Source organism: Podarcis vaucheri (assembly GCF_965113315.1).
Source record: "Podarcis vaucheri genome assembly, chromosome: 6".
Taxonomy (NCBI): Eukaryota; Metazoa; Chordata; class Lepidosauria; order Squamata; family Lacertidae; genus Podarcis; species Podarcis vaucheri.
Genome location: NC_138764.1, coordinates 88074253 through 88146153, shown reverse-complemented (window position 1 = coordinate 88146153; position 71901 = coordinate 88074253). Strand labels below are relative to the sequence as shown.

The 71901-nt window shown below is 45.2% G+C and overlaps 1 protein-coding gene and 3 long non-coding RNA genes across 5 annotated transcripts; 2 read left to right on the top strand and 2 right to left on the bottom strand.

Moving 5' to 3' along the window:
* Positions 1 to 11273: 11273 nt before the first annotated feature.
* On the bottom strand, positions 11274 to 17439 carry LOC309534818. Its single transcript, XR_014220868.1, has 3 exons — positions 16840 to 17439; positions 13505 to 13709; positions 11274 to 12793 (listed from the first exon to the last, which is right to left on the bottom strand). It is a non-coding gene; the product is annotated as an uncharacterized lncRNA (long non-coding RNA).
* Positions 17440 to 56017: 38578 nt separating this feature from the next.
* CEBPB (CCAAT enhancer binding protein beta) lies at positions 56018 to 58492 on the bottom strand. The gene has a single exon (XM_082227204.1). The coding sequence runs from the start codon at positions 57995 to 57997 to the stop codon at positions 56879 to 56881; it is 1119 nt and encodes a 372-aa protein (XP_082083330.1). The 5' UTR covers positions 57998 to 58492; the 3' UTR covers positions 56018 to 56878.
* A 561-nt stretch (positions 58493 to 59053) lies between these two features.
* On the top strand, positions 59054 to 62152 carry LOC309534812. Of its 2 annotated transcripts, XR_014220864.1 has the most exons (3): positions 59054 to 60262; positions 61150 to 61281; positions 61940 to 62152. It is a non-coding gene; the product is annotated as an uncharacterized lncRNA (long non-coding RNA). The 2 variants fall into 2 exon arrangements; XR_014220865.1 differs by having other exon boundaries at positions 59054 to 61281.
* Positions 62153 to 66155: 4003 nt separating this feature from the next.
* LOC309534460 lies at positions 66156 to 67916 on the top strand. Its single transcript, XR_014220748.1, has 2 exons — positions 66156 to 66593; positions 67438 to 67916. It is a non-coding gene; the product is annotated as an uncharacterized lncRNA (long non-coding RNA).
* The last annotated feature ends 3985 nt before the right edge of the window (positions 67917 to 71901 follow it).

Sequence of the window (71901 nt, the reverse complement as noted above, 5' to 3'; positions counted from 1 at the left end):
GACCTGGAAAACATGAAATCCTAAATTCTAGGCTCTAGGGTTTCGCTTAGGTCTACATTGCCATATGAGAACACATCCTCCCTTCAGGCCTGGCTTCAGGTGGGATGTTTATGGTGGCATTTAAAACCATCATTAACGTTTATTTTTCCTTGGCTAAGGAAAAAGCCTCCCCTATATCAATTTAAATGCCGCAAACGCTTGTGTGGAAATTTAGCTAATCCCAATATTAACCTACTGCATTGCTTCACAGATGTCCTTAACTGAAGCCAGAACAATTTTGCCTAAGCAGCAATCGAGATTTACCATACCGCCCCGGGATTTTTGTAAAAATTAGGATTAAATGCATTTCCCCACCCAGGCTAAGGAGGGGTTGAATGCCTGCATGCAACACCAAACAGGGCTCCTATGCCTTTAAGGAAGAACACCAGCAAACATTGCCTCTCCTGTGTACCTGAGAGGATGTGGTAGACCCATGGTCAGCATCTCCATTTAAAAAAAAAACTAAAAAGCTAATCAGCAGCTGGACACATCTCCTTTGAAAATAGGGGAGAGATGATGTTTTACCCTATTTGCCTAGACTGTTTTCCTGGTCTGTATCCCTCTCCCCAAAGCTACGGTGCAGTTCCGATCTGGAAAAACATGGCAGAAATCCTGCAGAACTAATAGAAACATATGGGGGAAAGAGAGAGAGAGATTTGGATTGTGTTGTTTCTTCATTCTGTGCAACAACTGAAAACTTAGGAAAACTGACCTATACCTGATTTGCCAACTTCACTATCTTTCCTTCCCGCTTCTGTGCAGATCCAGCCTTCAGCCTCCCTTGTGCTTCTAGCAATGCACTGGTAGCATTGGTATCCTGCTCTCTGCCCAATTAATAAACTTATTACTATTATTAATTCCCCAGAGTGGGTGGCCACCTGGGAACATGTACACCACCTTAGGTATTATGATGGAAGAAAGGTGGCGGGGGGACTTATTATTATTGCAGCACTAGCAAGGCCTGCAGTGTAATAGAAGATAAAATGGCAAATCCCTGCCTCAAGGTGTTTCCATAGCCCGCAAACATGATGGTGGATCTATTGGCCCTGAAAATAGCAATGTTGACCTCATGTAACCATTCCTAGGTTAGACAGAGTATAGACCCATTGAAATTAATGGACCTACGTTAGTCGGGTCCATAAATTTCAATAGGTCTACTCTGAGCAGGACATTGGATGCAATCCTAGTTGGCAATGGGTGGCTTGTGGGATTCTTGACTGCTGCCCTCCTGCCTCCTTTACCGAGCCCACGAAGGGGTGTGTGTGAGCAACCAAAGTAGCAATGGGACTTAGAATTAAGTCATTTGGACTGGTGGTGGGTATTGCTTTGGTCCACTTTGGTCCACTTCCTTCAGAGAATGGGGTATGTGTGTGGGCAACTTCTTCAGCCACATTCACACCCATACATTTAAAGCACTCTTATACCACTTTAAGATTCATGGAGAATCCTGGGAACCATAGTTTGTCAGGTGCTGGTCAGTGCAGGTTAGCACCCTTAACTAACCACAGCTCCCAGAATTCTTTGGAGAAAGCCCTGACTTTTAAAGTGGGGAAAGAGTATTTTTGATGTACAGTGTGGGTGGGACCTTCCTTGCTGTCTTGGAAAGCTCTCTCAAAAGCCACTTATAATTCATTTCCCCTCCACTTTCCAAAAGTACCCATGTCCCTAACCAATTCTGGAGCCTCTGCTTTCTGAGCGTGTCTAGCATGCTATTGCCCTAACTGTGAAACAAAAGTCAGGCCACCCCTCAATGTGTGTGTGGAGGGGGTACCTCTCTTTATCACGGCATGTCAACTGATGGCATTCTGCTGCTTCTGGAAGCCACTGACCATACTCAGTTCTCTTTCAGCTGTTTGTGGGGGTGCTGATCCTCTTTTATGTTTTAAAACTTCTGCATACGTTGGATTTCACCTGAGTTTGCTGATAGCTCCCTCTTGGTTCTCAGAGAACGTGTTTTGGTTGACTCCAGTCCTGTTTCCACTCAACCACCTGAGTTCACTGTAAGGGGGAAGAAGAATCTGTAACGCTGTGTCCTCACCTCTTAGCAGGGCTGTTCCTCTTCAGATTGCCAGCCAGCCAGCCACCTCCTTCTCAAGATACTCTTTTCCATCCCTCCCCCTGGTTTCTTGGTTTATGCAAATCTTGGTGTTTCCTTGAGCATCTCTTGTTTCTCCACGGCCTAGTTTGGGCTGCTGGCCTGTCGTTGCTCACCACCTGAGTTCATTATGAAGAGGAGTGATGATCTACTGTAACTTCAACCACTGCAATACTCTATTTTATAGCTTAAATAATAAACAAACTTCCTGGATTATGTACATCTCAGAAATTCTCTTCCATATGTGCAAGATAGCTTCATTTCATTATGCCATTCAACAAACAGAGCACACAGTTCGCTGTCCCTAGTTTATCCCTAAATTCGCAATGGAGAGTTGTTATTGTCCAGGATTCAGCTCATTCCCCCAAGTCACCAAAAGTCAAACCACTAAATGGGGGGGGGTGTTGGATATGCATATTGTCTAGGGCAGCCACTTACGCATTTCCAGAAGCAGAGGAAAGGCATCAAAAGGGCAAATCAGGGCACAGATTTGTGTGTGCCGGTTTATAGGTACAGATACAAATTGAAAAGCAATTAGTGCAATCATTAGTCTAATTTAAATAAAATTGCAATACATTGCATCACAGGAAGGGACACTGTGACCAGGTGATCTTTGTGCCAGCTGCTGCTGTCGATGGGCAGCTTCAAGGACCAATCTGCTCTCCTGTGTGATGGCTCCTTAGCTTTCAACTGGAGTTGGGCTACACAGCCCTTCAAACAGAAGATCCTTGCCTCCGGTTCTCAAATTAAGAGGGGAGAGTAGAAATGAAGCTCATATAAAACCCACAAGTTCTATCTCATTATTTCCCTCTAATTTTACCAAAACCTCTCTCACACACACCAAGAGAAACCCGCACACCCCTTTGCCTTTGAAAAACATCCAGCTGTTAACGAAATGTGGGCTGTGCTGTGCCATGTCCAAATTTGCATGTCACTGGGGGTGGCAGAACGCAACTTTTCTTTCCTTATTTGCATGGAGAGAACCTGCCATCTAAGCAGGCCTTGCATGTGGCATGCCATGTTCGATACTCCCGGGATGGCAGCTAGCCATGATAGCACGGCTAATTTCAGTCCTTGCCCAGCCCATGAAACTCACCTCACCCAGAACTTGTTTAAACTTCTCCAGCTGTTCTTGGCATGTGCTGAGATTTTATAAAGTTGATGCCATCAACTCCCACACATGGAACGAGAGACAGAGAGAGAAAGCACATCCACATGGGGCCTAATTTAGGGTAAGAAGAGGCCGTTTTCGTGTGTGAGAGAGGAAAAGCAAAAGCGTAATATACTTCCCTCCAGCCCTTCTTAATAGTTAAAATTGCTAAACTGAAAGAGGTGCAACATGCGACAGCCTTCTCAGCATGGACAGTTCAAAGACATTTCTTAAGTGGTACTTTAGAAAGAAACTCCCAATAATTCAACCTCTTCCCTGAGAGCTAGACCTGGAATGATACATAATTTGCTGGCTTTTATTGAAAGTCTCGCTGTTTTCTTTGTGGTGGGGGGGGTGATGTTTACTTACAGCTGTTGCAACAGCTGATGTCACGACATTTGTGACTTTCACAAAGACAGGTATCTACTTCTTTTCCTTGAGACTGCATAGAATCATAGAACTGTAGAAGACTTGGAAGGGACCCAAGGGTCATCTAGTCCAATCCCCTGCAATGAAGGAATCTCAGCCAAAGCATCCATGACAGATGGCCCTCCAACCTCTGCTAAAAAAAAACTCAAAAGAAGGAAGAAGAAGAAGAAGAAGAGTAGTTTGGATTTGATATCCCGCTTTATCACTACCCAAAGGAGTCTCAAAGCGGCTAACATTCTCCTTTCCCTTCCTCCCCCACAACAAACACTCTGTGAGGTGAGTGAGGCTGAGAGACTTCAGAGAAGTGTGACTAGCCCAAGGTCACCCAGCAGCTGCATGTGGAGGAGCGGAGACGCGAACCCAGTTCCCCAGATTACGAGACTCCCGCTCTTAACCACTACACCACACTGGAGAGTCCACAACCTCCCGAGAGAGACCATTCCACTGCTGAACAGCTCTTACTGTCAGAAAGTTCTTTCTGATATTTATTCAAAATCTCCTTTCTTGCAACTTGATGCCATTGGTTTGGGTCCTACGCTCCGGAGCAGGAGAAAACCAGCTTGCTCCATCTTCTATGGGGCAGCCCTTTAGATACAGGGGTACCTTGGGTTACATACACTTCAGGTATGTAACCAGAAATATTACCTGGGGTTAAGAACTTTGCTTCAGGATGAGAACAGAAATCGTGCAACAGCGGCGCAGCGGCGGCAGCAGGAGGCCTCATTAGCTAAAGTGGTGCTTCAGGTTAAGTATAGTTTCAGGTTAAGAACAGACCTCCAGAAAGAATTAAGTACTTAACCCGAGGTACCACTGTATTTGAAGATAGCTACCATATCTCCTTTCAGTCTCCTCTTTCTAGGTTAAACATACTCAATTGCCTCAACTGTTCCTCATAAGGCTTGGTTTCCAGACCCTTGATCATCTTGGCTGCCTTCCTCTGCACATATCCTTCTTAAATTGTGGTGCCCAGAACTGGACACAGGACTCCAGGTGTGGTCTGACCAAGACAGAATAAAGTAGTACTATTACTTCCCTTGATCTGGACACAATACTTCTGTTGGTGCAGCCTAGAATAACATTAGCTTCTTCTTTTTCTGCTGCATCACACTGTTGACTCATGGTAAGCCTGTGGTCCACTAAGACCCCTAGATCCTTTTCACATGTACTGCTGGCAAGCCAGGTGTCCCCCATCTTTGTGCAGCTGGTTCTTCCTGCCTAAGTGCAGAACCTTACATTTGTCCCTATTGAAATTCATTTTGTTACTTTGGGCCCAGTTCTCTTGTAAGCCTGAGCTCATTCTGAGCTGCGGCCTGCCTAAGCTTCTCCCTGCAACTGTTGGCTACTTGTGTATACTGTTCCTTCATGGTTTCTCCTTTCTCCCATTTCTTATACATCCCCTTCTTACATCTCAGCTCATCCATAGGCTCCTTATGCAGCCACATTCTTGAGCTCCGATGGATGGAGAGCAGTGTGTGAGTATGTGTAGAACCTAGCCTACTGTACAAAGGTAACATTTGCATGCCTTGCTCCGCCCACTTTCATCTCTGGCCCTGCCCATCACTGACATGTGGCCTCCCGAAGGGTGTGCAGCCCTTGAGCTGAAAAAGTTTCCCTGCCCCCTGCTCTGAGTCAGGCCCGTCATACATCAGGCCCTTAGGGTCCAAATGTGACCACATTCCAACTGAATTATCAAGCTAGCTCCATTTGTGAGAAGAGCTGGGGGGCAACAAAAGAGGAAGGTTCTTGCCTCCAGGCCTTGCTTGTAGACTTCCTGGAGATGTCCAGTCAGCCACTATGGGATGCTGGACTGGAGAGAGGGCTTTCCTTATATCCTTGCACTGTTATATGTTGCATTAAGCAGCTACTGGTCAGCTTGGGTGCTTGTTTTGACAGCTGGATTTTGTAGGGAGGGGAGATGCCTGTTCCTGTGGTTTTTCTTAGGCACAGCAAGGCAACCTAGGAAGTCTAGTTCAGGCTATTAGTCCATCTACCTTTGTCTACTCTCAAGCATATTGGCAAGGCAGCTACGGCTATGGCCTGCCTCTCCAAGAGGATATGGGAGAATGTGACGCTAACATCCAAAACCAAGAGGAATGGCTACCAGGCTTGAGTGCTGAGCACACTGCTTTATGGAAGTGAGTCCAACCACCAGGAACAATGCCTCAAGGTCTTCTACACACGTCAGGAAGATGTTGGGCATCACATGGCAGGACAGAGTCTCAAACAAAGAGGTGTTCTCCCAAGTCCACATTCTCAGCATGTTCACACTCCTGTCTTAGCAATGTCTACTCTGGCTTAGACATGTCCACATAATGGAAGCTTGCAGGGTCTAAAAGGACCTGCTGGCTTCAGGAACCAGGCCTGTTGGATGACCAGTTCTGCACATCTGCAAACACGAAGGCTGGCAGCATCAACCCCGCCATGTGGGAATCCCTTGCAGATGACCGCAGTGCCTGGAGACAGGCAGTCAGGTCATGTATCCATAGCAGTGACCAGAGGATGAATGACTGCTGGGAGAAGCACAGAGAGAAGAAAAGCCATGGTGCATCTGCAGCAGCACAACCAGACACCTTCATCTGCCCCAGCTGCAACAAAACATGTCTCTCCCATATTGGTCTCTACAGCCACAGCAGGCGCTGCAACCTTCCAACCGTTTGACTTCACCCCCAATAGTGTACTCTTCCATTGTCTTTCATGACAGAAAGAGGCCAACAAGCCCATGAGATAATATTGCAGGAGGTTGACCCTTTGGGTCCCTTCCAACTCTAGGATTCTGTGATTTCTCTACTAGTCTCATTGGTCACCTTCACACCATACATTCAAAGCTTCCCCCAAAAGATCCAGAGAGCTACAATGCCCAGCACCCGTTACACAAATCTACAGTTCCCAGGATTCTTTGGAGGAAGCCATGTGCTTTAAATGGACTTTGAATATCTGGTGTGAATTTTTTACCTGGTATGGAGCAAAAACAAGGGTCTTGTCAGCCACAGCTATGTAAGGGAAGAGGGTGAAGTCGCCAGGTATGAAGCACAGGCGTTACATCTTGTCTTGGTGCTTTGGCATTGAAAAATCAAGCAGAATCTCACGATGAGGAACTGGCTGCCTTTTCTGTACACATGTAACTTCAAGTGTTAGCTCCAGTTTTTTTCCAGGGAGGGGGGCCCTTGGACAATACATCCTCTGTAGGCTCCCCCTCGCTGAGTCTACCTCCCCGTTGCAGCAAGCCCAGGGGGATCTTGCCAATGTTGAGGTATGTGCAGATGCCCAACCATGCTTTGACGCCATGCGATGTACACACATATGTACACCCTGAACATGGGAGCTGCCTCCTTTGCGATGAATTTTGCTGGAGGTGCTGCCTAATTTATAACAACACATGTTCCAGCCAATTCAGCACTCCATCTGCACCATGAGTGATACAGTGAAAGACTGAATTTCAGAAGCCATATCCTCTAAGTTTGGTAATTTAAAAGTGGGGCACAAACACTGGAAGATCCTGGGATGTGTGGCGGATTGTGCCCTCCCTACGGACACACACATTGTCCAGATACTAGTGGATGATGGTGCCAAAACTGAGAAAAAACTGGCAACTTGTCCCACTGAGCAACAAAAGGATCCGTCCATTAAAGGGTGCCCAGTTCTTTGCCTCACAGGCCTGAATGCCACACATCAAAGAATCTTTTGCACTTTCTCAACCACCTTGTGGCTAGCTAGATTCCACACTGCTGAGCCCTGTTTTAATTGGCTTTTGATCTGCACTTGCCAAAAGGGGTGGTTTTTGTTTTGTTGTTGTTTTTTGTAGGTAAGCTGTTCTTTTCCACTGCGTCTTGCTTTTTCCATGGTGTTTGTACTCAAAAACAGAGCCTTGCAGTGGACAACTTACTTTTATAAGGTGCACCGCATCTCTGAAAAATGGCAGGCCCTTGAGTGGTACACTATATGCATTTCTGCAGCCACCCCTCCTAACGAAGCACCATTATTCCCTCACCTTTAATGGCATCTGCAGCTAAAAATTAAATCTCAGCTTTGCTTGCTTCCGCCCCATAACCTCCAGCAGCTCATTCTCCTTCCTTGGAAAAAAAGAATTCTCATCAGGTGAGATTGGGCTGGTTAAGGGCAAGAGAGCTGAATTCTCCCATTTGTTTGTGGGTAAACAAGCACTCCCAGGGACACAGGGATATGGAAGCCGAGAATGGTGGCGGCAAGTTTGAGGTAGTTATTATGTACTAGCATAGCACATACATTCCTGCTTTTAAAGGACTGTGCATGTACACTCCATTGGAACAAGACACTTTAGGAGTGAGCAAGCCTGGCGCTAACTTAATACTCGAAGGCCCTGCAGATTGCTACAGGCTACCCTCTTTCTGGCTTCACTTCTGCTTCTGGTTATCTTCTCCTAAGGCACGCACTCTTTCAAACGCAGATATGAGCTCCCCGGATTCCCAACAGCGCTCAGCATTCAGGAAGTGCTATGTGCCAATGCAGAGCGCAAGGTAAAAACCACAGGGTGAGCTACGAGTTGGAAGTCACTGCAGCACAGAGTCTCCTCCTCCCGCCCCACTCCACTTCTCCTTAAGGGCAGTGCTGCAAAAGGCGGCCGTATACCCAGAGACCCCAAAGGGCGAGAGGACAGGGAGGAAGACAAAGCTGGGGGCTCTGAGCCACCTGCCAAGATGACCACATGAAAAGCTCAGAAAAGGCACGCCGGTGTAGCTTAAAGTTTGCCGAAATCTGCCATTAGAAGTAGTGGCTACAGGAGAAGGCGGGTTGCGTCAAACGCAGCCTGAATTGTGAAACAAGCTCTCAGGCTCTGTGTGTGGCCAGCATGGAGGCTTTTGCCTTGTGTGTGAGACATGGGCACCTCCCATTGAAAGGGTGGCGAGCAAAGAAAGGAGGAGAGCTGTGCGACTGATTTATAAAACCATACAGCTGGAAGCGACTTGAAGCTAGCAGCTTTCTCTTTATTATTTCCCACATTAATTATTGTAATGCTCCTCGGGCTGCTTCTGGTCTTAAGCATTTTCCAGCCGGCCTTGAGCGTTTCCTCACACAAGGTTGCCAGCTCCAGGATGGAGAAGGAAGGCCTTGGCAGAGTGTTCTCCCCACCTCCCCCCTTGCACTGACCTGGCAGGGATAGAAGTGGGCACCAGTAGCACCTGCAGTCAGTGCTTGGTGGTTTTTTGGAGCCACCATTTTAATTTTTCAGAGAGCAACCAATGCCCTGTTGCTCTGGGGCATGGCAGGATAATTAAACAGGCTGGCACGGGTGGTGCAGGGCAGGGCAGCATGATGGTGGGCCCTGCCAGCAGTAAATATTTATATCTGGCCTTTCCATGAATCAGACCCAAGGTGACTAGCAATTACATAGACATAATAATAATAATAATAATAATAATAATAATAATAATAATAATAATCAAAATAATCAAAATAATTCAAAACACCAAATGATCACATTCCAAAACAAAACCAATAAACAAGTGGGCTTAGACCACAGCAGAAGAGCAGATAAATGTTTAAAGCAGTGTTTCCCAAACTTGGGTCTCCCGCTGTTTTTGGACTACAACTCCTATCAACCCTAGCTAGCAGGAACAGCAGTCAGGGATGGTAGGAACTGTAGTCCAAAAACAGCCGGAGACCCAAGTTTGGGAAACACTGGTCTAAACAATAGCAAGACCATTAAAATGTATAATCTCAACAGAACAAAAGCCTGTCTGAACAGAAAGGAGAAAGCCATCTGCACTATCTGTGGCTGGGCATGAATTCCCTGGACTACGGCGGCCATTTTGTAACTGGTAAAGACCCCCGCAGCAGCCCTTTTGTGGTGATGGCCACAAATATGCCCAGAAAGCTTCAGAATCCCTGCTTTAGGGCCTTCAAGAACCGCTGCCAAACCACCGAGTGTTTGCACACACCTCAAACATTTGCCTTTAAATGAGCCGAGACTCGCCGTATTCTAGAATCAGCAGGTCGCAAGGCATTAAATATAGTTTCTGAGTTTCGCTCTTTTAACATGACAAAATAAAAACAGACCATTTGCAGGTGGCATGTTTATTGCTTGAATTTCAAACGGTTAACATTAGCATTTGTTAATTTTGCTGCAAAACTTGAACAACCGGTTGCTCAAGAGGTTAGGTACTTTAACACAGATTTCTTTGGAAGCAAGCTAAGAAATTTGGGCAAAGACACATGCCAGACTTCCTTCCAACAATAATGGTGGCGGTGGCAATTGCCCTGTTTGGCTCCACATGAAATCAGGAGTTGCCTGGAATCTTGTGGTCAAGAGTTCTTAGAGGGAAGTATGGGAGGAGGAGAGGGATATTTCCTGCTATGGCAGGTGAGATGAAGAGAGCAGACAAAGTCATGGGATGAATACTGAAGCAGAAGAAGCTGTGGTTGCATCATCACCCACTTCCCATCTTTGTTCTGGGCTAGGCTTGTAAGGAAGGGCTGTAGCTCAGTGCTGGAACAAAGACTTTGCAAGCAGAAGGTCCCAGATTCCACCCCCAGAATCTTCAGGTAGGGCTGGAAAAGACTCGCTGACTGAAATACCAGTTAGTGTCAACTATACGGACCTAGATGGTCTGCCATGCTATAAGGTATCTTCTTAGGCAGCAACAGTGTGCGTTGCGGTGATGCTTGTCCAGCCCTCACATCTCACCCCAGCCCTGACCAGGAATGCAGCAGCAATGTCCATACACTCCAACATTTCTCTAATGAAAATAGGGACATCCTATTCCATACCCTCCAACATTTCTCTGATGGAAATAGAGGTGTCCAGTGCTATTTTTCTAGAAAAAGAGGTGCCAGAACTCATCATGAATACCTCCCTTGTTCTCTTATAATGGCAACAACTTTCCTCCTATTGCTTCTGCTGCCCAATGCAACTGACCATAAAAGCTGTTAGGGATTTGGCTTTCTAGTGAACAGGATACAGACCAGCCCTCCCACCCATTAGTTCCATAGCTGTATTGCCAAGTACAATAGTAAATAATAGGGTAGACACAGTTCAAGAACTGGAACAACCTGGACTCAATTCGGGCCCCAAACTAAATCGGGGGACTTGTGCAGCCCTAAGTTTAATTAGGATTTTAATTAATCCATGTGTGGAGCAGCAGGAAACAAGCACTGACCAGACGCACAGGTTACATGGCCACATTCATCCCCATTATGGTGAAATATGTATTATATTTCTGTTTATTACAATTATTTCTAAATCTGTGCCTCTACATATACATTACTCTATGCTAATTTTATGCAAATCTGTATCCTCCGTTTTGGTGACGCATTTCCTGGTTTGGCTGATGCATACATGGGCATCTTGCCTGTGGGCCATGAGTGAGCCAGGACCTGGTGGAGAACCTGGTAGAGTCTGCTAGGTCATCAACAGAGCCAGGCAAAATTTGGAGCTTCCTTTCTTTGTTGGTTTAAAATATTTATTGCCCACTCCTCATTACGACAGCAATCCGAGAACAACAAACCGTCCAATTTTTTCAGGTCAAAACCCAGGATGTGTGTCTTCCAGGAAGCTCCAGGCGAGTCACATGACCTGTGCGGCAATCTTGCAGTGAAAAATGCATTTTGCTCAGGGGGCAGTCCTGCATGGTGGCCAAAAACATGTTTTTTTGGATGCTGCATGAGATCACAGCCCTGGAAAAGTGCTTGGGGGTAGGGACCAGAGTGCAGCCCAAGATGACAGCAGTCAAAATGGCTGCCGTAATCTCACAGGCTTTCCCATTTTTTCCGGGACACTTGGCAGGTATGGAACAAGTTACATAAAAGGTGAAAGTACACATATATAATACAACGGTAGCCAGATCACCCTCACAATGGGTTTCTGGATAGCATATCTCTGTTGGCTGTGGTGCCACCAAGAAAGACTTCCCCACAGAGAGACCATATATGAAAGAAGGTTCTCCTTCAAGAAGCAAGACCCTGATTTATACAGAGCCTTATAAGGGCTTATCCACACTCAGCTTTAGCCCCACTCTTTCCAAACACACGGCTGCACATTAAAGTTCTGTGTCTGAGAAGTTTGGGGAGAGGGGTTGCCCCTGAGCTTTCTCTGCGAAAACCCGTTTTTTAGAGCTCAGTCAGAGCAAATGTTAATTTGGGTTAATTTGACATTTGCTCTGATTGAGCAACAGAGAGCAGTTATTTGTGGGGGAAGCTCTGGTGGTGGAAAGGGGACTCAGACCCAGAGATTTAAAGTGCAGACCTGGAATAAGGCAAGCGTGAAAAAGCCCTTCAGTCAACCTCGGATTTGACTCAACAGCAAATCAGCAGCCAGTGTCGTTTAATAGTTTGCTGGCTTCCCTCTAAAATACCAGGCACCACATATATGAATGAGAGCCCTATCAATGGCTATTCTTGTGTTAGATAAGCAAAATGTCCTTCAGCTCTACCTGGCTGGCTTCTGTGAATGGAAGAAAGGATCTTCAGTCTGATCCCAGAAGATCCTTTTGATGTTTTTATGTCACTATTGAATGAAGCATGGCTTCAATAGTTAGTGCAGTAAAAAAAAAAAAAGTAATGGACAGGGTGGTGGTTGAGAAAGAGGAGGAGGTTTGAGGGAGCAGGGAAGTTGTCGCTGTGCAAATGCAACAACAAGGGCGCCATATTGGCTCCACCCCTCCTGCCGCCTTGCCTCTCCCATTCTCCCTTCCAGTAAGCAGCAGTTGTTCAGCCATTGAGAAGTCAAGTAAGTGCCTACATCATCTGCTCCTGGTAAAAAACGCCAACTGCTTAGTCAGACATACACAAAATCTAGGAAGGAGTCCAGAGGAAGTACATCAGGCAAAATGTGCATAGCTTTCCAAAAAAGTGTCACTTCGAAAAATTCCAGAAAGGTTCCACTTCTTTGTTCCTTCACAGGGAGACCACCTAACACTTTAAGGATTGTTGGAAATGTCTCCCACTTCCAGGCAGACACACACACTTGCCGTGAAATCCGAAAGCCACTCCCGTTGACCCTGTATTGCGCAGTGACGAGCCCACACCACATTTTTAAAAAACGCTCCTTGTGTTTTGCAATCGTGGCCATTGCTCAGCTTCCGTGGAGTGTACTAACCATCTCATATCTGCAAAACCACAAAAGACATTTTTAAATTTATTTCTTTTTTTGGTCCTGGAAGATGGGGGCCGATTTCACCCAAAAAGAAAGCAGCTCCTCCCAATGAATAAATCAATAAATCAAATAACTAAATAATATAGGGGTGTGTGTGGTGCTGTGGGTTAAACTACAGAGCCTAGGACTTGCCAATCAGAAGGTCGGCAGTTCGAATCCCTGCGACGGGGTGAGCTCCCGTTGCTCGGTCCCTGCTCCTGCCAACCTAGCAGTTCGAAAGCACCTCAAAAGTGCAAGCAGATAGATAGGTACTGCTCCGGTGGGAAGGTAAACAGTGTTTCTGTGCACTGCTCTGGTTCACCAGAAGTGGCTTAGTCATGCTGGCCACGTGACCTGAAAGCTGTACACTGGCTCCCACGGTGAGATGAGCACCGCAACCCCAGAGTCGGTCACGACTTGACCTAATGGTCAGGGGTGCCTTTACCTTTAATCAAGTGGAAGGACTGTAGCTTGGTGGCACAGCTTATGCTTTGCATGAAGAAGATCCCAGGTTCAGGAAGAGGTGGGAGAGACCCTTATCTGAAGCCCCAGAGAGCCGCTATGAGTCCGTGCTGATCTAGATAGACCAGTTGTCTGATTTGCTACAAGGCGGATTCCTAGGTCCCCAACCTTGTTAGCTGTATATTTTACAAAGAGCCATGTATTTATTTATTTTTGCATTTACCTACAAAGCTCTAAGAAGTGCACTTGAATGGTGGCGATTCAAACGATGAGGCGCTCTTCACCCTGATAGTTGCTATGAGACTTGATTTTAGAGACTCTGCCCGGCACATCTGGGCTCATAGTGCAAGGCACAGGGCAAACAGAGAGTAAATGGCCAACCTTTTCCCCAGTACGCTCATCTCTTTTCTAAGTATTCAACTTCTTATCTGTTGACAGAAATAGTTAATGATTATAGACCAGGTCAGTCTGACCCACACAATCTTCCCAGAGCATTTGGGAGTACGCCATGTTTCACAGAGCCACAGGAATGTGAAATGCATCTAGAAAAGCGTTTTAAGGTAATGCAAGTGGCCGGGTGAGGCAGGAGAACCCTTGTGTGGCAGGGGAAACAGCTATAGCCCTGCAGACTGCAGGTGGGACCTCATACCCCACCAGGATGGATCTGGAAGACAAGGGCAATTGCAAGAAGACCTCAGCTTGGCTGGAATGTAGGGCCATAATGAGGTTCCTTCTCTCCCAGAATGGTCTTACTCAGAGGGCAGTCCACCTGGTCACTGTAATATTCACAAGTGGGCTCTGCAACCATGTTTTGCAGTGTGGGTTGTTCCTCATTGCTAGCTGTGCATTTTTCCAGGAAGCTTTCCATACCCTCCAACATTCCTCAGGTGAAAACAGGGGCATTTCTCGCTTGTGTCCAGCTGACTCTATTTTCTTGCCAATGTCCCCCACCCACCGCAGAGCATTTCCTATCAGAAAACATGCCGCCGCCACTTCACCAACGGGACACAGCACAACATCCCTTCCACCATGCTGAGAAAACCCCTTAATCCTGATTCTATTTTATTTTATTATTTGGTGGATTGACAAAAAAGAAAAACACGCAGCAATAAATACATTTTAGAAAGGGGTGAGATAAGATGCAGACGCACAAATTTTTACTCTTTGCGATCCTCTCCTCCTTCCCTTTCTTCGTGACCAGGGTGGTCCTGCCCTCTGCCTGCCCCTCAGAGATGGCGTGTCACGCAGGGCTGGGCCTCAGCACCAGCAACCTCTCTTCCTCCTTGCCTGCTCTCCAGCAGCTGCTACAAGCTGCTCAAGGGAGGAGGCCGACAGCAGTGGCCCTGGAGAGGCCATGGAGAGGCAACAGGATGCTCCTTCGCAACCACCACCATTGGTCGGGACAAGCGCCAGCTCATCCTCCTCCCTGAGCTGGGCAGTGGCAGCACTGGCAGGGGAAATGGGGGCATTCTGGGATCAAAGCCGGGATAGCTTTCAGAATTCTAGGACTTCACCTGGAAAATCGGGACACTTGGAGGCTATGAGCTCCACACCACCTCCCTCCCTCCTTCTAGCTTTCCATAGTGGGGGTTCCCATAAACCCCTCTAAAGTGTAGGTGGGTGAATTATGGCTCAGAGTTTAAGGGCCAATGTTGTTGTTGTTGTTGTTTGGTCGTTTAGTCGTTTCCGACTCTTCATGACCCCATGGACCAGAGCACGCCAGGCACTTCTGTCTTCCACTGCCTTCCGCAGTTTGGTCAAACTCATACTGGTAGCTTCGAGAACATTATCCAACCATCTTGTCCTCTGTCGTCCCCTTCTCCTTGTGCTCTCTATCTTTCCCAACATCAGGGTCTTTTCCAGGGAGTCTTCTCTTCTCATGAGGTGGCCAAAGTATTGGAGCATCAGCTTCTTCCAGTGAGCACTCAGGGCTGATTTCCTTCAGAATGGATAGGTTTGACTTTCTTGCAGTCCACGGGACTCTCAAGAATCTCCTCCAGCACCATAATTCAAAAGCATCAATTCTTCGGCGATCAGCCTTCTTTATGGTCCAGCTCTCACTTCCATACATCACTACTGGTAAAACCATTGCTTTAACTATATATCCCTTTCATGGATCACTGCCTTGCCGTGGTGACCTGGAGCAGGAACCGGCAAGCCACTCCAGTATCCCTGCCAAGAAAACTCCTTGGACAAAGACAACAGGCATATAAAAGGTATGATGCTGGAAGATGAGCCCCTCCGGTCGGAAGGTGTCCAACATGCTACTGAGGAAGAGCGGAGGACAAGCACAAGTAGATGCAGAGCTGATGAAGCGGCTGGGCCAAAGCCGAAACGTCACTCAGTTGCGGATATGCCTGGAAGCGAAAGGAAAGTGCATTGCGGTAAAGAAAGGGCCAATGGCAGAGGCCCAAATCCTGAGATGTTCTGTGATTGGGTGTCATGTATCAAATTGGAACACAGGGGCTCAGAATCCTTAGTCCAGACTGAAGCTCAGGCAAACACTGACCCCTGAATACACAACACCCTCCATGTGCCGAAGGAATGCATGGTTGCAGGGTCATGCCATCCAGACCTGCCACCAAGTGTACATCTGCCACCGCTGCCACATTCCCCTGATGTCCAGGCATTCCATGGATGTTGGAGCGGAATAGTACAGATGTATCCTGGTGCAGCTTTGAGGTTTCCTTATGAGGAAGAACCCTGACTGGGCCTAGGAAATGCGGCTATCCCCTGTCCTACACTGCAAATATAAAACCACCACAGCATTGAGTGGGCTCCTTCCTCCTCATGTGCTGCTTTTGTTCATTGCACAGTTTTTTACACGGGGGAGAATTGAAAGATTCTCCCACGATCTGACGATTGGCAGAGGTTGCGTGTGTTGGCATTTGCCCGTCAAACCTTTGCCTGCAGGCCTGCTGGAGTTTTGTAGCATGGATATGGCCTGGATATGCATATGAACTCATGCACAATCAGAAGGATCTCTACCACCATTAAATTTATCATTCCGGTAAAGAGCAAACAAACAGTTTTTCTACAAAAACCTGTTTGAGCTTCCCCCTCCCTCATCCCCTCTCCTTAACTGAACCAACCACAATTATTTTTCTGGCGAATGTTGTCAAGACAAGATAGGACATGCTATTTCCTGCCAAGACCTGGTCTTCTTCAAAAAAATTATTTTGTTTGTTAATAATGTGGTTTAGATGGGGAAGATTAGGGCTGAGTGAGGCATCTCAGATAAAAGATGACAATGAAACGACCAAACCTCCGCCCAAAATTTCAATCAAATTTCCTCAGCTTCAAACGGGATTAAGTTCACTTTTCCTGATTGTTTGTTTATTGTACAATGAAGATTTCCCTCGGAGATATATGAGTATTTTATTAGTTAATGTTTGTGAAGTGCTTTCAAGATGTGTGATAGCACTAAAAACCCTGTGGTTTGAAAGCATTAACCCTTTAGTGCTGTAACAGAGTTGTGGTTCGAGTCTATTTTATAAAAGAAAGAAATATGCCTGCCAGTATATCTGTTAACAACACTGAAATGAATAATCCACTTACATCTTATATTTGGGTAATAAGAGTCAGTTTTTTAACTTCACACGTTATTCACAGCACCACCCAGTCCCTGTAGAGCTTTAGACCTAAAAACAGATTAAATTTGGTGAGAAAATCTCCTACAGCAGAATGATCTCCTACAGCAGAAAATCTCCCACAGCAGAATGATCTCCCACCTTGAGACCAACAAACATAGCCTCTATCTGCATGAATCCTTAGTGAGCCTCCATCAGTGTAAACAGTACTGGGAAAGGTGGTTGTTGCATTAAATTAGTCCCAACTGACTCTGCCTTCATAAATTGTAATAGCTCCCACACAAGAGCTATTTGGTGTGGGCTGTGGCTGGCTAGAGATTGCATTTACTGGCAATGGTGCAACTGCAAATCCTGAAGTGAAGATGCTCACTTCATAGCATGCATAGCCACACCCCTCGGGCAAGTCATGATGCCCCCAGGCTTGACGCCCCCAGAGTAGAGTCTGGAGGTTGTGGACTCTCCTTCCTTGGAGGTTTTTAAGTAGAGGTTGGATGACCATCTGTCATGGATGCTTTAGCTGAGACCCCTGCACTGCAGGGGGCTGGACCAGATGACCCCCGGGGTCCCTTCCAGCTTTCAGATTCTATGATTATATTCAATTTGGGTTCCTGATTGTGGGGAGCCTTGTGAGTCTGTTCAGGTGAATGTGCGCACAAGTTAACTAGTTTCTAGAAACTGTGGGTTGAGAGAAAGCTTTTGTGCTTGGGTCCTTCACAGAGGAGAAGTCTATCAACAGCTACCAGAATTTCCTTTTTTATATACATTTTTATTGATTTTTTAACATATCAGTTCCAATAGTCATACAACATAACTTCTCATCTTATACATTATTTTAGACTTCCGTCAACACCTCTGATGATTTTCTGTTCTTGATCACTTATTCTGCATTTCTTAATTTCTATATTACATTTAATTGTCCTTAACTAATAATTCTCTTCATAGTCTTTCTTGCAATATTTCCAATAATCCTCCTTACAAAACTTCTTGCAGTCCTATTAGCGTAATCTGTTCATCACAATTACTTTCATATATTTACTCCAGTCTTCTAAGAATCTCTGAGCCCACAGGTTTCGAATCCTTCCTGTTAATTTATCTAATTCTGCATAAAAAATTCCTTCCAGTAGCACCTTAAAGACCAACTAAGTTAGTTCTTGGTATGAGCTTTCGTGTGCATGCACACTTCTTCAGATACACTGTGTATCTGAAGAAGTGTGCATGCACACGAAAGCTCATACCAAGAACTAACTTAGTTGGTCTTTAAGGTGCTACTGGAAGGAATTTTTTTATTTTTACTATGGCAGGCCAACACGGCTACCTATCTGTAACTAATTCTGCATAGTCCATCAACTTCATCCTCCATTCTTCTTTCGTCGGTAGTTCTTCTTGCTTCCATTTTTGTGCCAGTAATATTCTTGCTGGTTCGGCCAGAATTTCCATAAAGGGGCTAGAATATGGCACAATGACTATGTCCTACCTCCACAGTCAAAGGGAGCACGAACGATTGCTGGGAACTGCAGGTGGGCAGAGTGCTGTTGTGTTCACATCCAGCTTCCAGGCTTCTCACGGGCATCTGATTGGCCACTGTGAGAACAGGATGCTAGACTAGATGGGATATTGGCCTGATCCAGCAGGCTCACCTTATCTTCATAAGCCCCTTTTAGATCTTGCTGCTCAATGCAGCAAGTTCCAGGGAGGGAGAAGCGCACTCAGTGCTTACAATTTTGCAATGCCTGCATGGGGCTGTAGTAGCAGGTTCCCCAGTCATGTCATATGAAGCTGCCCAAGGCATATCAAGCATACTATTTCACATCCATCAAGGGGCAAGGACGTTCAGACATCAAAATTAGCTCAAATTGGTTCTACTTTTAGCTAGAGGAGTACTAACTTGGAGCGAGGTTGATGTTGCAATGGGTGAAACTGGCCATCTCTTCCGGAGTAATTGGGTCTGCTGTTGTTCTTCATTTTGTGGCTTTTCCTTTCATCAGAAAAGCAAATGGGGAAACGGTGAGATTAAGAAGGGTTTTGAGGCAATGCGTTTGGCCTGAACTCATCCAGAAAACTTGCTTTGTGTTCAGATGTTTGCTTGTTGTTTCCCCTCGCCTGAAACAGTTTGCATGCCAGACATTCCCAGCGTCAATTTTTGCGCCAGGTTTATATTTAGTACTACAAGCGATGGCTTATTTTAGCAATATAAATGATGCTAGCTGCTATTCATTCCACAAGTCAGCACAAGGGGATGGTATGTTTTTGGCTTGGGCTTCAGTTAGAATTCCTGATTGTCTGTCTTTTAGCCAAATGCATGTGAAAATGCGGGTTCCAAACAACTTCAGCCTAGCACTTCTGCTTCCTGTTGGTTTTGGTGGGAGAAGTAAGCACCCAGATCCCCCAACATATCACAGATAAAAACTGTGACCTCTGGAGATTAAAACCTATCACAGAGCCTAGGACTTGCTGATCAGAAGGTCAGCGGTTCAAATCCCCGCGACAGGGTGAGCTCCCATTGCTCGCTCCCTGCTCCTGCCAACCTAGCAGTTCGAAAGCACATCAAAGTGCAAGTAGATAAATAGGTACCGCTCCGGCGAGAAGGTAAATGGTGTTTCCATGCGCTGCTCTGGTTCACCAGAAGCGGTTTAGTCATGCTGGCCACATGACCTGGAAGCTGTACGTCGGCTCCCTCGGCCAATAAAGCGAGATGAGCGCCGCAACCCCAGAGTCAGCCACGACTGGACCTAATGGTCAGGGGTCCCTTTACCTTTTACCAAATAGTACTCAATGGAAGCAAGTTGTCAGTTAAACTTGAATTGTCTATTCAACCTTGATTTTTGAATTAAGGCTGCACACACACATTTAAAACACAACTTCCTCCAATGAATCCTCTTTGTTTACCCCTCACAGACGTTTTCCATAGGTGGATTTTTAACATTAATGACCACAAAAAGCTCAGCTGAGATCAAATAAGTGTTGGAAATGTAAAAAGAAAGAAGGTTCTTTTTATCATATGAGGTGGTCTTGTAGTAAGGTTAAAGCTTACTGGGAAATGATATATGATGAACTGAAAAAGATGTTTAAAATAATGTTTGTAAAAAACAAACAAACCCAGAAGCTTTCCTTTTGGGAATTATAGGGACAGAACTTCCCAAACTATAAAGAAATTTATTCATGTATGCGACTACAGCGGCAAGAATGTTACTTGCCCAAAAAGGAAACAAGAAGAAGCAAAATAAGAATGGATACAAAAACCTATGGAATATGCAGAAATGGCGAAACTTGCCGGAAAAATAAGAAATCAAAACAATAAACTTTTTAATAAAAGAATGGAAATGGTTTGTTGAATATTTTCAGATAAACTGTAAACAGATAAGAACATTGACAGGATAATAAGAGTATCTATCTACAGTAGATAAATTAATGAGTAAGTTAAGTTAATTTGGAATATGCAGAAAATATAAAATAAAGAAATTTAAGGAACCACAGAAGAGGGGGAAGGAAGTCGAGTTTCGAAATGTTAAATTGATTGTAAAATTATTGAAATTTATAAAATTGAAAATCATAAGTGAATAAAAAAAACCCCAAATGGCTCAGATGAGCTTCCATTTTTTCAGTTGAGGTGTGTTAAAAATCCCAACAGAACAACTATGCGACAAGGCTGGCTGCATGCCTTACCTCTGCTCTAAGTATAGAAGCAGGTGTGTTATGTAAGATCCGAGGATCTGATTAAAGACTTTGCAATAAGAAAAAGCAAGAGAAAACATTTCAAATATAGATAAGGTGGAAGTATGCAAAAATAAACATTATTTTCCGTATCAGCTGTGTATGGTAGCCTACCAGAAAGCATATCTCTGCAAAAACAAGGGGCTTGTTGAGCACTTGGCAGGACACACAGATGGTCGGTGGGCCACGTTTAGGATTTCAAAGTGGCTTTGGATTGCAACCTAGATGGGTAATTTGTTTTTGTGTTGCAATTAAAATTGAAATTGAAATGCAAGCTTTTGCTCTAATTTAATTTGCATTGTGGAAATAAACTCACGCCAGGTGGATTGTACTTGTAGCTAAATTATTAAACGCATCAAACCTTGACACCGTTTTATCTACCAGTCTGTCATCAGCCAGCATTTACCTGCCACCATGTAACAAGGAGGTGCTGCTACATGATTAAGGAGGTCTTACTTAACAGAACTAATTAGATGTGTCCAAAGGGCAATGAAAGAGCATTTGGAGCCGAGAGAGAATCAAGGGGGGGGCGGGGGCGGGGAGAGAAAGCAGCAGCAACAATCATTTAACTGATATCACCACTAGATGTGTTGTCAACCTTTGGTTAGTAAAAGCAAATGTTTGAAAACAACAACTTCAAATTTACAAGCGGAGGCGGTTATACATTCTCAGCAGTTCCTGAAACCAATACAGTGGTACCTCGGGTTACATACGCTTCAGGTTACAGACGCTTCAGGTTACAGACTCTGCTAAAGTGGTGCTTCAGGTTAAGAACAGTTTCAAGTTAAGAACGGACCTCCGGAACGAATTAAGTACTTAACCTGAGGTACCACTGTAGTCTCATTCTGATCTTTTCTTAGGATGGACGTATGCACTGCCAGAAAAAGAGGAAATACATTGCACACATACCCCAAAAAAACAAAGTGCAGATTTACATAAAAATGCATGTGCTCATTTATAGGGGTGGATGCATATTTTGAAATAACTACTATAATTTAAACAGGAAAGTTGTCAAGACTAGTGACATTTCTGTGGGTTGATCTGCACCTTCCAAACTCTAGATTGGCCTGCATAGCTGCAATCCTGTGCACATTCACTTGGAAGTCAGCCCTATTGAGTTACATGTCACACATCTGAGTAAATGTGCATAGGATCAGGCTGCAAGAAGCCGCTAAAACACTTGCTGTGAGAAGAGACACCAAAAGGCAGCAGTCAGTCATGGCACCTGGTCTCTCAGTGCAGTCTCCTTCAGCCAGCGCTGCATGGAGTTCTGCCTACTTCCTCCTCCTTGTTCCTAGATTTAAAAAAGGACACGTTTTCCTGTGACATCACACACCCCTCTTGTTACCTTGGCAACCTCCCAAATCTCCTGTCTCTGTCTACTCCTTGAAGGGGGGGGGATAGCTTTTTGCATTGCCAATGGCCCTCAATGGCCCAGTACAGTGGTACCTCGGGTTACAGATGCTTCAGGTTACAGACTCCGCTAACCAAGAAATAGTACCTCGGGTTAAGAACTTTGCTTCAGGATGAGAACAGAAATTGTGCTCCGGCGGCGCGGCAGCAGCAGGAGGCCCCATTAGCTAAGGTGATGCCTCAGGTTAAGAACAGTTTCAGGTTAAGAACAGACCTCCAGAATTAAGTTCTTAACCCGAGGTACTACTGTACTTGGTTCCCCATTGTTTTTCTACAGCTCTGCACTTAGCAAGCCTGGCCAGGCTGGTTTGCATAAGCTAACCCAGGCATTTCTTACCCAGGTTCATGGTTCTTACATTCCAGGTTTCTATGCAATATTTTTCTTTACAGCATTGGACTTTCCTTTCGCTTCCAGGCATATCCGCAACTGAGCGACCTTTCGGCTTTGGCCCAGCCGCTTCATCAGCTCTGAATCTACTAGTACTTGTCCTCCGCTCTTCCTCAGTAGCATGTTGGACACCTTCTGACCTCATCTTCCAGCGTCATAACTTTTATATGCTTGTTGTCTTTGTCCATGGAGTTTTCTTGGCAGGGATACTGGAGTGGCTTGCCGGTTCCTGCTCCAGGTGGATCACGTTTGGTCAAAACTCTCCACTATGACCTGTCCATCTTGGGTGGCCCTGCACTGCATAGCTCATAGCTTCTCTGAGTTATTCAAGCCCCTTCGCCACGGCATGAAGGGGATCTAAATGCTACCATTTATTAATTTCTAGCATTAACCCTGGTGCCCTAGAACTATGGCAGTATTTTGGGGGCTAACGTCACTTCTTTCCCTTCCTGATTTTTCTTCTTTTAAACAAACAAACAAACCATCAGCTCACGAGCTTTTCCGCAGAAAACACCCACCTATAGCACAAGGGTAATGACAGACTTGTGAGTTGGCAGCCCTGTGATCTGCCCACACACACTTGGTTCCTCGTTGTGGACGTTGTGCAGACTAGTTGACCTTCTTTGCACATCAGGCAGCTCAAAACTGGGTTCTCACCAAAAGCAAGCTCTAGGATTGCAAATCTCTAGGGCGTGCATACTTTCCCATCCTGATGCTTTCCAGATGTTTTGGACCCATCAGCATTTGGAGCCACCAAAGACCCAAAAGTCATCCAGTCTAATCTTCTGAATTAAAGCAGAAAACTCCCTCTCCAAGCAACCTTTTGACCTACGGCACCCAGTGTACAGAACCGCACAAGCAGAAACTGGAAGAACCAGTAGCTATGCATGTGGGAGGCAAAGCTGCTGTCTGTCTGATACTGGCACCATTGCTGCTGACCTGGACAGGGCTTGGGTGGGGGTCTGCAGTTGCACCAGAAAGACTGCTGTTGCCAATGCAGCACTCCCACCAGTGCAGCCCCATGGCATGGCCCCACTGCCACCCTGCCCCATGCAGGAAAATAGCAGCAACACCAGTGTCAAGAGAGCAGATCTGCTAGGGAGTGTCATTGTAGGGGACGAAGCTTAATTCTTGCACATTTCTTCAGCAAGGGTCTTAAAAATATGGTTTTTGGGATGATGAATTCAAATCTGCTATTATTTTTTGAGACTGGGCAGCTTAAGTCTATGTTTGATGAAGCAGCGCATAAGCGGCTTTCGGAAAAGCAAAAATAATAATAATTGCATCTTCTGAAAACGTCAGGTGCAGGCAACTCCTGTTTTAGGTGCGACTGATATCTGTGCAATCGTGCACATGCGCCGAATCCGAAAGCGACCCGGAAACTTCGTAAAGACATCACTGAAATGTCACTAAAAGGGCAGAACGGGGGCTGGGCGGAACAGAGTGTTTGCAGGCTTTTTCAATGGGTTTCCGATTTCACCTGATTTTTCGCAAATGTGCAATGACCCAGAATGCAATCCCCATGCAAATGGGTTTGCCTGTAATGCTTAATACTACTAATAGTAATAATAATAATACAGGGTGAGTCCTTTAAAAGAGGCCCTGTGGATACAGAGTACATGTGTTCCACGGGGCCTCTTTTAAAAGACTCACCCTGTAATAATAATAACTGCAAGTACTTGGCAATCATTTTTAATGATTTCTGTGCAATTTTACACACATTTTGCTTACCAAGAAGAACAAAATTATATTAATTTAACCATAACATCTTTCAAACTCCCAAGTCATGTTACAAATTTTTAGCACCCCTCACTTGGGGAGTTTGAAAAGTTGAAAAATTCAACGCGTCTTAGCAGCTCTGCAGCTGCACCCCACTGTATTTGCTGCTACCGACGTACAGCATGTCAAAAATGTGCCCGTATGGCGCTCCAGATGTTTGTTGGACTACAATTCCCATCTGCCCCAGCAAGCATGGGCCATGGTCAGGGATGATGGGAGTTGCAGTTCAGCAACATCTGGAGGGCCAAAGGTTCCCAATGCCTGCGGTATGACAAGGCGCACTGTACAAGTTTAGCAGTACAAGCAAGAGGGGCCTACCTCCCTCGTCAAAGTTTATCAGTAAGGCTGAGCTGTGGGAAATAAGGCAATATCTTGCTCCTGATTCACTAATGCACGTGCATCATTGCATTGTGCACCATTTGATTCTATGAATTGAGTATCGCAATGAAGGCGTGGTAAGGAGGCATGAAATCTCCTGTCTGTGGTGCAATATTTGTGATAGCTCGATTCGCGATTGCTCACTCACACATAAAAACCAACACCTGGAATTGGCTCAAACATGCATGCCCTTCACTTGAAGGCTCAACGCTTCATTATTGTCATTTGTGAAGTGATTTCACTGAAAACTGTGGCAATAAGACACTTTTGCTCCATTGTATTTTTATAGGTCTCGCGATTACAAAACAAACATGCAAAGCAAGGTTGTTGACCCTCTTTCCCAGCCAGTGTAACATCCATTTGCTTTCATCCAGAACAGACCCAACGTCAGAAAGCTAACTCAACTAAAAATATTGCAATTGAGGCAATGCAAAATGCGTGACAGTTTCAACTTTGGTGTGTTAGATCAGAGATTGCCTGTTCACATATGCCTGTTGTCACTTGATATTGCAATCATCAGAGGCGGGTCAATTCACACATCTAGAGAGAGCCAGCGTGGTTTGTGTTGAACTGTGGAACCTGTCTCCTGGGAGATCTGGGTTCAAATCCCCACTCAGCTCTGAAGCTCACTGGGTGACCTTGGGCCAGTCCCTGTCTTTCAGCCTAACTTACCTCACAGGTTTGTTGTGAGACTAAAATGGGGAGGGTGCCACCTTGATCTGCTTGAGATATATATGTAATAATGAATATAATTTTTTTTAAAACGCAGAGCAGGCTACTTGATTTCTCAACACTTGAGTCTTGTACGCTTGATGACAGGCAGCTGAGGATCAAACTATGCATGAATGTGGAAGAACCAGGATTGGACCCGTTAATTATTATTATTTTTCAGCTGCAATGAAATGCAGCTGTGGAGCCTCTATCCCCTCCTCCAGTGGTACAAACAGCAGCTGGAAGGAAATGACACATATGCGAAGAATTAAACAACCCTTCTCCTGCTGCGATCAGATTTGCAGTTGCACCCTCATCCGCTGCAGTATTTCTCTGTTTCGTTTAAGGAACGTTTGAAATTCAATCACAAGTTTTCCATGTAATGTGCAGTTTGGCCCTAAATGCATGGCATCATGACTCCTTTGAAAAGCATTGCATCTGCAGGGCTGTATGTGGTGATTAACGGCACTAAGTCTGTGATGGCTCATTCATGCCAGCTGATCGTCACGTGATGTTGTAGTCGTGATGAACATGCATGTGTTGACCAGCCCAAAGAGACCCACGAATGACCATTTATGGGTCAAACTGGACAATGCCTCTTTCCTATCTGCCCCACCTGTGTGGAGAAAACCAGGGAGCAAGCTTCCCCCTGATTCCTCTAGGCCATAGTGCTTGAATCTGACCAATACTCATGAAGCCCATTCCCAGACTACGTGCCCAATGATCAGATTCCATCTGGGAAATATACTACACCAAATCAGCTTCCAAGCATTGGATGTAACTGTTGCAAACTGTTATTTACTCATTGTGAACCCCTGTGAGGTACGTCGGGTCAATAGATAGTGGCTGAGCTCAGGTCACCCAGAATAACATTCCCTAATATGTGGCTGAGTAGGGTGGCGCTGTGGGTTAAACCACAGAGCCTAGGGCTTGCCGATCAGAAAATCGGCGGTTCAAATCCCCGCGACGGGGTAAGCTCTCGTTGCTCGGTCCCTGCTCCTGCCAACCTAGCAGTTCGAAAGCACGAAGTGCAAGTAGATAAATAGGTACCACTCCCGCAGGAAGGTAAATGGAGTTTCCATGCGCTGCTCTGGTTCGCCAGAAGCAGCTTAGTCATGCTGGCCACATGACCCGGAAGCTGTACGCCGGCTCCCTCAGCCAATAAAGTGAGATGAGTGCCGCAACCCTAGAGTCGGCCACGACTGGACCTTCGGTTCAGGGGTCCCTTTACCCCTAGGGATTTGAACCTGCATCTTCAGTCCCCATCCATCCTTCTCAACACAACACCACACGGGCTCACCAGTCTTACAGCCTTTGGATTCCACTATATGTGCTATGCTTATTGTTATTTGGATTGCAAGGGGAAGTTTATCAGATAAATCTTTTCCCCTGCCCTCTCCAGACTGTGACCTTCCCCACAGAAAATTTGCACACACACACAGAGAGAGAGAATGCAAATATTATTACTAACAACAATAATAGTAAACATAACTGTGCACAATGTGTAGTTTGACCCTCATTTCGATAGCCAAGGATGCCAGAAACTGGAGTTGGGAAACATTAGCTTCCCCTCTGTGGATATTAGGGGTGGAGAACCCCTGGCTCAGAAGCCAAATGCAGACCCCCCAGGCCTCTGTACTTGGTCCTCAGGACTCTCTACAAGCTACACCCCCTCTCACAGGCCACACCCTCCTTGAATCCTTTTCCTTGGCTTGGAATGTGCTCATAAACAGAAGTGTTTGGTGGTCCGGTGACGCTTTCTTCACCTGTCACCTGCATCACTGCGGGATACTTGGCGGGAGAGCAGAAGGTGATGCTGAGGTCAGTGCAGCACAAACAGTTCCTGATTGGCTCTGCCACTGCGTTTGCACCACACTGACCTCATCACCCCCTCAACCCTCCCGCAGTCCCTCCTGGTGCACCACACTGAAGCCGGCGATGGGAAATCAGGCAAGCTCCACTGCCCCACTCCAGTGATCACTGACTGCTTGTAAAATGCGATAATGCCTCTTGCTTGCCTGGAAGGAGAATGGAGAGGTATGTGGGTGGGTAGAAAGATCAGACTTGTGACCAGGTGGAATGTAGTCTATGGTGCAAAGGTAAGGATCATGTCCCTTGCTCTGCTGGCATTTGTATCAAGGGCCAACCAACACTGGTATGTTGCCCCTGGAAGGTTGTGCATGAGGGAATATGGCCCTTGGGATGAAAAAGGCTCTGATAAGGTGCATAGGATCAGATTTAGGATGAGGATTCCTCTTAACTGCCCAAGCACGAATGCACTGAGTTTATTTTACTTATGTCACAAAATGTATATACCCCTGGATTGTAAGTAGAACCTGTAAGCAGTTTATGGAAAATAATCAATGATAATAATAATAATTTATTTATACCCCGCCCATCAGGCTGATAAAACATCAAACATTAAAAATTTCCCTAAACAGGGCTGCCTTCAGATGTCTTCTAAATGTCAGAGAGTTCTTTATTTCCTTGACATTTGGAGGGATGGTGTTACACAGAGTGGGCACTACTACTAAGAAGGCCCTCTGCTTGGTTCTCTGTAATCTCACTTCTTGCAGTGAGGGAATTGCCAGAAGGCCCTCGGAGCTGGACCTCAGTGTCTGGGCTGAACAATGGGGTGGAGACACACCTTCCAGGAATAACTGGAATCACAGAATTATATAATCATAGAATTGTAGAGTTGGAAGGAATCCTGAGGGTCATCTAATCCAACCCCCTGCAGGACTCTCAGCTAAAGCATCGGTGACAGATGGCCATCCAAGTCTACTTAAAAACCTCCAAGGAAGGAGAGTCCACAACCTCCTGAGGGAGTCTGTTCCAATGCGAACAGCTCTTACTGTCAGAAAGTTTTTTCCTGATGTTTAGTCGGAATCTCCTTTCTTGCAACTTGAAGCCATTGGTTCGAGTCCAGAGAAGGAGAAAAAAAGCTTTTCCCCTCTTCCATGTGACAGCCCTTGAGATATTTGAAGGTGGCGATCATATCTCCTCTCAGTCTCCTCTTTTCCAGACTAAACATACCCAGCTCCTTCAACCATTCCTCACAAGGCTTGGTTTCCAGACCTTTGATCATCTTGGTTGCCTTCCTCTGCACACGTTCCAGCTTGTCAACATCCTTCTTAAATTGTGGTGCCCAGAACTGGACACAGTATTCCAGGTGTGCTCTGACCAAGGAAGAATAAAGTAGTACGATGACTTCTGGGTGATGGATTTCCCCCTAACTTTCCAGGTGCTTTTCTGCCCCTTCTGAAATCCATGTTGGCGCATCCTCCTTTCTTTCCATGCACTTTTGACTTGCTTTTGACTTGCTTTCACTTCAAAACCACACATGGTGCCCCCCCCATGCCTTGGGGCTGAGGACCAAGCTCAGAAACTGTCCCCACTCTGTGGGCGTCAGAAGTTACTGGCGGCTCGCAGCGACTCTGCTCTCACCGGAGTCTGGCTTTATGGGCATGGCCTCGAGATGTTTCCCTCCACTTAATTAAAGAGACTGATAAGTATCTAGGTGGAGTTTGCAGATGCGTCCAGAACGAGTTAGCAGCTTAGGCTGGTTCACTGCGCCTATTGTTGAAAGCCAAGATATAATATCAGATTAGTGTGTTATATGTGCCTATTATAACTCTATGTCATCATTCTACATGACATCTTATAATTAAAGCTGGAGCTGGAAACGAAATCGTTTGACATGGGATGTGTTGCCTTAAATGCTTTCGTGGCCAGCGAGGGCTCTGGGTGTCTCGTTTTAACCCCTCGCACCACTGCGCATGTCTGCTTATCGAGAGCTCTTTTGCTCGGTCTATGTATTTCAGCACACTTAGGAGAGGGAGAGATTTGGAGCTGGTGCACTCAGGTGAATAGGAAGAAGAAGAAGAAGAAGTGAGGACCAGGTGCAGCCCATCATTTCCCAAGGCAAAGCTTATCTGATAGGCGAGTGGGAGAAAGCTGGAAGGATTAAAATCATTCCAGACATGGGAAGAAAAGAAAGTGCCACTGTCCTGGAAGCTTCCTTTTTCTCTTTAGTTCTCCTTGGCTGGAATATGCCCTTGAACTCCAATAATGTTGTTTGTGTGGAGGTTAGAGAGGGGTGTGTTGGTGTGTGTGTGTGTGTGTATGTGTATAGTAACATAACATACAGAGATAAAATTTACATGTGCTACTCTGGCCACCTTTGCCTCTGGCCCCACCCAACAGTGGCAGGCAATCCCTGGAGGGTTCCCATGGGCTAAGAAGATTTCCTAACCCCTGGTATGAAGCTGCAAGAGGCCACCGCCTAGCTAAGGATACCCAAATCTGGGTGTGGTCAGTGCATGGATGTGGGGAGACTGCCTGGGAACTACATGTAGGTTCTGCAATCTTGGGTTCCATCGAAAAAATCTGGGGGAGAGGCCAGCAGAATTTAGGGATGCCAAAATTATCAGTTACAGATAGGTAGCCGTGTTGGTCTGCCATAGTCAAAATAAAAAAATTCCTTCCAGTAGCACCTTAAAGACCAACTAAGTTAGTTCTTGGTATGAGCTTTCGTGTGCATGCACACTTCTTCAGATACACTGAAACAGAAGTTGCCAGATCCTTCTATATAGTGAGAAGGTGGGGAGGGGTATTACTCAGAAGGGTGGTGGGAATGGGAGATTGGCAGATAGCTGAGATGAGTAATACCCCTCCCCACCTTCTCACTATATAGAAGGATCTGGCAACTTCTGTTTCAGTGTATCTGAAGAAGTGTGCATGCACACGAAAGCTCATACCAAGAACTAACTTAGTTAGGAATTTTTTTATTTTTAAAATTATCAGTCTCTTTTTTTAAAAAAAAGGTGACAGAATGGATTGCAGAACTATTGTGGCATCTCTTTATTAGCTGCGGCTGGCAAAATTCTTGCAAGGATCTTGGCAAACTATCTCTTAACAATACCCAAGGCGACCCCTCCTGAATCCCAAAATGGTTTTAGGCCTTCTAGGGGGGCAGTGGACATGATTTTCACCGCACGAAAGCTTCAAGAAAAATGAGAGAGCAAAACCAGCCCCTGCATCGATCAGAAGGTCAGCTGTTCAAATCCCTGCGATGGGGTGAGCTCCCATTGCTTGGTCCCAGCTCCTGCCATCCTAGCAGTTTGAAAGCACATCAAAGTGCAAGTAGATAAATAGGTACCGCTCCAGTGGGAAGGTAAATGGCATTTCCGTGCACTGCTCTGGTTTCAGTGTTCCGTTGCGCCAGAAGCGGCTTAGTCATGCTGGACACATGACCTGGAAAAACTGTCTGCGGACAAACGCAGGCTCGGTCTGTAAAGCGAGATGAGCGCTGCAACCCCAGAGTTGTCTGCAACTGGACTTAACTGTCAGGGGTCCTTTACCTTTAAGGCCTTTGACACTGTAAATCGTAATGCCCTGTGGACTGTCCTTCTGAAAATTGGCTGCCCAATTTGTGAACATCATTCAGCTCCTCCATCATAATATGACACAAATGCAAGAAAATACAAATGTAGGGAAATTAATAGATTAGGATATAAACGTAAGAAAATAAACAAATATTTGACGCATCTGGGAAATTCTCCTTCCTCCTTTGGGCACCCCTGAACAGCACACTTCCACATCTACATATGTTATATAGGGTTGCCACCTGTCCTGTATAGTACAAGATAGCATTTTACACTGAAATATGGGACTATGTCCTGTATTGATACTGTTTTGTCCTGTATTTCAAGTCTCTCTCTCTCTCTCTCTCTCTCTCTCTCTCTCTCTCTCTCTCTCTCTCTATCTATCTATCTCTCTATCTCTCTCTGCCAAGTTAGGGATACTCTCCAAATGCATCTATTTGAAAGCATGTGTGAAAGGTCATGTGTTTAAGCTCTCGGACATAACAGAGGCTCATTTATGGTTAGTCCAGTGTGATGAACTCTACACATGAGCAGAGATCATCACATCACATTTTCTGTGTTGAGCCTTGCATTGCAAATACGTTCTGCTGTGCTCTAATGGGCCCTGGCTCAAATGCAACAATTAATTGCAATACTTTTCCCCCCTTCAGATTTAGAGAAAAGGGTGTTTTGGATCAGGAATAGTTTAATGCAACTCCCCTGTTCCTTTTTTTTTATATCTACCTGTGCTCTCTTCGTGTAAAAGGGGAAGGAGGAATAATCTGAAAAGTCACATGGCATAATGAAGAATACTGAGTAAACCCTCACAAAAATTCCATACCCACTACGTTATGGGACATCTTCAGGAGAAGAAAGGGCTAAGGAGCAAACCCTACAAAAATCCTGAGTGCAGCCCCTAAGATGGATGGCAGGAGACACTGGGGCAGCAGATCCCAACGTGGATCTCTATTGATTGATTGAACTGACTGACTGACTGACTGACTGACTGACTGACTGACTGATTGCAAATACAGTGGACGGTTGGGTTGCGAACGTGATCCATGCAGGATGCACGTTCACAACCCGCAGTGTCCGCAACCCGTAGCAGCGTGTCTGCGCACGGGCGGGTTGCGATTCGGTGCGTCTGCGCATGCGCAAAGCACGATTTAGCACGTCTGTGCATGCGTGACCGCTGAAATCCGGAAGTAACCTGTTCTGGTACTTCCGGGTTTCGGCGGTCCATAACCCGGAGAAACACAACCTGAAGCGTCTGTAACCCGAGGTATAATTGTACATACAAATCAAAACTTACAAACTTGAAAAAGAGAAAAGAAATTAAGAAAGAAAAACAGAAACATAAATAAATATCATACACTGATATAGTTAAATTGTAATAAAGAAAAAAGAAATCATAAATAAAATGACATTAAGTCATTCATTATTAATCTAATGCTTTACAGATCAAACACATATGTTTTAAACAATTACCTCTTCCATGTCCCTAAGGTGGGTGGCAGGAGAGACAGGGCCAGCAGATCCCAACGTAGATCTTTACCCCCCTTGTTCCTGATACAGATCTTCACTCACCCCTTCTTCCCTGGTGGGGAGGAGGGTACCATTTTGTGACTCACCTCAGGTGTGGAAATGTCTTGAGCCAGCCCCAGCTTTCAGAGACCTTGGAGAGTCGTGCTTTCTGTCCAGAAACACAGCTTGGAGTTGACAAATTATAAAGGGGAAGGGGAAGAAGGGAAGGTGATGCTGGAAAGCTATATTGTCCCCACCCAAGATTGGTGATTTGTTTGTTTCCTTGTTTGCTTTGGCCGGTGTATTCTGCAACATGTCACTGATGCATTATTGTTGGCATCTGTCTGTCTCGGGAGACAATGGAAGAGTGCCTTCAGGGGCAAAGTCAAAATTTTGGAGAGTTACAACGCCTGCTGGGGCTGCAGAGACTGATATGGGAGAGACATGTTTTATTGCAGGTGGGGCAGATGAAGACATCCAGTTTTCCTGCTACAGGTGCGCCATGCTGTTTTTTCTCTCTCTGTGCTTCTCCCAGCATTTGTGGATCTGTAGTGGATTTATACTGGACTGTCCACACATCACTCTGCTTTGTCAGTTGTTCTGCGATGGGTACCCAGCGTTATTGCAAGGTTGCTACATGGAGGGGGGGCACTCTTGCACTATAGTGTATCAAAAGCAAGACATTCCCCTTCCCCCCGCCCCCGGCTGCACATTAGTGGTATGAAAAGTTTAAATGATAGTTTTAGATTATATGTTAGTGACTAAGTTTCAATTTATATATTTTTAAACTGTTGCTATATCTGTATTGAGAAAAGCAATGACAAACCTAGACAGCATCTTAAAAAAAGCAGAGAGATCACCTTGCCGACAAAGGTCTGTATAGTTAAAGCCATGGTTTTCCCAGTAGTGATGTATGGAAGTGAGAGCTGGACCATAAAGAAGGCTGATCGCCGAAGAATTGATGCTTTTGAATTATGGTGCTGGAGGAGACTCTTGAGAGTCCCATGGACTGCAAGAAGATCAAACCTCTCCATTCTTAAGGAAATCAGCCCTGAGTGCTCACTGGAAGGATAGATCGTGAAGCTGAGGCTCCAATACTTTGGCCACCTCATGAGAAGAGAAGACTCCCTGGAAAAGACCCTGATGTTGGGAAAGATTGAGGGCACAAGGAGAAGGGGACGACAAAGGACGAGATAGTTGGACAGTGTTCTTGAAGCTGCCAGCATGAGTTTGACAAAGCTGTTGGAGGCAGTGGAAGACAGGAGTGCCTGGGGTGCTCTGGTCCATGGGGTCCCGAAGAGTCGGACACAACTAAACAACTAAACAATAACAATATCTGTATTGTCTCTGTTATACCTAATTGCAAATTCAAATGTATCCCTATCGTGTTTTATGACTTCCTTGATATTGTATGTGGGCTGGAACTGGTCTGTGACCGAAATAATAGAATTCATTCATTCAAAGTTCCAAGATTTCAGCAATCTACAGGACATGCACTGGTTAGAAACAAAGCCACATGTCTGCCCCAAACATTTTGCAATCACAAACAGTATTGAAAATGGCAGCACATCTAATTGCCCGGATACCATCAGCACAAATAATCCTGAATGCACTAAAAAAAATAAAAATTCAGGAGGGGTCTCTTGTCTAGGCCCTTTGCAAAAAAAGACACCCCGCACCTGTGCTTTTGAAGAGCAGGCAAGAGTTTACCTAGACTGCAATAAGACACCAGCTATTTGCTAATGTGTTCATGGGGGGCATCAGGTCTTGCATTTCTTCTTGAGAATGGATTCCCAGTTTAGATGGGCAGAAGATCCATTCCGATGACTTCCAAGGTCATTCCAAGGCTTCCACATTTGAAGGGCCATCAATCTGCATTCTTGTTCTTTGAGGGAAAGCAATGCTTGCTAATACAGTGGTACCTCGGGTTACGGACGCTTCAGGTTACAGACCCCGCTAACCCAGAAATAGTACCCAGGTTAAGAACTTTGCTTCAAGATGAGAACAGAAATTGCGTGGCAGCTGAAGGCCCCATTAGCTAAAGTGGTACCGCAGGTTAAGAACAGTTTCAGGTTGAGAACGGACCTCCAGAACGAATTAAGTTCTTAACCTGAGGTACCACTGTAATACAGCTTGACTTTGTTGCTTGAGGGGCAGATCCACAGCATACATTCAGAGCACATTCAGTGAACGGTGATAGCACGTAATCTCAGGTCTGCGACCATAACAAATCGGTTAATTAATTACTGTATAGAGCATGACTTCTTCCAAAGAACCATGGGAACTGTAGTTTTCCTCAACACGGTACTACAGTTCCCAGCACCTTTAACAAACTACAGTTCACAGGATTATTTTGCTGGGAAGCCATCTGCTTTGAATGTGCATTAGATGTACTTTAAATGTATGGTGTGGATTTGCCCTCATTACATGGAGCATTATATTCTCTGCCACAAATATCCCGTGTTGATTCCCTTGTACTAGCATTTTTCATTCTCAGTTTACACAACCATTCAGTTGTTGATCTGTATTATATGCACATCAGAACAACGAGCCAAGCTAAACAAGAGTGGGAAATGCCATCTCCTGATTTCTGTTTTTAGCAAAGCTCAGGGGCAGTGTCAGAAGTCTCTGAATTTCTTTTTTTTTTAAGATATTTATTAAAAGTTTTTAAGATATAACAAGAAAAAAGAAAAATAAACATACAAAATAAAAAACCGTTAAAAACACACATTAATTTTCAATAACATAACTTCCATACACTTATTTCCTCGGACCTCCTCATCCCTCCCTTCTTTGTATTCCAGTTCGATTTGTTAGTTCAGCAAATCCTTACCATTAAACTTTTACCCATTTGTAAAACCTCTTTTTTTCCATATCTCTTAAAGCATTACAGCTGGAAACCGCTTAGTTTCTATCCAACATCCTTCTAACATTCATTAATTTTACAATGTTTCTGTAAGTAGTCTTTGAATTTCTTCCAGTCTTCTTTCACCGACTCTTCTCCCTGGTCTCGGATTCTGCCATGAAGTCTGTGAATTTCACTGGAGCTGTGAGTGTGGTGGCAGTGGTGGACATTTTCCATATTTGCTATTTTCAAATCAAGACCCCAGCTACTTTTCTTCCTTCAAAGAAAGCACACAGCAACCCATTTTCTTTTCCCCTTCAGGAGAGAAAGCAGCCAGGAAGGGTGGGGGCAGATTTTGATCAGGAAGACTTGGGCAAGAAGTCCAAAAAAAAGAGGAGCCCACCCTTCCTGTAGCTTGAACTTCAACTTACTTGAGCATCACAAGAAAACGTTTTACGAAGACATACTCTGCTGCAGAATTTAGCACTCTAGATAACTCAAGTAGCAGAGTCAGTTTGCATATAGCAAGAACGGATTGCTTTTGTTTTAATCCCAAACACACCAGCAGCAGCCAATGCATTTTGCAACTTAGGTATGCTATTTTCCTGCTCTGCAAAAATGTGTTTTAAGAAACAAAACTAAGCAAAACAAAAAACAAAACAATGTAAAACTTGGGGCTGCCCTGCTAATTTCTCTGAGGATTAAACTGTCTCTCCTTTGCCAAGAGCTTTCTTTCAAGCTGTGTTTACTGAAACCCAATCAATCATAGTTGCCCCACTTTGTTTGATGAGTCAAGCAGAATTACAGAGAGGGTTTATTGCTATTACATGCTGTCACTGTACAGTGTATTATTAGGTACTTAATAAAACTGTGACTATTCCCACCAGCCTATGGAATGTCCTGCAGCCTAAGGGGAAGGCAACTAGGCTGGAGGGCTGACAGCAAAACGAGCAGTGTGTGCGTGCGATGACACACGAGACACCAAATTTTTGGACCAAATTTTGGCCGGTCATTTCAGAACACAAACACACCACTGGAAAAAAAGGAAAAGAAACAAAATTACAAGTCCCCCTTTTACCCAGCCTGAAGGCATATTTCAGATGGGAGCAATAGCAGCAAAGTTCATTCAGGACGCATTTTGCAAGCTACAATTGTTTCAGCCTTCAGAGATTTTGGAGGCGGCCAAAGAGCTCTGCTAGAGCATGGGTAGGCAAACTAAGGCCCGGGGACCAGATCCGGCCCCATTGCCTTCTAAATCCAGCCCACGGATGGTCCGGGAATCAGCTTGTTTTTACATGAGTAGAATGTATCCTTTTATTTAAAATGCATCTTTGGGTTATTTGTGGGGCATAGGAATTTGTTCATTTCCCCTTCCCCAAAATATAGTCCGGTCCCTCACAAGGTCTGAGGGTCAGTGGACCGGCCCTCTGCTGAAAAAGTTTGCTGGCCTCTGTGCTAGAGGAACACAAGTTGCGGCTTTCCTCCACTCCTATCTTGGGTGCATAGATGGTTATCAGCGGCTTAAGCTTAGGAGGTGAGTTAAATCACCATCACTGGCAGCAACTGAAGGACCTGGAGCAGCTGCTTGTCCTTACCGGAGGGTGTTGCTCAGCAGCAAATGAGACAAGGTAATTTAAGGTTGCATCCAGATAGTGGGCAGCACCTAGCACGGGCCAATAATAAGCGGACAGGGTGTCCTCCTCTGCTGCCATCTCAGGACTAAATCAAGCAGCAAAGTTCACACCATGCATTCTCCGAAGAAGCACAGTCGTGTGTGTGTGTGTGTGTGTGTGTGTGTGTGTGTATAGTTTTGAAACTACAGCTCTGTGCAGTTCAAAAGCTCATGCGCACCATTGTCCTAATAATAATAAAAAGTTTGTCTTTTCTCCTTCCCAAGCCGCAACAGCTGAGGATCTTCACTTGCGAGTAAGAAAGTTGTCTTTATTCAGGCAAGTAGCGGTAGCAGCTCAGCAGTATACCTGCCCAAATCGTAAGATCCTCTTCAGAGGCCCTGCTCCCTGTGTCCTCTGCCCAGTGAAGTCAGATGGGTAGCTAATACAGAGAGGGCCTTCTCAGTGCTGGCACCCTGGCTGTGGAGCAGCCTCCTCCCATTTCATCAGCCGCTACTGCTTCTCCCCGAGGCCATTTCCTCAGAGGAATATAGTACAATATAGTGCTAGCATTTTATAGCTATACAGTGGGAACAGGGTTGATTCTAGAAAGTGGGAGAGTTGGGAGGCTTCTTTGCTCTTAGAAAGAATCACAAATCCCTGGTTTATAGTGCGGGGGGGGGGGGTGTTAAAAAATTCACAGCATTCTCCTGCCCAAGCCTATCCCAGGATGCTTATTCTAAGCTGTTAGAGACTTGGAATTGTAGAGCTGGAAGGGACTATGAGGACCATTTAGTCCAACTGCCAGCAGTGCAGGAATGTTTTGCCCAATGTGGGGCTCAAACCCATGACCCTGCAATTAGGAGTCTCATGCTTTACCAGCTGAGCTATCTCTCAGGACTTCACAAGGTTAATTCAGCTTAATTGATACTTCAGCATTTTGTACATCCTGGGTTTTAAGCATTGTTATTTTTGTTTACGGTAATTTGCAAATACAGTCATACTTTGGGTTACAGATGCTTCAGGTTGGCAGGAGCAGGGACCGAGCAATGGGAGCTCACCCCGGCGCGGGGATTCGAACCACCGACCTTAGGCTCTGTGGTTTAACTCACAGCGCCACCCGCATCCCATTCTCATATCATAGGTAAAGGTAAATGACCCCTGGATGGTTAAAGCCAGTCAAAGGCAACAATGGGGTGTGGCACTCATCTCACTTCAGGCCTCAAATTATAGCTCATATTGTAGAGTGGATGTTGAGAGATGGTTTATAAGCCAAGTGCTACCTAATGCATTCCTGGACAGAAAGAGATTTGGAACCAGGGATGCTCACGCTTTTAGCCACAACAGCAAGACATCTCTTTAGGATTCTAGTTGCCCAGTAAGCAGTGCTGCCCAAGCCCACTCTGCACTGCCGGCCACTACTGGTGGCCAAACAAACCATGGAAGAAAGCTATGTTCTCATGTAAGTGAAAACAAACCCAAACTTTGGCTTCAGACTGTGGTTTGTTGGCAGCAAATAAACCATAGTTAAGCTGTGCTGGGCAGATGTTAAGCCATGACTGAATAAACTATAGCTTAATAAATTATGGCTTAGTGTTGTAGAAACTAGGCCAATGCTGTGCTCATTGGGTTGGTGGCTGGACTTAATAAAAAGAAGCATCACATACTCGTATGCTTTCTCAGTGTTGAGGAGCCATTATTGATATCTCTGATGCTCTTGGGACAATACTAGGTAGGTCATTGTTCCAATTTCAAGTGAGCTCTTCCAACCAATGGTGCCTTTGATGGCCACGTAGTCACAAACCTGAACAACCATCAGGGTATGGGAATGGAGTCAGTCACCATTTCCAGAAGATGATCATGCGGGGGGCAAAAGGCCAGACTGTCGCTCAGCTGGTGGGGTTTTGCCCATGATGAAACGCTTGTTACGTAGGAAGGTGATTCATGCCCTTTCCCATCTGCCCCAGCCTGTCTCCACTTCCTCAAAGTAGATGCCATGGAGCCTCAAGAATGAATGACAAGCCCTTCAAAGGGTAATTCCCACTTTGAGGCAGAGGGATTGCGACACTCTGAAGCCGTGGATTTCTTCCCTTTGCTTTGGGTGACTTTGAAAACGATAAGTAGAATCCCAGCCTGTTTTGCATGGAGGGAGAGGTCCAGAAGAGTCACCGTATTTATCATTTATGTATTAAGATTACGTTTATCTCACCCTTCAACAGACAATGCCAGGGTAGGCTACAATACAGTAAAGTCCACAATTACGCAAGGGTCACATTCCGGGGATCAGACGTAAAGCCAAAACTGTGCATAGTCAAATTGCATTGGGTTCAATGATGGGTGGGATTGCCGAAGCTTTTTTCCTGGATGCCCACCCCGTTTCCGCTCCCTTTTCTATTATTTTTTTAAACATTTTTGCCAAGCGCATAAAACACACAAGTCAAATGTGCGTAAGTTGTGGGCTTACTGTAATTGAAAGGCAAAAACGGACCCAATACAATTTTAAAATAGTAGATAGAACACAGCACATCATTAAAATTTCAAAAAGCCCATAAACTCATTTGCATCAGCATCCAACACTAATCTTCTCTGAGGAATTGTGCCTGTTTACTCTCCGGGTGCTTTCAGGTGACCTGTTTATTGTGCCTTCGTCCTGATTTGTTTGCAGGGAGGTTAGACGAAGCTGTCTGTTTATGGAGCATGCCTTCTGATCTTGTTCACAAGGAGTTTAGATGACGTTCCCGTCGAGCAAATGCTATTGCACGCTTTCCTGTGTGTTTCCCCAGCACTTTTCTTATTGCAAAAGGTCCGATCTTTTTGGGAAGTGGCTTTGTTGCGGTGGACCTCCAACTGTAACTGCATAACCTGAAATGGTTGGTGCACGAGGGAATCCCACCTGAAAATAGCAACCGTCTGAAAGCTCCTTCTGTAAAGACCTTTCAAGGCTGTTCCCCTTCAAACTGTGTGAAGCTGATATTTGTGGAGACACCCTTCTATAAACAGCTCCCTGCATCAGTGGAACATCAGTGGAAAGGGAATGTGAAAAGTTGAGAGAAGTGGAGCAAGAGCCGCATTTTCACTCCTAGCTAAAATCAGTTGCTTGGCTGGACAGAACTATGCCTAGTTGATCTTGCCTCCCCTTTCTACCACTTTTCTTCCACAGTAAACAACTGGGTTGTTGTTGTTTTGATAATAACATTCAGTCTGCACATGAAAATGAGCCTGTCTAGGCCACCTCTGCTCCTGCTGAGCATAGCTTGTCTTTCCCCCCTTTTTTGAAATAATTTGTATTTGATTTTAAAAGTATAAAATTATAACAATACAACCATACACATCCACATTTAAAGATTCCTCCGAATCTTTCGACTTCCCACCTTGCCCTCCATGGGTCCTATTATTTATCCTTTTCTACTGCATCTTTTTCAATAGTCCATATTTTATAGAAGTCCATTATCTCCATAGTACTTGCTACATTCAGAGTGTTATTGCAATCCTGCTAATGTTTTCATCTGCTTACAGTGGTCTCCAAGATAAATTATACATTTCCTCCATACTTTGTTAAAGTTTCAATCTACTTGGTTCCTGAGCTTTCTGGTCAGTTTTGCCTTCTCGGCACAGTCCAACAGTTTAATTTGCCATTCTTCTCTGGTAGGAACTTTATCTTCTTTCCATCTCTGGACTCATAACATCCATGCGGCTGTCATCACATACATAAAAAGTCTTTTCTGCTCCTTTGGAATATCAGCAGCTACAATTCCTAATAGGAAAGCTTCTGAGTTGTTGTTGTTTATTAAAGTTACTTTAAACATTTTTTCCAATTCATTATATATCATTTCCCATAATTTTTTAATTACCTTACACATCCACCACATATGATGAAAGGTGCCTTCTTTTTCTTTACATAGCTTGTCACATTCCAGATGGAGATCCCCAGTGAGCCCAATAAAGTTGCTATTTCTCCCTCCCTGTCTTCCTGGGGCAGGTGGCATGCATGACATCCACAGGTACTCAGGGTTTGACAATGTCCCACTAAGTTCTCCCTAACCAAGAGGTAATCATCACATGCACAGTGAAGCCATACGAGTTAGCAACTGCAGGGAAGCGGTCCAGCACCTGCCTGCCTAGGTGGGCCCCTTATAGACATCGATTGGTGGCTGCCTCACTTTTGACACTGTTCACACCTGCAAAAGTTTTGGGGCTTTTTTATGTCCTGCTTTCATTGTGCTATAGCTCTTGCGGACAGCAATCATGTGGTAGCATTGTGGAAGCATCACAGACCAAACTAAAGCAAAATAAATCCACCACGAACGCTCTGCTATTGTGTTAGGAACAGAGTGCACTCACGATAAGACAGCAGACTGGAGGGGCCCTTTGCGCAAATGTAAATTCCTCCTGATTTCAGACAGAAGCCAGTGCATGACCTCTTACTTGGTTGCAAGTATGAATGTTAGGGCATTGTCCTCGAAACACTCCGCTTGGGATCTCCTGCCAACGGTCCTGCTGTTTCGATTCTATGTCTCAGGGGGAAAGCTGCTGTGTACTCAGTGATGGCTCAGCGATAGCCATCACGGTGCTTGCCAGATGATGTGGACTCCCACCAACCCTGACCCTTGGCCATGCTGCCTGGGGCTGGTGGGAGATGGCTATCCCTGTTGTAGTGCATCTGACCTAGTTCTCTCATGACCTTCAGCATGGCCCTGAGATGCTGAACGTGACAAGGAATGGAGACATCTAAGGGAGTGGTCCAAACCCAAGATCTACCACGATAAGATCCAGTAGATCTCCAGCTCAGCTGGCTTGTTCCTGGCGCAGCCAGGCTATGCTGGTATAAGCCCTACATATGACCTCAGCTGAAAATACACAAGTGTAAGCCCCAAATAATGGGGGTTCTAGGGAAGGGGTGGGCAGGAAGAGGTGGGGTGGGGACTTATTATGGATCCTAACTCTATTCACCTGGCAACCTGGTGGAACTTAAATCAACAAAAAAGATAATGTATGTCAAATTCTAGTTTTCCCTTTGCCAGGCTTAGGCCGGCTCAGCCAAGGATATCCACACTCCGGAACTGAGTTTGGAATTAGGGTAACAAACTGAAGCTGAGGTACGTTTCAGGGACTGACAGGGCTCAGAAGAGAGTGTGGTGGAGACAGGAGACCAGGAGTGGGGACCAGTGATATCTGGGGTGTCACACCACCCACAACGCAGGAGCCAGGGGAGGAATGAGAGTCAGGGCAGTCTGAGGAAGACTGTCTCCTAGAACCAGGAGGGGCTTGAAAAGGGAAGAGCAGTGATGACGTCCATGCAGGAGAAGTCTCAGGTTGCAAGCATGAAACCCATCAGAGGAAGGAATATAAGCCAGAGGGGGAGCAGGGCTCCACTGTTGCTATGACTGCTTCACAGGGCCCAGACCTGTGGACAGCTACCTAGAGCCTCAAAGTGTGTAAGCTTGTGTGTATCTGGAGCACTGTGGGAGCTGCTATAAGTGTTTCACATAGAATCAAAGAATTGTAGAGTTGGAAGGAACCCCCAGGGTCATCTAGTCCTGTCCCCTGCAATGTAGGAATCTCAACTAAAGCATCCATGACAGATGGCCATCCAACCTCTGTTTGAAAACCTCCAGTGAAGGAGGGTCCGTTCCACTGTCAAACAGCTCTTAGGGTCAGAAATTTTTTTCCTGATGTTTAGCTGGAGAAAACAAGCTTGTTCCATCTCCCATGAGACAGCCCTTGAAATGTTTGATACTTGTCAATAAAGCTTTAACTATCGGAAGTGTGTCTTCCCAGCGGCGTAGCGTGAGCTGTCAGCACCCGGGGCAACGCAAGTAATTTGCGCCCCCTAACCCGGGGCAAGGCACGTAATTTGCGCCCCCCCTACCCCCTAACCTGCGAGTTGCCGCTGGCGCTGCTGCCCAAATGACGCCGCTTGCCCGGAGGAAGAGGGGGCAGAGAGGCGAGGAAAATGCAACGGCCCAGCAGCTGCAGCAGCACCGGCGGAGGCGGGGCTGTGAGGAGGGGCTGCCTGGCGCGTCCTCCGCGGCGAGCGCTGAGAGCCGCTGCCTGCCGGGCGCCTTCAGCCGGGCGCTGCGAGACATGCGGCTCCGCTACAGCCTGCGCCCGAGGCTCTTCGGCGACTCCGGAGGCAGCGAACGCGCCCCCCCAGAAGTTGCGCCCGTTGCGCCCGGTGCGGCCGGCACCCCTGGCACCCCCCACGCTACGCCACTGTGTCTTCCTTATCTGGGACTGGCTGGGACAGTACATTTCATTAGCTTCATATAGTTAGGACTGCTCTGTAAGTAGGATTTCTAACAGCCTGAATGGTATTCCTCATGGCTCCCTTGTCCATGATCTAGGACAAGAGGAGAAGTCTACTTTTGAGTGCTCAGATCCCAGCAGGTGCACGAAGATCATTCCATAGTCGATTGCAACAATCTGAAGGCTAACAGACTAACCCAACTACTATATTATCTTTCCTGGTAAGGCTCCACTGGTTTCAGCTATTGTCTTCCAAACTGCTGGAGCCTATGGATCTTGGCACCAGACATTGCTAAATTAATAAGCTATTGCTTCACAAGTCTCTGATCCCCAGCCAGTTGCTAACACCCTGTTAGGTAGGCCAGGCAGATACATTCCGTATAACAGGGAACTCTCCTTGTGTCATTGAGAAGAAACAGAATTCTTAGTGGCCTGCCTGAGCTTGAGTTGACCTAGATTGGGAAGTCTGTACCTTCATTCTGGGGACCCAGGTTCTGCACTGCATTCGCCAGGCACACACCAGAACCACCTCAAGGCCGCAGCAGAAAGCGCATCTCTGAATAAGCCTCAGGCCATCTCCAGACCGTACATATTTTATGAGAGGGATTTGAACACATACTGGCAATCGAGGCTTGCACAATTTAAGTGGGTTGCAGAGCTCAGTTGCACAACAAATCCACTTTTTCAAAATTGACTTTTTGCAGTTAGGAAAGTGAAGGGGAAATGCAATGAAAAGTGTGAGGGTGAATGGTTAATGGGGAGATTTGTACACCCTGCATAAGCAGAGGAAGATGAGTTTGCCTAGAATGCTTGGTTTCTCTGGTGAAAGACAAGCAAGTGCTTATCTGCTTTGTCACAGTGAAGGCTTCTCTAGATAACATATTTATTGAGCGTTCATCCTGCTTTGCTTGCACAAAGCTTATGTGGAGGTTAGTCAATGCCCAGTCTTTCCTGAACATCTGATTTGTTTGCACAGATATAAGACAATGAACATCCCTCCTGATTTCATCCTGATTTGCGTGCACAGTGCTTACACACCTTCTCTCTAATTATTCACCCATGGCACATTTTCTACTGCATTTCCTCATCACTTTCCTAACTGCAAAAAGTCAGTGTTTCTTAAGATGGATTCGTTGTGGTAGAGGGATTGAGTATTTTTATCCAGTTTAAGTGATCAAACCTAACTTTATGGCATGCAGTTGAATCCCTCCTGCAAAACTGTGGCCCATGATTTTCCTTCCCCACCATTTTCCTCCCTTGAAAAGTCCATAGAGCTGAAGGAGGAAGTTGAAAGAGTGGCGCACTTTCCCACTTCCTCTTCCAGCTCTGTGTGCTTTTCAAGGCTCAGATTAATTTTACTGGGTCTGACTATTACCCAGATCCCTCGGGAAAGCAAAGTATGTCTGTGAGTTTTCACTCTTTCTGTCTCTCGGCGCTGGGAATGATCCAAGGGAGAGACAAGAGAAATGACCAGCTGGGCGGCACCCATAGCACTTTCTCAATAATCTGTAGGAGCCTATGGGCCAAAAGAGCTTACCAACCAACTTTATACTCCGCTTATTATCGCTGTGTCACATATTAATCATGGCCCATTTCTTAAGTTCCCATTAAGCCATCAGTCCTTTGGGAAATATATATTTGACTACATATATTTTAACCAAACTGCAAGAGGCAGTGGAAGACAGGAATGCCTGGCATGCTCTGGTCCATGGGATCACGAAGAGTCAGACACGACTAAACGACTAAACAACAACACTTTAATCTGATTATACCATTTGCCATCCTGAGCTCCTTTGGGAGAAAAAAGTGGGATATAAATTTAATAAAATAAATAAAATAAAAGAAACATGATGCATTTATCCAGATGGGTAGTCATCTTAGTCTGTTGTAAGCAAAAAGAGTCTTGTGACACCTTATAGGCTAACAAATTTATTGCGACATAAAGTTTCATGAACTAAACAGAACATAGGAAGACAATTGGTCCATGCAGCTCACTGTTGTCTAAACTGACTAGCCCTGGGACATTCCCAGCCTACCTGGAGGCAGCAGGAATTTAACCTGGGATTTTCTTCCTGAAAAGCTGGTGCTCTATGGCCTCCCCCCGTGAAAAATCGCAAAAACAGTGTTTGCCCTGGTAACCTAAGAAAGACATACAGCAGAGTAAAAACTTGTTACCTTGATTCAGGCCACAATTGAGATAGCAGTGGCTGTTCTCAATCCCAACCTTTGTGCAAACTGGCTCTCCAGTGCCAGGATGCTTGTGTTATCAGAGCACTGCTTTGTGAAAGGTCCTTGGGACTGTTTTATAGATAGAATTGCTTCAAATGCAATTGCCACATTGCATTTTGTTCCTCTTTGGCATCACAGTTTACACACAAACACACACCCTGCTCTCTCTACATCAATATGGATGTAAATGTGGGTGTGGGTGTGCATGCACACATGTGTCCACACACACACACACACACACACACACACACACAGCCTTTAATGAATTAGCCTCTAGCCCTCAAAAGTTAATACTGTAATAAATTATTTTTGTCTTTTATTTTTGTATCAAAACAAGACAGGAGCCTTTGGTTAATTTTCATTGATTCCTATGCCTTGTTTGATTTCATTTTACCTTTGAATCCTGTGGGTTAACTCTATAAGAAGTGGGGAGCACTAAAGCACTAGGTAATGTTGCATTATCATTATTTTATACAGCCACGCTATGAGATGAAGAATTGCAATTATCACTAGAACAACAGGTGCAATTCAGTGTTACCTGGTCTGAAGCAAGAGATCTGGCCTGTGAATGGTTCCATAACTGTGAAAAGAACATTGGCATCTTGGTCGTCAAACACTTTTGCGTGAAACTTAAGCAAGACTCCATTTCTAAAATAAATTTTAAATCTCTGTGACCAGTCTTGGGATCTTAGGGTGAAGAGCAGGAGGGTAGGTAAGACAACGAAAATAAATAGGAGGAGGAGGGTGGGAGAAAAGAAGAAAGCCCTATGAATCCAATCGGACTCATTCAGGAGGTCTTGGTTTTTTATTATTGCCGCTGTAAAGCTGGGGGAGCTGCTGGATGGGTTTCCTGCCTCAGGTGACTATTTTTTATTTTATTTGCTGCCTTTGGGAACAATGCACCATGACTGGAGGCAGCAGGGGAGGGGGTAGTTAGGGGTTGTCATTTGTCGTTTTGCCTCAGGTAGCAAAATGTATTGGGCCTGCCCCAGAAGTGCCAGCTTAACTGTGGGTTCCTGGGGCTGTGGGTGCCATGCAGCGTGTATGGCCCTGGCACCAAAATTTGCTGGTTCCTTCATGGGGAATTTTGAGGGTGCTCAGGGCCCCAGGGAGTTCACCCCTACGGCCTGCCCTGACCACATCCTAAAAAAGAAAAGGCGATTTAACGCTAGGGTGGCGCTGTGGGTTAAACCACAGAGCCTAGGACTTGTGGATCAGAAGGTCGGCGGTTCAAATCCCCGTGACGGGGTGAGCTCCCGTTGCTCGGTCCCTGCTTCTGCCAACCTAGCAGTTCGAAAGCACATCAAAGTGCAAGTAGATAAATAGGTACCACTCCGGCGGGAAGGTAAATGGCGTTTCCATGCGCTGCTCTGGTTCGCCAGAAGCGGCTTAGTCATGCTGGCCACATGACCCGGAAGCTGTATACCGGCTCCCTTGGCCAATAAAGCGAGATGAGTGCCGCAACCCCAGAGTCGTCCACGACTGGACCTAGTGGTCAGGGGTCCCTTTACCTTTTAGGAATAGGAACAGGAACTGAACAAAAGACTAGGCCGGCCAGCAGATCCTCGCCCCCTCAGTCCCCTGAGAAGGCTTGGGCACCTTTCTTTATCCCTGCAAGCCTCCTTCTGTTTTATTCCAGCCAAGTAACTGTTTCATCATGTTGCAAAGAAACATTTTTTCCCATTGCAGCACTGCAACGTTAATTTCAGCTCATTGACATATGCATAAATCTGGCTTGTAAAACTCCTGTGGACACAGATCGCTGGCAGCCCAGCGTAGGAGGTGGATAAAGTTTATAAACTTTAGCATTGGTTTGCGAGAGTCCTGATCGCTGTTATTGTCATTTGGAGGCCGATTTGACGATCTTCCCCTGATACTAATGAATTGCTGTTGCAATCAGATGACAAACCCAAGGTATTTATAGAAAACAAACACGTCCCCATGCTTGTTTCGAAGGGGAGGACAACTGTAATTTACAATGAGCTGGTCTTAACAACAGCTGTACTTTCTCAATCCCTTCCTTTGAATCTTCACTCTGATTGGCTCACAACTGTATAGGTCTGGGTTAGGGAGCCAATCAGAAAGCAGCTTATTAATTTTTTAAAAAAGTCTCTGTGTGAAAAGTGAATGGAATTTAGGTACGTAGTGAATCTGCAGCAACAATTTTCTGTGCACTGATTCCTCAACATATAAAACTGGCAGGGAGATATATCCTTAACTGAAGGGGGGAGAGAGAGATCTATGTGAAAGCATGCAAGCTTTTGAGGAAGACAGAACTACTCATCATGCATTATTCTACTATATACGTAACTTGAAAGTTCGCACTGTTCTCAAATGTTTTGTTAGTTCCACACTGACCAATTTATGCCTCAACTTAACTACAACAGCATAAACCTCACATCCCAGTTAAACTGATCCCAGTTTGTGTTAACTCCCTGATCTGGGGTTATTCAGGGCTCCTCCAGCTGAGCAGAATCCAGTGGATCTTACACCAGTTTAAGTCCTGAAAAATTGGTGTTCCAATTTTTGCAAAAGGCAGGATTGAGCAGAGGAGATTTATGCTGGAACCTAACTGTGACCTGGTGACCTGGCAGAACTTACGCAAGTAAAAGGTAAAGGTAAAGGGACCCCTGACCGTTAGGTCCAGTCACGGACGACTCTGGGGTTGCACGTTCATCTCGCTCTATAGGCTGAGGGAGGCGACGTTTGTCCTCAGGCAGCTTCCAGGTCATGTGGCCAGCATGACTAAGCCGCTTCTGGTGAACGAGAGCAGTGCAGAGAAACACCGTTTACCTTCCCACCGGAGTGGTACCTGTTTATCTACTTGCACTTGACATGCTTTCGAACTGCTAGGTCAAACTCTGTTTTAAAGGCTTATTAAAGGCTTAGAACAGGGGTAATTTGCACCAGCTTAATTTAAGCTAGCGTAAATCCTGCTGGCTTCTACTCAGACATGTTTTTCTCTGCCAGGCTTCAGGTGCCAAAATAATTTCGACTAGCACTTCAGCTGGTATCCTTGCATGAGGGTATTACCTGAAACGCCACCTCAGGCAGATAAATGTCTTGGGCCAACCTTGTCTACCAGAAAAGGTTTGGGAGTACCCTTAAGGTGGAACAAATCTGTATATTCTTTCGTTTATTCTCATATTTTAATCACCAGAGAGATGGTGGCATTTGAATTTGCTGCCTCTGACACCAAAATATCTGAGTTCATTTTTGCATCTTAAACAACCAGAGCTGGTTCCTCCCACTTTTGACTTTGGAAAGGGTACAGGAGCATGAAGTCAGTGGAGTGCTGGCAACTGTACACACTCCCAGCAGTTTGGTTATCCACCCACAAGGTTCTCATTCAGGAGAATCTGTGTTCTGTGGCCAATCCCTGCGCCATCTTTCTGAGATCAAATCTGGATCAAAGGGGAGCGCAATTGGGATCTTAGTCTGGCCGCTGTATGACATCCCAGTTTTCCAAGGATGTTCTCCCGTGGATCCTGGCAACCATGTTGCACCTAGACATTTCCTGGGGAGTTGCAAGTTCCTTTTCTTGCTTGAGGAGTCCTTGCCAGCAAGAGCAGCAACTTCTGCATATACCTTCGTTCAATGCTTGTCAACTCTTGTCTTTATGATTTATGTGGTTTCCCCCTGACTTTAGGGCTTGATCACAGATATGCTAAAACGGAGCTGGCTTGCGATCTGACAGATACTGTAATTTTTTGCAATTGGATTAACATTATCTTTTTGTTTCAAAGGTATGGCCATCAGCGCTCCATTCAACATGAACATTGGTCCATTGAAGTCTCACATCCTGGTCCTTGGCCTGCTTGAGTCCAGGGGGACTTACTCCTTAGTAAATGTGTATTGCAGTGCAAGCGTCTGCCTGTAGTCCTAAGCACACATACCTGGAAGTGGGTAGTCTCACTGAAATCAGGACTTATCTTGGGGTGCTTAGGATCAGATCATACCTGCTTTGTTCTCAATTCTCAGCTCAGAAAACGCCCAACATTTATATAACTTCATGGCCTTACCTGTTCTTTTCAAGGATGCCTACCTTATCACCTTGTTCACTTCTGCAGTGGTTCGTTGGCATGTTCTTTCGGCTTCTTGCAAAAGCAACTGGCCTTTACACTTCTCCCTTGTGACACTGATGACACCTGAGAAGCTATCCCATATTCCTCTGTGTATTACTGACAATGGGACAAAGCTAACCAGCCGAGGCAGGGTAAAGGGCTCTCTCTTGTGAGACTTCCTGAACTGGCTTTTCAAAGGTGGAAGCAGCATTCGCCAAAGGACATATTGGTGTTCCAGCAGCGCTTTAGAATTATTTATGTGCCTATTTGGAACGGGACATGTGTGCCAATTTGCCAGGAGTCTTGAGGCGCTGTGCCTTTGTGCGCGTGCATAGGAGACGGGAGTTTTTCAAAACAGCTCATCTCATAATTGTTAAGAGGAATATGCCTGAAGGCCTTCTGGAAGGAGACAGGCCTTATCTTATCCAGGCCACACCTGGGGGTTCTAATCTTCTGACCTCTCTCTCCGAAGCCCGCTTATCCCCTTTGTGCTCCATTGTCATTTGAATTCTTGGCCCATTCCCGCATATCTTATTCTGTCTGGCCTTCTTGGCCCTGAGCAGAAAATGGGCAAGAAGAGAGGACAGGCAGTCTGATTGCTTCAGCGTCCCAGAGGAGATATATATATATATATATATATGTAGGTTCTCTGTTCCAGTAACAAGAAGCCGAAAGCACCAGCCTGAAGATGACGAGTGAGACCTCGTCGAAACGTCGCCCAGACACCCCGACTCTTACACGGGAAGACACCCGAAGACACCAAAACCTACATTCCTGTACCCGTGAAAATCTACGAAAGCATATATATATATATATATATATATATATATATATATATATGAATGCAAGGCCATCTCCCTCAGGACCCACCCTCTGCAAATTGTTGCTTCCTTTCATGTGCTAGCTTCAGGATTTCTCAAAGTCCCCCAAAGTTGGCCAGGTCCCAGTGGCTGACAGATTTATTTATTCAGCTCTAGGGTCTTCTTTTCTTCTCTTCAAAGAAATCTAACATGCGGGAGGATGGAAAGACTGAGTGCTAAAAGAAGAAGTCTTTGGATAGCCGGCCCATTGTACGTCAGATGAAGGAGAATGTTGAAAACTCGCATCGTAATAAGGACTTTCTCAACCCCATTTATTTGGGAAACTGAGGAAGTCCCATTAAAACCATCAAAGACTTACTCCCTTGCTGTGGGTGCAATGGCAGCACTTGACCACAATCCAAAACGAGGGTAATTTTTGTGTCCATTGATTTTCATTGGGATTACACAAGCCAGCCCTGCATTTGAGGACTTCTTCCGTTCCAAATATGGGTGTGGACACAAACAAAGGCACTTTTTCACATGGGTGGAAAAACCACAGCTGTGTCTCAGACCTGTGCTACGCAGAGATAATGAAGAGACAGGCAGCTCCTGCAAGGGGTGTCTGTCTGTGCTACAGTCCTTACCAGGCTAGTGGGAGATCTGATTCAGCAGGCTGCATCCGAGAGTTGGAAGGAAGGGGGTTGACTAGGCAACATTCAGTAGATCCGGGAGAAATTTATGCAATGTGACTTAAATGGCCCCTTCCACCTCCCTCTCAGTCCCCAAGACATGGACTGGTGCCTACCAATATGAGCTGATGTGCACAGGCAGGTGATGTCTCTACACTGACAGCTCTCCAAACAAAGCTAGCTCTGGTCAAACCTTTCTTGTGGTCTGAGCATCAGCAACACTTAAGTGAAGTCCAGTTCTGGCCCTAAACGTTGCATGTCTTTGTGAGACACAGAATGCCCTCTTCATGTAGCACAGGTCTAAGGCACAGCTGTGGCATGATGTATGTATGTGATCAGTGCCATAGCTGTCAACTTTCAGATTTGAAAAGAAGGGATCAGCAGCCTCGAAAATAAGGGATCAGCAGTCTCACTTGTCCTGGGGACAGTCTACGGGATATCTATCAATCCGGGATAGCAGCGGGAAGCAGCGCTGGAATAAGGGAATTTCCCGCAAAAAAAGGGAAGTTTGACAGCTATGGGATTTCAATCTCCCCCCCCCCCCAAATCCCAAGCAGTCACCTCACCATACACATGGAAATTTCTGCACATGGGCTCTAGGAGATGGGACTATGACACAACTTGGATGACAATGTAAAAGCGGGGGGGGGGGGAAGGTCCAACAGTTTGCTTTGCTTGTGCCTAACGATAATCCACATATTTCCAAAGAAATGAATGAATGTACAGTGTAGGCTTAAACATAATCCATCTAGGATTACTGTCTTTAAAAAAAGATTCCTATATATAGGTAGATTTTTAACATTCTCTTGAGTTCTTCTTTTCAAAAGTAAAAAAGCGGGGAGATTGATTTTGAAAACAGAATAACCCCCCCAAATTCACAATGATCCAAGAAGAATGCACTTGAGAAAATGATGCAAGAAAAATGCACTTGGTTTATTTAAATATTGAGGGTGATATGAAACCGCGGTGGCCTGCTTGCACAATGGTTTGGTGCTCATGCAAACAGGACTGTCGATTCCCCTCATCAGCTCCTGAAAACTGCCACACCCTGGAAAAAGAAACCTGCACTGGGGTATTGGGGGCCCCTTCTGCTTTAACTTACATCAACCTAATTCAAAATATGTTTTCTCTTTTTAAATAATTGTGACTAATTAAGCACTGCTTGAAAAACACAAAGAATGACCTAGCTAGCATGTATACTATATCTCTCATTCGCACACTCGTGTGTGTACACATGCAGTCTTTTTAATGAATCTCTTTGCAATAGGGGAACCTGTAAATTCACATCCCTGAGACAGGTTAAGTTAACTGATCTGAAAGCACATTATAGGAAGCTAATCAGGTCTGTTTCTGATCAGACCAAAAAGAAGGTCACCTGAGAATCCATTTGTGCCTCATTGAGTTGCATGCTGGGTGAAAGTTTGTTTATAAATGCAAAGAAATGAATAAAGAAATTATTGCTTACATTCTGTTTTAGATTTATGAGACTAGTTACATAATCTTCTTAAACCCATTTGCTAGTAAATATTTTCAACGTAGCCTATTGGTAAAATCACACACAGTTTATTTTATCAGTGCACAATTGCATTCGGAAAGAGTCTATTGTATTCCAATTCCAAGTCTATTGTAGCAAAAACTTTTGTGAAGAAGTCTGCTTATGCTACAAAAGCTCTGTTAATCTTTAAAGTACCACTTTAGTAATTTTTGTATAATGTAGTCAGCTGCCTTGGGCTTCTTTTTGGAAAGAAAAATGGGCTAAAAATAATCAGAAGGGGGGGGGGGACCCAATAATTTTAAACTGATTTTGCTGTGATAACAGACTAACAATTGTTAATACCATGAAATTGTAATCTAAGTTTGTTTGTTTGTTTGTTTGTTTATTATTACTATTATTATTATTTAAAAAAACATTTAAAAAGAATGTATGTGCATTCATATTGCTATTTTGGGACATAGGGAAGGCAACCACAAGCCATTGTTGAATGGAGAGAAATAAGGAATTAAATTTATTTGGATCCACAAACCTCCAAGAACACAACAAATGCTACTACCAAGTTCAAGATAATATATCATGCCTAGTGGTGAGATGGATTTTTTAATTGTTTGAATCAAACCATTTTATATTTAATTTTTTTAAAAAACCAGATAAGGTTGAGGGACGAATTTACACTGAACTTTAAATTAACTAACAAGTACTGAAATATATATAAAACCACTATTTTAAAACCCGGAAATCTAGCAGTCTAGCTCCAGAGGGAGAGCTAAGCACATATTTAAATCTCTCCCACTTAAGTAAATTAATTTTAAAGTGCCTAACCCTGCCCGGATCACACCTGGAACTGTGAGCTTTTCAAAAATTCTGTAAATTTGTCTTTAGTTCTGAAATAACTTATTGCATAAGTACTAGGCCAGAAGAGGGATATCAGAAAAGGCAAAGGATAATTATTCTCTCTGTTAAGAGCCATTAAAAATTGCCTGGCAGCAACACATACAGGAATCGGCAAGAAAATCTGTCAAAGAACTGTGCTGTTAGCGTCATGGAACAAGAGTTGCTTTGGCCTTTTGTATCTTGAGCAGCAGCCTCACATAGTGCACAGCAAACTATTTTCAAGTTTCAAAAGTGAGTTGTGATATAGAAGGACAGCTTGCTATTCAAATAACCCTTCCTCAACAAAAAGTCAAACAAGCATAGGAAAACCTTTTAAAAATCTAGGCCTTACTGAGTTTGATGAAGCACAATTGCAACCTTAAAACCACAACTTAAAAAACTACTTTAGGAACCTTTATTCCCACTCGCTCCCCACAACAGATTTTTTTCCATGAGATCATAAACTGCTTCTGCTATGTGGCATAGGGGACTGCTGTACAAGAAATACAGGTCTTAAAGGCCTCCTGGGCACACAGAGCTTCTTCAGTTCTCGGGATTGTGGTCTGCATTTTGCAACTAAGAAGTTAGCGCTTGCCCCAAGAACCTACCCTTTTACAATGCATTGCACCTGAATACACACTTACTTCAGGCTGTTGCTTTTCCCAGACTAAGGCTGAACTTCCCACTTATTTAGGATTAAGTCCCACAGAGCTCCATGAAACCTACTGCCAAGGAGACATACTGGTATATAGTGTTGCACTCTAAGAGACTGATCCTGTGCATAGTTACAAAGGCGGATTTAGGGGAGCTCAACCGGTTCAGCCACAATGGGGACACCACAACTATTATTTAGAATGGAGCACGAGAGGCAGGGGGCACGAAATTTTGGTGTCACACAGGGCGCCGCTGAAATTTGAGACCCCCAAGGTCCGCCACCGCCTATTTACTCAGCAGACCAGCAAATTCAATGGCATGTTTTTTCCAACGCACAGAACAGCAATCTGAGGAGGGCAATAATTTGTGTGAAAACAATATGTTAGATACAAGACTCTACTTTGCAGAGAGGTTGATCAGATCCAGTTGGGGAACCTGCGGCCTTTCAGCTGCTGATGGACTACAACTCCCATCATCCTTGACCATTGATCATGCTTGGATCTGATGGATTGGAGATGGAGTGCAGCAAGATCTGGAGGGCGACAGGTTCCCCACCACCGGATACTGCCTTCTTTCAGCAAGCCTTTGCCCTTGACGAAGGCCAATGAACGGAAATGGCTCACGCCGATTTTCACATTCCCTTACCTACGCTCCATCTGCAAAGCAACATAAAGACATTATACCCTTGTTCTTCATGGTACACCTTTGCAAGCCTTTGGGGAGGTCATAATACAGTTTGGCAGACCAAACTAGATTGAAAGCCTGAACGTAATTGGGCTGTGGACCACTGTAGGTAAAAACCGAGCTCAACTTTTCCATGAAGCCGCATTCGTTGTTAGCGAAAACCTAAGTTTCATCAGCAAGCAGAGAATTAGGAGCTGCGGCTGCTTTTCCCTGAAGGGGATATCGACAAGAGCAATGTTTAGGTCAACAGCCACCAAGCAAAGTGAATTCTGCATTTCATCAGTGCAAAGGGCAGCAGGGAAAATTTAAAGCTTTTTTGTTGGATATCAGAATTTAGAACCTAGAAGTACTTTAAAAGGGCCTAAATTCATAGTAAATTGCTGAATAAGACCAGTCCTTTACCCAGCTCTCCTCTACACACACACACACACACACACACACACACACACACACCAACTTCACATACTGTTAACATTTTACTAGCAGTATAGACACATGAGCAAACTATGCAAGGCTAGGAACATTCAGCTTCCTGGTCTTGAGAAATCATAGATTCCACAATCGCTAGCATGAACTTTTGGATATCTGCCTGTCCAGTGCGCTTCCCCTGTGCAAAAACACTGTTTGCTCTCAGTGCACTGGACAGGCAGAAGTTCTACGTGAACATCACTGCTTTTGCCACAGGCTGCCTCGCTAAAGTAAGTAACTAAATAAAGTTGGACGGAAGATGCTACGCTAGGCATCCTCTATAAATAAAGAACACTGGAAATCCGCACGCCAGAGGCGGGGGTTAATTGCCTTATTTTTACCTGCAATTAACACACTTTGCATCTAATTCACTTTAATATGGTAGCTGCTAGGCTTGGGGGACATAGATCTCACTTATTCTGCAATCGCTTCTTTCTGTTGTTAATTGCCTATGCGAGAATGTTGCTCGAGATTTTCACAAACAAGTTAGTTTGACATTTAAAAGTATGACATCCTTAAAAAAAAAAAAAGCAATGAGATCCGAAAAAGAATTTGAACGCCTTACTTGGCATCTGTGTTTTGACACTGTATCGTTCTCAACCTAATCTGTGTCATGAGGCTTAGAAACTTCCCCCACCCTTAAAACTAAAATCTGGGCATTCACAAAAACGGACTGCAGAGAAGTAGGCTGCCCACAACTCTTTCAGAAATTCTGGAAAAGTTTTGAAATAGATATGCCTAAAGAATTTATTCCAACCTTTCCTAAGGAATGTATTCTCAGCATAACCAGCTCAAATGTATCCCTATGACACACAAATCTATCTTTTTCTTATCCCCCCCATCCTCTGCAGTTACTTAAACAGATCAGAAATATTGGTTTATCACACCAAGAAAATAAAAGAAATGAGAAATAAAGGAAACAAGACCCATTATGTTTTTTTCATCCCCTTATACGTTACCTGCAGTTCCAAGTCTCCCCAATTTGTAGTAATTCACAAGCCGATCGACAGTTTCAGCAACAAGGCAGTGAACTGGAAGAAGTGACTGCTTTGCTTCCAAGCTGGTTCTCTTGGGAATTTCTGCTGAACGAAGAACTGGAAGAAATCTATATTGTATTTCAGCTGCTGGGACACCACTCAGTTATTTTAATGGTTCTAGATTGCCCCCCTCCCCCCCCATATAGTGGAGGGTTAGCACCCTGAAGAAAACAAAGCTCTCATTTTCCGTCCTGACAATAAAGTTTTATTAAAATTGTTCATTAATGCTTCATGTGTAGCAAGAATGCATAGATCCCAAAATATACATATGTCTTTTTTTCTCCTTATAGAAATAGACCATTCTTTATAATAAAAAACAACTGTAGGAACATCTTTAACAGATTACTCAATCCATGACTGACAGTTACACGAGGTTGCATCATGTGTAGCCAGCTTTTCCAGCCATGTTTTAAAGATTGCATCACTCTGGCCTCTCTTTCTCTCTACTTTATTCTCTCTCTCTTCTTAAATAACACAAGCATTCAACCCAAAAAGAAAAAAAAAGGGGGAAAGGGGGGGAACAACCGCTGCAAAGACATCAGATCGGAAATTAAGTGGCTTGTGTCGGGTTTGCCGTCACCTTTTTTTTTTCTTAGAAAAAAAACAGTAACAAGAAAAGTTGGAGGGGGTAAAAAAACAAAAAACAAATCACGATTCCTCCATGAGGTTTGCAGAGGTAAATGGAAACCGCCAGGAGACTCCCCGCGCCAGCCGAAGGAGTTGGACAGCACGTAGCTTAGAGCGGAAGGCTTCTCCCACCTTGAGCGCGCGAATTAAAGGTGAAATAATAAAAATAAAAATGATACGCATTCATATATGTAAACCCTCTGGGCTCGCTCTCTCCCTCGACTTCTCTCCCCCCCCCCCGATTCTGCCTCGCCTTGTAAGGAGCGGGGAGACGCGCGTGTACAAACCCACCCCAGATCCCACCGTCCCCAACCTCGCCGATCCTTTCCCCAAACTCCACGCGCCGCCTGCGCCCCCTACTCCCCAGCGCAACCCCCTTCTTCCCCCCCCATCTCTCGTCGGGGGTCGGCTGGGGGTTAGCAGTGTCCGGAGGTGGCCAAGAGCGGCTCGGGCAGCTGTTTGAACAAGTTCCTGAGCGTGCTGAGCTCCCGGGAGAGCTGGTCCACTTTCTTTTGCAACCTCTCGTTCTCGGCCGTCAGTTCCAAGACTTTGTGCTGCGTCTCCATGTTGCGTAGCTTCGCTTTGTCGCGGCTCTTGCGCACGGCGATGTTGTTCCTCTCGCGCCGCAGCTTGTACTCCTCGCTGTGCTTGTCCACGCACTTCTTCGACTTGTGCTTGCCGCCGCCGCCGCCACCTCCGCCGCCGCCACTACCGGGGCCTGCCGGGTAAACGCCGCCGCCGCCGCCACTTCCTCCTCCGGCCGAGGCGGACTTCGAGGAATCGGACGGGTTCGGGGTGCCCGGCGGGCTGGAAGACGACGACGTGGAGAGGTTGCCGCTGCTGCCGCTCGGCACCGACTGGTAGCCCAAGTAGGAGCGCACGGTGCTGCCGTAAGGAGAGGACATTCCCCCCAGGCCGGGCCCTGCGCCGCCGCCGCCCGCGCCGCCGCCCTCGTCCTTGCGGGGCCCTTTGCAAGAGTCCAAGTGCTCGAAGACCGGCTCCACTTTGGTTTCCACCATGGGCGGGTAGCAGCCCAGCAGCGTGCCGGCCTTGTGGCCTGCTTGCCCGACGCCCGGGTGGTGGTGATGGCCGTGCCTGGCAAGGCTGATGTACGCGTAATCGGGGTGCTTCTTCCCGCCGCCTTTATAGTCCTGCTCCGAGAAGAGGTCGGAGAGAAAATCTTGGCTGCTGTTCCCGCCGCCGCTGCTGCTGCTGCTGCCTCCGCTGCTGCTGCAAACCGGCTCAAAGTTGCCCCCTGCTGCCGCGGAAGGAGGCGGCTGCTGTTGCTGCTGCTGCTGCTGCGCCTGTTGCTGCTGCGATGCTAAAGGGTCCAGGTAAGGGCTGAAGTCGATGGCTCTCTCGTGGTCTCCGACGGTGAGCTCGGTCATGGAGCGGCCCCCTGGAGCCCGGGGGTGCAGCTTGCTCAGAGCAGCCAGACAGTCCGCCTCGTAATAGAAATTAGCCACTTCCATGGATTTAAAGGCCGGCGGCTGGAGCGGGAGGCATGCCTGGTCCCAGGCCACCAGGCGTTGCATGAAAGCAAAAGGAGAGGCGGGGAGCAGACGGGGAAGGGGGCGAGGGAGAAAGGGGGAGTCCCGGCCCCCCGGAGCTGCTGGGGCGGTCGAGTCGCTGGCTTCAGACGGCGAGCACGATCGGTCGCTTTGCAAAGCCCTTGCGTTCCTTGGAGAGGGCTCCTTTCCCCAGCGCGCCCGCTGACCGTCCGCGCCCGCAATGCTTCAGAGACCCCGAAGCTCCAGGCTCTCCTGGACCCCGGTGCTGGTGCTGGTGCTGCGGCCGCTGGCTGCCGGGCTGTGTGGCTGCGGGTGAAGCTCGCTGCGGACCATCTGGTTGCTCCGGGTGCCGCGCCGTCGCTTAAAAGTCTCCGGACTTGGGAAAGTTCCTTTGCGCGCAGTTATTTATAGGGGCGGCGCGTCCCTTGGCAACGGGACGTCACGCCTAGCTGGCTGGCTGCCACGAGCTCGCGCAGCGCACGAAAGCGCCTCACCCGCTGGCTGCAGCCTCAAAGGAGCGCGCTCCGAGTGCGTGTGGACCTCCCGGAGCCTGGGCCATTCATAATAACAACAACAAGGCGCGGATCGAGGGGAGGGGAGGAGGGAGGCATGGGTGGATTGGGTTTGGCCCGGGGAGGGGCTTTATTCTCCCCAGACGGGACAAAGTTTTCATTTCAAGTCGATCGATCTGTCTTAACTCTCTCTCTCTGTGCGTCTTTCCAAGGCAAGAACAGGCGATGCGACCTTGCAGCCAAATCCACCGGCTCTTTTGCAGCCTGGTCCTGGGAGACGCACACTCAAAAAGAGGAACCATTTGTCCAGTGTGTTTCATGTTCAAGATGCACACTCAAGATTGTTTCCTTTTGCGTCCTGGTCCGTAGGGGCTGAGCTGGGCTTACTTACTCTGGAGTAAACGTGCTGAGGATTGGGGGCTCAGCAGGGTGAGGAGGAAGTTCCTCTGAACAGAGTGGAGCTTCTGAGAAAGGAAGGGTTAGGATCAGAGGAGGGCAACATAGAGCGTCTTTGCTTTCAGTGCAGCAGGGTTTAAAATCTGTTTTAGGCTGCAATGTGTTTACTGAATACTGCAGGTCTTTTTCTTTCTTTAATACCTGAGCCTCGGTTTGTGCACCTCAGGGATTCTGAGCGTAGGGACAGAGCCAGTTGTGTTTCACGTTGAAGCAAATGAGGAAGAAGTGTCCACAAGTGCAAAACTGAGGCCAGTGAGGCAAAGTGATCTTACTCAAGTTTGGGGGTGAGATCCTGCACGTTCCATTTTAGAACCCTGAGCCTTTTCTCTCTCCCCTTCTCTTTCACATGCTTCAGAGATGGCCACCTGTTTGAGGAATGGGAAGAGAAATCACGTAAGGGAGCCATGCCCTAGACTGGATTCAAAGGAGGCTAAAAGGAGGGTTTTACTGGGCCTCTGGAAGTGACTGGAAATGGTCATTGTGTGTCTGTCAGCCTTTAAGGCTTGAGCATGTCTGGGCATCACACCACTTGCCCAGTTAGACCTCCTTAATCCTAGATCTGGTTCTGGAATGATGGGAGGTGGAAAGTCACCCTGCCTCCAATCAGAACTACTTCCTTGCTTCACGCATTCCTGAGTTCTGCCTTGGCACTGAATACTTTCCAAGCCTTGGAAAACAATGGACTTCTAATATTTGAATTGCCCCAGAGAGCTGCACAAGACTTCTGAGATTAACCTGGCTGGGCAATTTCTTCTTGCAAAGGCTGTGGGCCAGATACTAAATTGTCACTATTTGGGTCTAGCAACTTCAGACGTGCCCAGGCAGAAAGCACTCCTCTTTCCAACATGAGATTCTTCTTTTGTTTTGCAACTGCTGCAGGCCTGCGTTTGACCTGGTAGTGACAGGTACCACACTTTAAGAAGCCTTGCTTAGTAGGGCAGTGACATTATATGGCAAAATACAGCCCTTACGGACTCCTGCAGTCTCCCACCGGGACTGGGGAAGCACAACTGAGCTGGAAGAGCTGCAGCAAGCTTGGGGGGGAAATGAACCCTGGTACCCTGTTTAATTAAAGACACCCACCTTTGGAGCCAAGCATATATTTCACCCTCTTTCACTCCCACATTTACCTGTTTACAAGATAGTGACTCACTCCCAGAATAAAGGACATCAATTTAAAACAAAACATATAATTAAAGAAAGTAGGAGTGTCCTTTGCAAAGACGACCCAGCGCTGAAGAGAACATGGCATTGCATCTCAGAGTGATGTGAAGCAATTCTGCGGTGTGAGAAGCATTGTAACGTTAAGCCAGAGGAACAGGTATTGCATTATGTGATTCAAACAGTCAACAGTTCACGAGGGCTCAAACCTCAGAGAGATTCAAAAAGAGGAAGAATTCGGAAATCGGGTTGTACAGACCTGCGTTCCCTTCCCTTCTCTCTCTCTCCTCTATTTTGAAAATGATTTTCTTCATTGGAAATGCAGTAATGACAGAACACCTAGTAGCCTTCAGGGCTGTTGTACCCTATGTGCACTCCTTTGGCTTCATGGCCTTCTGGGTTGCTTGTTGTTTTTTTCCAAAAAAAAATTCTCCTTAAAAGTAGGTTCCTAGTCCTCATGGTTTCTAGTCCTCTGAAGCATTGCATGTTTTATATGCCAAATGCTGAGAAAAGCTGAGGACATAAGGCGGCTATGTGCATGCTGTACCTTTAAAGCACATTATTTCCCTCAAAGATTTCTGGGCACTCTTGTTTGTTAAGAGTTGCTAAAACGCACTAAAAAGTGTGTTTTCCCAGGGAATGTGGCTGCTCAGACCTGTGCTTTCTAGCACGGGACAAGCAGAAGTGTAGGCAAGCCCTGAGGCCCAAATCAAACATGTGTTTTCAAGTGCCTCACCATTGGCCGGGCTGGCTGGGTCTGATGGGAGTTGAAGTCCAACAACATCTTGAATGGCCACAGGTTCCCCATCCCTGCTCTGTGCCCACCTTCACACCTGACTGTGAAGGGAAGCATCTTCATCTCTGTGGGTACCGTGGCATCTTGTGCAGGCTGCAGGTGGTTGGTACATTGCTGTGGTTCAAAGTTATAGGGTGGCCTTTTGTTTAAAAAACCAGAAGCCTTTTTACTGGGTATAGTGGGTGAAGGGATCCCAAGGGAAGATAAAAGACTATTTATGTATGCAACAACTGCAGCAATAATTCTTTCAGCCCCAAAATGGAAACAACAAAAAGTGCCAACGAAAGAAGAGTTGCAGATGAAGAGGATGGACTTTGCAGAACTGGCGAAGCTGACAGGAAAAATCCGAAACCAGCACGATCAAGTATTCCAAAAGGATTGGAGTAAGTTTATACGATATAATCTAAAAGATTATTGTAAGCAATTAACATCACTAGCAGGGTTGTCTGAAGACTTGTAATGAGAAATTTTCTGTCTTTCTGTGTTTATTTAAATTTTGAGCCATTTTGTAATGAGTATAATTAGAATTGGAAAACGTGTAAAATGCAATGATATAAAGGTTAATTTCGAAAGCCATGAGGCGGGAGGGAAGGAAGTCAATGTATAATATTAAATGGAAAATAAAAATTATACACAGAGAGAAAGAGAGAGAGAGAGTTATAGGGTGGCATTCAACTAACTTTTACTCAGAGTAAACTTATTGAAATTAATGGATTAATTTAGGCGTGGACTCTCAGAATTGTAGCAGCCCTGAGGGTCATCTAGTCCAACCCCCTGCAATGCAGGAATCTCAACTAGATAAAACATGGCAGTTGGCCACCCAACCTCTGCTTTACAATCTCCAAGGAAGGAGAATCTAGCACTTCCCATGGGACTCTGTTCCAATAATACCTCTTAGTGTCAGAAAGTTCTTCCTGATGTTTAGTTGGGATCACCTTTCTTGTAACCTGAATCCATTGATTATGGTCCTAGCTTCCGGATCAGGAGAAAACAAGTTTGCTCCATCTTCAATGTACACTATTTTTTAATGGTTAAATTTAGGTGGATACCACTGATAGCTAGTTCTGTATGCAGTTCTCTTCCTGTTCTGTGCCATTATCCTCTTGAAGAGTGGATTACAGCGGCTGCACCTGCATTTCAAGACAGACACTCCTCTCATCAAAGGCTGAGAAGCCCTTTCCAAAGAGCTAAGAATAGCAGTATTTCTATTGCTGTTTTTTTAAAAAAATAAAATAAAAAACCTGAGTGTGTGGATTATTATTTTTTATGTGTGTTGTTTTGGAAAGGAGAGGTGCTGCTGCCAAAAGAATGTAGTGTGATTAATCTTTTTGAAAAGGCGAAGGGAGAAGCAACTGATCTTCAGTCAAGTCTAGGCTCATGATTTCATGGTCTCCCTAGATTTCACTTGCTCTCCCCAAGATCACATAGTGAAACCTACTTGTTTTCCAAGCCCTCTTTACATGATGATCCTTCCACCTAACAGCCTAATTCGGTACATGTCTACTCAGAAGTAAGTCTCACTGTGTTCAGTGGGGCTTCCTTCCAGTTAACTGGATGTAGAGTTGCTGCTTTAAATCTGGAATGCGTTTTTCTAATGTTGACATATAAAAGATTGCAATTTCTAAATAGAAAAAAAACCTTTTGTTTTATACATAATATTAAACTATATTACTGGTGGCCTCTTTTTTTTTTTTTAGTTTACGGGCACTCCAAAATAAAATGAAATGGCACCATTTTTCTGACATTGGTATTCCATAACAAGTTTCCATAAGAGTCTGGAATTAATTAGTTTGTTAGCTTAATGTGGTTTCCTCGTTGTCCCAGTACTTCTCTAGTAATGTTTTAGCAGCAAGAAGGAAGGAAGGAAGGAAGGGCAAAGCTTCACAAGGTACTGAATTTTTAAAAAAATTATAGCAGAAATATATTAATGGCTACATGGAATTAAAACCCATTTGGTCCACTGAACTGCCTAGTAATAAAACAGTAAAAAATGCAATACTACATAGGTCTACTCAGAAGTAAGTCCCATTGGGTTCAGTGGGCTTATTCCCAAGTAAGTGGGAGCCTAAAATACACAGCTTGTTTTTGATTAAGGCCTTCTTCAGAATCACTAAAATAACAAGAAGTGTGTGGCTCAATAAATAAACCACGATACATGTTATTATTTATTTATATGAATGCTTGAAGACACCATTGGGCTGTTAGCTGCTTATTATCAATTGCCATGTATCCCTCCCCCCCCCCCCGGTGCCGTTTTGAGGCTTTCTGTTGTTGCTTTTTCATGGCTCTCTTGCCTGTCAAACCCCCCACCCCCTTCTTTCTCATTCTCAGTAATATTTTGGCACAAGTAAATGGATTCCCAATAAAGTCTATGTGTTCCTTCATCACACTGTGTTTCAAGGATCCAAAGATAGTTACTAGTAGGACTAACTAGAATTTCATAACCAATCATAGCCTTCATCTTCTCCACCAGTCTTTAGTAACCTGTTCCTACCGGTTGAAGTTGGGCAAAAGCGAGAGGGCAGACTCCTTCGTGAAGAACAGCAACATGTTAATTCCTTCGCTATTATTGGCTTGTGTGACCTACAAGGGTGGCCAGGTCAATGTTGCTGGCCAGGTCCATCATTCCTTACCATTGGCCATCCTGCCTGGGGCTGATGGGAGTCCTATTGCCTTTGGCAGGCCACAGGTTCCCTACCCCTTACCTGTAGCTCCATCAAACAACAGGAACCCACCCTCAGCCTTACCTGGAGATCCCAGGGATTGGACCTCAACCTTTCTACATGCAGAGCTTGTGATCATCCACTTTGAAAGACTAGCACATTTATTGTGGCACAAGATTACGATCCACTCCATCAGATGCATGAAGTGTTGTCCTGAGTTAGAGGTATATACACAGGATTGGAATGAGGATTGTAAACAGCGAGGTCAGAAGAGGGGGAAATGCAGAAAAGTACATAGCTTGGTAATTACTAATAGCGGCCATTCTCACACACAAGAAGTTGCTGTTAATCCAAACATCCGGGCATTGGTAAGACCATCAACACATGTAGTATGAAACGAAAGCTTTCTTCTGATTCTGCAAGGCTATAATCTGAAGAACGTTCGTTTGGATGCAAGGCTCACCCAAAGTCAATGGGACTTGCATTCAATAAAATCTCTACAGGGTTGAGGTGCTAGCTATAAATGCCAGTGTCCTTCCTTCCTTCTATTGCTTTGTGTATAATATTCACATTACAATGACCTCCAGACTCCACACAAAAAATTAAAATTGTCCCCCAGTTTTCATTGGTAGTCAGTTTCAAGAGATGGGCTCTGAGTTGGCCACAGTCCTGCTTTTGACACTTGTCAGTACAGTCATACCTCTTCTTGCGAACGCTTCATGTTGCGTTTTTTTGGGTTAAGAACGCAGCAAACCTGGAAGTGTTTACTTCCAGATTTCGCCACACTTGCAGAAGCCTTCTGCGTGGTTCGCACATGCGCAGAAGCACCGCTCTGGTTACAGACTTTTCAGGGTGCAAACGGCACCCGGGAACGGATCATGTCCACAACCAGAGGTACCACTGCACTGCCAGATAAAAAGATGTGATGTCAATTTACTACTCCTAGTACTCAAAAGCAATATTTCAACTCTACCTAGCCAAGTGATAGGCTCCTTGGACAAATTTTCACACAAAGGTGAGGCCAACACCATTTTGTCTTCAAAGTACATTACATTCCAAATTAGCTGTGAATATAAGTTTTCTCTCTTAATATTGCCCAACATCCATTGGTTTTAAAAAATCAAGATTGGGAATGCATGAGTCCCTATAACTGTTGTTAATGCCTCACCTGCAGAAGACAACAGTTTTGTCAATGCTAATCTTTTCGGTCATTGGTAATCTGTCTTTACAAATGGTCCAACAATGCCAGTATTTTCAGACACCTAAATGTTTAAACGTTTCTTTGATTGTCCTTGAATCTCTTCGCCACACTTGCTCTCCTCTCCTGCAACACCCTTTGAGAGCCACTGGGCTGATGTTAAGCAAGTGGCTTGATGGCACGCTCTCCACTGTTTGGGGGGAAAGTGCCAAAATGAGTTATGGATGAGCCCACCAAAGAGAAAACGATCCCTGGGTCCAATATTCAAAGCATGCCCTAGGAAAGCGAACAGGAGATGTTAGAAAAGATGAGCCTGTCTTCCTAGCCCCCGCTTCTTCTGGTCTCCACCGTGCTTTAAACTCATCCTGTTCCAGGCTCACCTCTGACCCAGCACTCCCAACCTTTGTAGCACGTGAGGTTGCACAACCTTTCGCTTTATCTGCCCAAGCGATGTTCTTTGCCCTACAGGGTACATGAGAGACGTCACCTGGCCATCGGCAGCTCCTGCCTGTTGCCTGTGGGACAGCATGACCAAAATGCTTTCCTCTACCTCTCGGAAAATTTCCAGTGCATCGGAGAGGTCAAAGTTGCAGCTGCGCTTCTCGTCTTTATGGAGGAAACTGCTGGAAGGGCTAACCCACACTGACGGGGCACTTTCAACAAAGGCAAAATGGAATTTTTGCTTCAGACGCTTTGTCTGACTGAAAGGAGGCCTCTTTGCCTTTTACAAGTACTCAAACATGAAATCAGGCCTCGCATACCTTCATATGTAAAGTCTGAGATGAATAAATGCCCACTTCCCTGAGCGTTTTTGCAGCCAGATCCCATATCTATCCCATGGTATCTGCGAGTCTTATTTCCAGGTAAGTAGGCTTACTACTATAGCCTTACAACATAATTACTAATCTCTAGGAAGCGAGCATTGCTGCCTTTCATTCATTCATTGGCTAATTCGTTGCTTGGTCTGCTTATGGCTTAATCACTGCACTCCGTAGGAAATGGATACTGAATACAAGACGTGAGAAAGCCCTTCCTAAGTTGCAAAGTCCCCATTTGCATCTCTGTTTCTAGGGAAATTCATATAAAATGGCTTTCTCATTCAATGTAAACACACAAAAATTGATTTTCTAACAAAACCAAGCATTGTACACTAATTTGTTGTATATACACAGGTTAGTGTATATTAAGATACACTGCTTTTAATAACAGTACAGTCGTACCTTGGAAGTCGAACAGCTTAGTTCCCAAATGTTTTGGCTCTCGAACGTCGCAAACCCAGAAGTGACTGTTCTGGTTTGTGAACTATTTGGTCTGACGGGGCTTCTGCAGCTTCCAATTGGCTGCAGGAGCTTCCTGCAGCCAATCAGAAGCTGCGCTTTGGTTTTCAAACGTTTTGGAAGTCAAACAGACTTCTGGAACGGATTCTTTTGACTTCCAAGATATGACTGTACTTGGAATCTGTAGTGCATTCCAAATGCAACATTAGTAAGCTGGGCCAGTATTACCACCTTCATACTACAAATTGAGGGACAGTAACTTGACTAAGACATCCTAACATGTTCACATTGGGATTTGAACTAAGCATTTCACAATGTAACTCTGATTGTATACAATGCCAGATACTTGCAAACTATTGAAATGAGCAGTGCACCCAGCGAAAACATTTCTGTCCAAGCCTTTTGTTGATTAATATTCTATGGCCTTTTAAATGTGTTTGTGGGAAGGCGTGTTATTGTTTTGTTTTTATTCTATTTATTTCTCCTTTTATCCTGTATCTTTATCTTGCGAACTGCCCTGAGATCTTCGAATGAAGGACAGAATAATCAATAAGTAAGTCCAACACACCATACACTCAGGCCTTGCATGGCTGTATCTTACCTTCTCCCCTAGCCACTCCCACAAGAGTGGTTCCCATCATAGTGGGATGCAGCAATGGATTTGTCAATGGAATGCATGGATATTCTCTTCCCCTCCCCCTCCACTCAATCACACACTGACTTACTCTCCAAACAACTACCTAGGTGCAAAATGCTCTTGGAACGATCTCTCCGCCTTTGTGCAATAGCAGCTCTCATGTTTTTATAGCTGCCAACACAAACCCATTTAAGACAAGCCCATGCAGCCCAAACAATTACTTTATTCTTCTTTTCCCTATGTTTAATTGCTCTGTGCTCACTTACTCCCTGAAGCTATTGACATCATTTCAGTTTATTTCCTCGGTCCAGATTTTGACAGATTGCAATGAGTTTTTGAATGCCGAGATAGATGCACGGGTACATAGTCGGAAAGGGGGTGGGGAGGGATTTTAGACAGAGACAACAACAATTAACAACAACATAACATAATAATGAGAATAATAGCAAAAATTGGCTGCTGATTAGCTACTGGGTGCTGGTTGAAGGTGCTGGTTTTGGAATATAAAGTGGTATAAACATCTCTTCACTCTGGCCTTTGACACATAGGAAGTATATTTTTAGGATGCATCCTCTTTTTGTGACTGTAAGTTGTTTTAAACTATTTCCAATGTTGCATTTTAAATGGTTGCACCTTAGGGCGAAGGGCAGGCAAAATTGATAGTGTTAGTAGTAGGACTAGTAGTAATGACACAGGTTAGGACCAGGATACCTGAAATATTGTTTCACCTCTTATATACCCTAATTGATCACTTCACTCTGCAGGTGAGGTTCATGCATCACAGGGGGGTTGGGCTAGATGACCCTCAGGGGTCCCTTCCAACTCTCCAATTCTATGATTCTATGCGGCGCCATCTCATTAGGCGATCAGGTGCATACGGTGCAGGAATCGGGCCATAGTGCTGTGGAATGAGCTCTCCTTACCAGAAAAATAAGAAATCAAGATAACAAACTTTTTTATAAAAGAATAGAAATGGTTTATTGAATATTTACAAATAAACTGTTAACAGATAAGAACATTGGCAGGATTGTTGTAATAGCCTGCAGTTTGATAAGAGTATATATTTAAAGTAGATGAATAAATGAGTCAGTTAAGTTAATTTGGAATATGCAGAAAATATAAAAAATAAATTTAAGAAAGAGGGGGAAGGAAGTCGAGTTTTGAAATGGTAAAATGATTGTAAAATTATTGAAATGTATAAAATTGAAAATCATAAATAAAATAATAATAATTAAAAAAGGAATGAGTTCTCCTTGAATATTAGATATGTGTCGTCTCTACAAGCCCTCTAAGTAGATAATCTGTATCTGTAACTGGAATTGGTTTTTAGGACGTTTTTATTTTTTCGCTTTCTGCTCTCTGCCCTGGACAGGTGGGGCAGGAGATATAAACAAACAAATAAATGTTTCATTGTTCTTTGAATGTTTTCCCCCCTGGAAGCATGGAAATGAACACTAAACTTGCCCTATGCGCCACTGTATTTCTGGAACTGGCTTTTATGCCATGTGGAAGCTCAAGCAAAACACAGACATTAACAGTTGGGGGAAGTTGTGGAAACGGAATAAACCGCTGTGTGCAGCACAGGTCCCAGTGTTCTCTGGGTGCTGTCAGACTCCAAAACCCATCAGCCTCAGCCAAAATGGACAGTGGTAAGGGATGATGGGAGTTGTAGTACCAAACATCTGGGGAGCCACCACGTTGGGCAAGGCTGATCAAAATATTTACTGCAGCTTCCAAGACACAAGTACGGAGTAAAAAGGTAAAGATAAAGGTACCCCTGACCGTTAGGTCCAGTTGTGGTTGACTCTGTGGTTGCGGCGCTTATCTCGCTCTATAGGCTGAGGGAGCCGGCGTTTGTCCGCAGACAGCTTCCGGGTCATGTGGCCAGCATGACTAAGCCACTTCTGGCGAACCAGAGCAGCGTACAGAAACGCCATGTACCTTCCCGCTGGAGTGGTACCTGTTTATCTACTTGCACTTTGACGTGCTATTGAACTATTAGGTGGGCAGGAGCTGGGACTGAACAACAGGAGCTCACCCTGTCGCGAGGATTCGAACTGCCAACCTTCTGATTGGCAAGTCCTAGGCTCTGCTGTTTAACCCACAGCGTCACCCCCGTCCCTTCCAAGACACGAGTACAGAGTAGCTGCTGCTAAAGCCCAAGGTGAAATGTTTGGGTGACACCTTCCTGCAGCAAATGTATCTTTGCTGCCATAGGAGCCAATTCCCAGCAACCAAGGTCCTTTCGTTCCCCACAATAAAATATTTGAGGGGGCTGGGGCCCCACAAAGTTGTTGGGCATTGTCATTCAAATGCTTTACATGTGCCATGTCTTGTGATTGATTATGCCAGACGGGGCTTGCCAGCCCTCCACTCAATATTTTATTCAAGTTGCCATCCTTGAAGGCCGCTAAAGAGGTAGGAAGGCCTTCTTTTTGGCTTATCGGAACAGCGCCTACCAATTTGGACAGTCCTTTCTGTGCTAATCTAGGCTGACAACATTTTGCATGGGGGACGTCTCCCTGCGGTTTTGGGATGCTGTACCTGTGTCTTAAAGCTCTCAAATTCCTTGCCCTTGACTTGAGATTTCCCCCTAGGATTTTTAATGACTTCAAAAGAGTTGGCAGTGAGCTCATGCTGCCATCTAGTGACCTAACAAAATAAAAAGAAAAGCATTTCCTTCCAAAACGTGAACGCTTCCATACCTGGCATTTATTATCATTTTGTTATTTATCAGATTTCTATACCACCCTTCATCCGAGGAACACAGGGGCTGTTTACAATATAAAACACAGTCATGGCTTCCCCGAAAGAACTGTACAGTGGTACCTCAGGTTAAGTACTTAATTTGTTCCGGAGGTCCGTTCTTAACCTGAAACTGTTCTTAACCTGAAGCACCACTTTAGCTAATGGGGCCTCCTGCTGCCAGAGCACAATTTCTGTTCTCATCCTGAAGCAAAGTTCTTAACCTGAGGTACTATTTCTGGGTTAGTGGAGTCTGTAACCTGAAGCGTATGTAACCTGAAGCGTATGTAACCCGAGGTACCACTGTAGTTTGTTCTGGGTATAACTCCCAGCACTCTTTAACAAACTGCAGTTCCCACAGTTCTTTGGGGGAAGAAGAAAGGTTTGTTATGAAGGCTGCAGCTTTTGCAACTTTTTAGTTTAGAGGAAAGGCAAGTAAGAGGCAAACATAGTAGAAGTTTGTAGCATGGCATGGAGAAAGTTTTTCTCCCTCTCACATAACACTAGAACTCACAGGCATCCAATGTTGGAAGATTCAGGACAGGCAATTGGAAGTACTTCTTCATGCAGTCACACCCTCCAAAATTTTCCCAATGAAACTAGGGTCATCGCATTCCCTAATGATAATTTTACTATTTATACCCCACACATCTTACTGGGTTGCCCCAGCCACTCTGGGCAGCTCCCAACATATATCAAAACATAATGAAACATTAAACTTTTTTAAAAAATCCCTATACTACTACTACTAATAATAATAAATAACAATAAATTTTATTTATATCCCGCCCTCCCCAGCCGAAGCCGGGCTCAGGGCGTCTAACAACAATAAAATAGTGCGACATTCTAAAAACATTTCGTTATTAAAATTAATTAAAATCAAATTGATGGCAACCATTAAGCTAAAGTTCTGTGAAGATTCCCAAAGAAGGGAGTCAGGCTGTGCCCTGACCAAAGGCCTGGTGGAACAGCTCTGTCTTGCAGGCCCTGCGGAAAGATGTCAAGTCCCGCAGGGCCCTAGTCTCTTGTGACAGAGTGTTCCACTCTAGTTGAGGCCAGCCTAACCTCTCTGTGTAGACAAGATTGTGTATACACAATCTGTGTATAAAAGATTGCCTTCAAACGGTTCAGGGGTCAGATAACGCCATACCCTCCATCATTTCTCCAATGAAAGTAGGGACATCCTATGGAAAAGTGGGACATTCCAGGATCACATCAGAAACTGGGGTGGCTTCTCTAAATCAGGGATGTCCCTAGAAAATAGGGACACTTGGAGGGTCTGCACGGTGCATAGTTAAACTGTGGAACTCACAAGAAGCAGCCGTGGCCAACAACTTAGATAGTGCTTCTCAGTGACGTAGCATGGGGGGTGCAGGGGGGCCGGCCGCACCGGGCGCAACATCTGGGGGTTAGGGGGTGCAAATCCACGGGTTAGGGGGCGCAAATTACTTGCCTTGCCCCGGGTGCTAACAACCCACGCTACGCCACTGGTGCTTCTGCCTTCACAGCTGCAGGGAGTAATGCTTCTGAATATCCACCAGAAGGGAGTGTCTGGTCAGTCACTGTGGGAACAGGATGATGGACTAGATGGGCCATTGGACTGATCCAGTAGGCTCTTATGTTCATCTCACTGAGCCTGCCTCCCGTCCTCTCTCATTTTGAATGCCTGGTAAGGGCTTAGAAATCAGTTAAGTCTTCAGGGCTCCTATGACAGGAGATCTAGGAGCTACTGTGACCGGCTGAAGAGAGATAAAACTGTAGAAAAGTGCTTGTGTGGTAAATGAACATTCACTAGCACAGATTTCCAGCTTTCAAATTCAGTTTGGTTAGCAAAATTCTAATCTAGTTTAATCTGTCCATGCATTCTCTTCATAAGGTCATTTATATTTTAGAGTAAAAATGTTGGCATTCTTATCTTGTTGCAAACATAACCGAGGATCTTAGCCACAAGATGGAGCTGTTGCAGAGCTTAATTTATTTTTATACCAGCATTCACTCTTAGGCGGAAAAGACTTATCTTTTCTCTTGTACATTTCATTTTAGGGGAAGGGGGGTGAGAATCAATTTTATCTCACCCATCAACACATTCCCAGTGCAGCTATACTTGCCAAATGTCTCCTTTCTTGCACATTAAACCGAAAAGAGCTTCTCAGCGGTAGCATCCGAGTTGTGAAAGACTCTGAAGAGACTTCTCTGTCTTCCTTTTCATGCTAGGTGAAGTGTGTGTGTGTGTGTGTGTACATACAGTATATATGCATGCCTCTAAAAGGCTGGAATGTGTGTGCTGTGAGGCTGCTATTGTACTGACTGGCTTTATCGGTGTTTGTCTTTATGCTTCATTTATGATGCAATAATAATAATAATAATAATAATAATAATAATAATAATAATAATAATTTATTATTTATACCCCGCCCATCTGGCTGGGTTTCCCCAGCCACTCTGGGCGGCTTCCAATAAACCACTAAAATACAATAACCTAT

Excerpts from the sequence above, each read along its gene's own strand:
- CEBPB (XM_082227204.1), bottom strand. The coding sequence starts at position 57,997 with ATGCAACGCCTGGTGGCCTGGGACCAGGCATGCCTCCCGCTCCAGCCG.